Below are 72,089 nucleotides of genomic sequence, written 5' to 3' on the forward strand. Positions count from 1 at the left end.
GTTTACTATCAAATTATATAAAGTTGAAATGATTCAAAATTTAAGTATATATATCTTAATTTTCTATAGAAATCCTTCACTTGGAAACAAGGCATTTTTGCTGAAATTATTCTATTTAGATTTAATCATTTTTACAAGATTTGATCTTTTTTAAGAATACTTTTTTATAGACCATCTATATTTAACATAAATTATATTTAAGAATAAAATAAATTCCTTATTAGAAGCATGATTTAAAAAGGATTTATGAAATGTGGACAAATTAGTTGAAAATTTGTCACAAAGAAAATGACTAAATACTCAAAACATGAATCTACCATTCTCAAGAAATGGGATAAATCACAGATAGTAAGTTACATATTGGATTAGACAAGATAATTAAATAAGACTCTAAAATACCTCAAGGTGGTGTGACCTTACACAAGAGTGTAAATGAATTAGCTATCATAGCTGCTACTTTATCTTTGCATTCTTATCTATACCTCTGTAAGGGATTAAGTAGTTTGGTGTACTTTTTTTCCATTGCATGAATGCATTGGATATACCCTGTCTTTGTGTCAAAAAAGAGAAAAACAAACAAACAAAAAAAATTACCCAATTCTAAAATGCCAAGAAATATAAACTTTGTGAAATTAAATAAATTATAAATTCAAAATGACAATTCATTTCTAAAAAGTAATATAAAATCTATCATTACAACTAAAATACATGCAAGATTTGTAAATCAAAGTAGCTAGATGATATCACCTGTCACTAAAATAAATAAATAAATAAAAATTAATGCAGTTCCATGTCCAATTGATTACACAATCAATGTTCAATTTAGATCCTGTACCAAACTGACCACCATTCGCATCAAATATGCATTAGAAAGCCCACTGAGGCACTAGATGGATGAAAGACCATCCATGCGTAAGATGAATGAAACATAAGATGAACGTAGAGATGAAAAAACATTAAAGAAACGAAATTGATGAATAAACCGGGGATGAAGAGTGGGGACAAGTGGCCACGAGAGGAGGGGGAGTCTAGTGGGAAAGGGGGGGGGGAGTTGGAAATGGAAAAGGAAGGCTCACCCCTAAACCCTCAACCCTAAATCGGTTTGCACGACGAAGAGCTCCTCACACAACCGAAGAAGCGTTGGCTTCCAACCCCCCCCCCCCCTCGCCCATCGCTGTATTGCTATCCCACTTTGTACTCCGCCGAGTTTCGGACTCGCCCACTCGGATCTTCCTTGAATGCAGCACCCAGCTCGGCCTTCGATTTCCCTCGCGGTTTTGGGCGAAGAAGAGTCGGAGGTTTCTCACTACTGCGACCAATTCTCTCGGTTTCGTTTGCGGTTGGGTTTTTTTTTTTTTTTTTTTTTTTTTTTTTGAATCGTGGCGATTCGTTGCCGTGGAGAAAGTCTGGAGGTGGCGCGCCGAGGTTTAGCTGGTATGGCCCATCAGCTGTCGCGTGTGGCGGCGAGGAAGCTTTACTCGCTTGGCGCTGGAGGTACATTTTGGTGCTCTCGTCATTTCTGTGTTGCAATAGCTGCTTGTATACCTTCGTAAGCTGTACTTCTCTGTATTTGACATGGTTTTGCAGCAAGTAATGCGTTTTTTCCCATTGTTTTAATCAAGGATTTGTCTTGGTTGGAATCCGTGGTCGTATGGGTGGTATTATCGTTTCTGTCGCTGTATCCGTTCTGGATGACATCCAGAGTGTATACTTTTTCATGGTAGTATGTTGCGCGTCAGCGGGAGGTGTAATGCTTGACAGAATGTAAGGATCTCGTTAATTTGAATTCAATGTTTATTTGTAGTTTTAGGAAAATCTTCTTATTGTCATGCCTTGGTAAATTTAGAGTCTCTGTATATGGTGACAGTATTGTGTTCTAATTCGCTTTCGTGTCTCTATTAGAGTGTTTCATTTTCGAGCACCCCCATTTGATTTCTGTCCTTTCATAAGTCCCATGGTGCATAGATTATTAGACGAATCTGCCTTTCATACAGGTAGATTTGACGAGACGGGTATTGCATGGGAATAGGCCGTCTCTAATTCAGCTGCTTGGAAGCTCAATTTTCAAGCGACATTTGAAGCAGTTAATTTCAAGATGTATCTCATTCCACTGTTCTGGGTTCTCTATTATGCAGGAAACTTACGAACGTTAGGATCTGGCTATGCTAAGGCCAATTGGTTTAGCACGCAAGAATTTAACGATGCTTCTCGAGATACTGTATCAGATTCAAATATACAAGTTCCAGAGTTTAACCGGGGTCAGTTCGATGCTTCTCCTGATTCTTTTTCATTCAATTCCGTCGCTTCTTCGGAACCTCTAATCAGTGGAGAGCAATCTGACCAGCCTGCGTTTAAGCCTTCAGACAACTATTCATCTGGCCGCGCCTACCAACCTCGTGGTGTCTACAAGGTGTAAACATCCCTTTACCTTAGAAGTTCGTAAGTTACTTTGTTCTGCTTATGGGTTGGTTTATAACAATGTGCAGGTTAATAGTTCAGAAAGAATAGAGCTGAATAGGATTAGTATGCTTCTTAGTAGAAGAGTCTTCAAATTTACAACGTCGCATAACCTCAGGACTGCACTGTCAGTTATTGTGTAACTAACTAGTGTGTCCTGTCATTAACACAGGCTATACTTTTGGGAGAAGTCGGCCAAGCTCCCGCACAAAAAATCCTGAAGAGTGGGCGAGCAGTCACTGTATTCTCTGTGGGCACTGGAGGAATGCACCTCAATCGTAGGATGTTTGATGGGGAAACTCCTGAAGAGTTTGCAGAACGGAGCAACATGCAGTGGCATAGAGTAGCTGTATATCAAGAAAAGGTTGGCAACCTCATCTTGCGCTCTATGAAGCAGGGGTATGCTGCCGCTAACCATGACTTACGGTGTGATTACTGCATAGATGCTGAGATGTACTGTTTTATGCACTCCAAAGATGCACATCCAGGTCCTAGCCCAGTATGTGGTTGTTGTTAGTCTGTGATATGTAGTCACTTACGATGAGTCGTTGATCTTACCAGGGCACAGGTTTATGTGGAAGGCAATATGGAAACAAGAGTTTATACCGACCCTGTTACACAACAAGTGAAGCGAATCCGAGAAATTGCAGTACGCCAGAATGGTAGAGTCTTACTGTCATCTGTTTTCCAGCTTTTTCAATTGATTAACTAGTGGTAGCACTTAATATGATAAAAGCAACTACATATATCACATAAACTGCTGGAAGTCAAGCGTCATATGTGAGTTGAATTTATTCAAAGTTTTGTGTTCCTACTGACAGTCTGATTTTTGCATTGGTTATTGTAATTTAGGACGACTTTTATTTATGGATACAGCGTCAACAGACAAGGATTTACAGTTCAGCGAAAATCCGTTGGATTCAGTAGATCCAATTACTAATCATCCAGGGTCGTCAGAGCAGTCCCTAGGTGTATAAGTTGCTTTCTATTGCACCATTTTCTACAGCTGAGTTTTGCGGAAGTATCACCTTAAGATTTTTGAAGGAAGACTTTGATTCTTACCCTTTTCTACATAAACCATCTGGTTTGCATCTGGTGCCTTAAACAGCTATCACTGGAGGACGGATCTGGTAACTGATTATTGTCTATCAGCATTTGGATTGCACGTTAGATCGACACAGTGGCATTTACTACATTGCCCAAACAGGATATTTACACAGAATTCTTTATGATTCTCTTTAACAGTTTTATTCAGTGTAGACCATATTCTAAAGGAGTCAGTGGAAGATGAATCTTGCAAGTAGTGCTGGATTAGCGTCTTTCCTTCTGTACTTCTCAGTCAGTTCTGCAGATGGCTTGCTTGATGCATTCCTTTACTTGATACGCTCACACAGTATGGTTTTAATGAGTTCTGTGTGATACTGCAATTCTATTTGTCCAAATTCAGTTGTAAGATGGTAGTAATGAAAGCCAAGTTTTTCAGGCTTAGATCACTTGCTAGGGACATTAGTGGCAATAATGCATCTAATTATGACTTCTATGGTGTGTTAAAGATTATAGCTCTAATAATTTCTTTGTTATATAGTATTATATTTTTTATGAAGATTATGTATTAAAGATTTATTTTTTTATATTTTAATTTTTTATATTAATAATTGGTTTCTCCTTTTAAACTTATTTGATCAAACTACCATTTGATTCAAATGAGTGAACTAAATCCAAACAAGTATTTTCACATAATCTTAGTGTTGGACCTTTTGGTGGGTTCATATTTTTAAATATTTTGTATTGAAGATTGTTACATTATATTCTTCTTGAGCAACATTTATACATGAATTTCAATTTCATGCATGTAGTGACTCTTGTTTTTATTTGATGCTTATTATCTTTGTCCATGCTATAGTGACTACTTAAACTATTTTAGATAATGTAGTAACTCATTGTCAACTAGACTAGACTAAACTACACTAAACTAAACTATAATTGCTTTTGTAACATCCAATAGTCTCCCTCAACCCTAGTTTTCCTTCTTTTTAAAATGTTGCTTGTTTCTCTAAATACTTTGGCTCATCGTCAATCATTGTCATTAGTAAGTTCTCTAGCCTCTCTTTGTATATTTGCTATTCCTTTACAATCCTCTATGTTGTTTTGTAGGTTCAACTTTGTTTTTTCATCAATTGGTTGGATTTTATGTTGGCGTCAAGATTTTTTCATTTCATTGCAGTTTTTCTATCACATTATATTGTCAATATTTGGTAAACCACAACATGTATTCTCTAGTTTTGCTTGTAGTATGTCCACTTCAACCAAATTTTATGCTGTAAGACAAGGTCAATATTCAAGTATATGCAAATCCTAGTTAGAATGCCAAGCTAAAGTATTTCATTTTCCTTAAGTTGAATTCAAAGGTTTCAAATCCTTACCAAAAGTGCAATATTATCTTGATTCTTTTTATTTGTAGGGAATATGAAGTAGTCCTCCGATTTCTTTATTTCATTGATGAATAAAACCACTACATGATTTTGTTAAGATATCAACTTGTTGATATTTAGTTGGAATAAATTCAACTTTAATATTTTGCTTGTGTATCTTCTCTCTCATGTAATAATGTTACAATTCTATATGTTTTGTTTTTGAGTGCATTACAAGATTGTTAGCCAGCTTTATACAATTCATGTTATCACTGAAAATTTTTATTGATTTACCTTCTTAAATTTGTAATCCTATGAATAGTCCTCAAAGATAGCATATTTCTCTCGCAGCCTTAGATAAAGCTCTATGCTCTGCTTTGGTTGTTGACACTGCAACAGTTTCTTGTAGATTACTACTCCAATGAATAAGTGATGATCCAAGTTTATATAACAACCCTATTACTAATTTTCTAAAATGTGTCTCTCAAGCAATATCTGCATCCAACATAAGTTTGTAATTCTCCTTCATCATCATCTTGAAACAAAATTCCATGATCCATTGTTTCTTTAAGATATTTTAAAATATATTTAGCTACCATAAGATGTACTTCTTGCGGTTGATTCATGTATCTCAAGCAATAGTATACTGCAAACACTATATCATATTTGGTTATCTGTAGATGAATTAAACTCCCAATCAAGGATTGATAGTAAGTAACATCACATAGTAGAGACTTTATATCTTTTTAAAGATTTGTTTTTGTATTTTTGGTACAAATACAAATTTTGAATTTTCTATTCTATAATTTTTCAATAATTTTTCAATATATTTTGTCTGATGCATCTAGTTTCTTTATTTAGTAAATAAAATTTTTTCTCCTAAATAAGTGCGTACATTGCCCAAATCTTCCATTTCATATTCATTTTGTAAATATTTTTGAATTCTATCAATATTTGTATAATCATCTCTTGTTAATAGGAAGTCATCAATATATAAAAGTAATATGGTATATTTTCTGTTTTAAATGGAATAATATAAATTATGATCTTCATTGTTCTTATTGAGATTTTATTCTTTCAAATAAATGTCTATTCTTGAATATCAAGCTCTTAGAGCTTTTTAAGTCTATATCAAGCTTTCTTCATTTTGTGCACTTTTCTTTTGTTCTCTCATTTCTCCAGCCATTAGAAACTTTCATAAATATTTCTTCTTCAAGAATGCCATTTAAGAATGCAATTTTGACATCTAAATGTCTAATTTTCTATTTTCTTCCAGTAGCAAGTGCTACAATTCATCTTATAGTTGCCCATTTTACCATGGGAGCAAATATCTCAAAATAATCAATTCTCAATTTATGAAAATCTCTTCTTACTCCTAGTCTTCCCTTGTATTTTTTAACATTTCCAATATTGTTTGTTTTAGCTTTAACTACACATTTCAAATCATTTGGTTTGATTCCATTTGGTTGATCAATTAAATTCCAAATATAGTTTTTCTTAACAACCCTTATTTCTTGGTAAATTTATTGCTTCATAAAAAAATTGGTTTCCATATTTCATATTTTTCTACTGTCCAAATATAATCTTGTAATCTCCTATTTGGTTTATTAATTTTTTAAAAATTTTTGCAAATTTATTTTACCAATATCTTAACTAGATTTTTTTTTTTTTTTTTTTTTTTTTTGTATAATATTTTTCAAAATTTTACCTTTTGCAATCAATGATGTATCGTCTTCGCGATCAACTTTGTTGTAATTATTTCTTCTCGTCGAAGTTCAAAACATTTGTTTTGTTCTGTGGCTTTGATATTGTTTTCATTTTGTTCTAAAGCAAACTTTTGCTCTTCTTGCTGAGCTACTCAATTGATATGATTATTGTATTCTTGTTCAATAGTTTGCTCAACAGTTTGATCAACTTTGTAATAATATAATTCTTGATTTTGAATGTTTTTTTGTTAAAATTCCAATTGGTTATGTACTGTTATTAATCACGTTATCTATTTTTACAAATTCAAATCCAAATTTGGATGTATATATATATATACCAAACTTCCTATAATTCTTAAATGATGAACTTCTGGTTTCTTTTTTGTCCATCTTTCTTCTAAAGTTTCTCCTCTATTAGCCCTTGTAGGTCCTTTGTTTATAAGACAATTTGCAATATCTACTATTTTTGACCAAAAATATATAGTTGATTTTGCTTCATATTGTAAACTTCTTACCTTTTCAATAATTGCTCAGTTTCTTCTTTTTGCTACACCATTCTGAGGAAGAGTTTCAGCTTACATCAATTGTCTTTTAATTCTATTTTATTTTCAATAATTTGTGAATATTCCAGATAAAAGTTCTCTCCCTCCATCAGTCCTTAATATCTCTATTTTGTTCTTAGTTTCGGCCTTTATCATTGCCTTAAATTTCTTGAATTTCTGAAGAATTTTACTCTTTGTTTAAAAAACATTTACCTAACTTATACAACTTCTATCATCCATAAATATAGCAATAAATCAAAATTCATGCAGTCTATTTTTTGAATCTTTGGCTAATTGCAATTATTTTCAAGTTTTTTGCATTGTCTAGAATATACACATGAGGTTTTGTAGATAGAATAGCTCTTCCATCATATACAAGATATCCCACCAACAACATATTCCTGGTGATAGTTGGAGAGTACAGAACATTAGTGATCTTTATTTTACCATAGACGATTTTTAACTCAACATGACATTTTTCTTCCATTCCATATGATTCATCATTTAAGGTAGTGAGGCTTTTATTGGCCATTTTTGTCATGTTTGTAATTAAATTTTTTTCTCATGTCACATGAATACTACATCTGCTATCCATATACTACTATTTTGAATTCTAGGATTTGGCTAGAGATGCTCATCTAATTCATATGACTTCTCAACTTCTAAATTTACCACCATATTAACATCATTCTTTGTGGTTCTTTGTCTTTTTTGATGATAACACTCTTTTGCAATATAACTAGGCTTATGACATGTAAAATAATACCATAGTCATTCTTTTGCGGTTAAACATTCTCTCCTTCTTTCTCTGCTACTATGTCCATTTTGTACCAATTTTCCTTGACTTTGTCCAAGTCTATGATTCAAACATGTGATATAATTTATTTCTTTAACCTCCTCCAAGTGTTGAGCTCTTATATTCAGTTGCTTTGCCATGTTTAGTACTCATGTAACATACTTATTGAAACTCTTATTATATCATTATATCATAACTCGTAGGTAAGACATTTAAGAACAAATTTAAAGTCAGTTTTTTTTGGAAGTAGTTCGCCCAATTTTGTTAGATTATTCTTATATTCCTCTGCTAGTCTCACATGCTCTTTGACATCTCCTTTATCCTGCAAACATAATGAGAAAAATTGAAAGTTTATCAGTATAATCTATCATTGATCTCCACTTTGATAAATTTCCTTGAGAATATTCTATGCATCAACATGATCTAATTTTTCTATCAGCATATCCATGAATTCATTACAAATAGACATCAATATTTCTAAATGTGCTCTGTTCTTTTCCTACTAAAAAGTTGTTGTACTATAGAGTTTGTCTCCAATCAATGAAGGAAAAGTTGCTAGTTTTCTTTTCACTTCCATAATTGCCCATAAATTCTCTCTGATAAGTATTGATTTCATTCTAGACTGTCATACATTATAGTTTGTCACCAACTAATTTGTTGGTTTCACCCACAAAGGAATGCCATCTTAGTTAAGTCTCTCTCATTTCTGAAGTCTTTGCAAGACTTTCTATATAACTCTATCATCAATTGTACAACTAATAGTTTCTACTTCTTGAATAAAGATTATAGAAGCATTCTTTCGTAGTAATAAGATAACTCTTCTACATACTCTCAAAAACCTAGTTACTTTCAATGATCAACGGACTTTCTCCAGCCATGCTCTAATACCATGTTAAATGTTTTCTATTGAAGATCGTCACATTACATTCTTCCTAAGCTATATTTGCACATAAATTTTAATTTCATGCATGCAATAACTTCTATTTTTATTTAATATTTATTGTCTTTGTCCACACTACAACAACTACCTTTTTCTATTTTAAATGGCGTAGGAACTCATTGTCGACTAGACTAAACTACACTAAACTAGGATTGCTTCTATAACATCCAACACATACAACAACATCGACATAGATCAGAGTTCCGGGGGACCAGACTCCAAATAATAATAATAATAATTTTAATAGTAGAGAGCCCCACATCAAAGATGTGAATGTCCTGCAGCGATGCAGCTTCGCTGATACGGAAAGCTCAGTAATGTGGTGAGAGACTAGCAACAAGCACAGTACCACTCCGCATGCAACGAAATCATTCCCAAGGGACGAGCAGTGAATTGCCGATGTAACAGCATCTCACTTCAACGAAGCCAAATCCACGTCACATTTCTGCTCACTTCAACTGCATCATCATCTACTTTACGTCCACACCACACACACACACACACACACATATATATATATATATATATAACTTCAAACCGCGAGTACTATCCGTCTATCTAGCTATGTACATATATGTATATATATATATATAGAGTTAAATAGACGGATGTGCTCCACCAAGTGTCTCAAAGTGTGAAATGTGGGTACAAAGCATACGATAAGAGCTGCAGTTCCGACGTTGCAGCTTCATGTGTCGATAAAACGAAGCCCCATGATACATTTGCTGAGAGCTCGTACTGACGCCGAACTGGACCCTACCTGGTATAAATCCCACCGTTGTGGGCGGACAGTCTCATCACATCTGCCGTGAGTGAGTGAGTTGCATTCGTCTGGTCGAAGTTGTGGGCTTGTGACTGCAAGTCTCAGTGTGAGCCGTTTGGGACCAAACTAGAGACATGGGGATCACCACCGGGAAGGGTGTGATGGTGTCGAGCTTGTGTTTGATCGTGGTGCTTGCTCTCGTTGCGAATGTGAATGCGCAGTGTAGCCTGAGCCAGCTGAGCCAGTGCATCAGTGCTGTCACCCAGGGTACCAACCCCCCGCCCCTTTGCTGCAACGAGGTGGCTTCGGCCGACTTCGGCTGTTTCTGCAACTTGGTGTCGAGGGGGAACTATCCTCCAGCGTACGTCAGCAATGCGGTCCTAGTGCCGCAGAAGTGCGGGGGAGAGGCCTACTCGAAATTAAAAGGCAAGACCTGTGCTGGTAAGTCGTATCATACTGGTTCGTAACTCACCCAGCCTTTTCCACAGCTGCAGAAATGTCCTGGAATTGCTTTCAAGAAAAAACTTTCATCCACAACACGATGAGTCCGAAACCATCTTCTTCAAAGTTGCCCATTCAATCTCCCTCCGTCACTGCTTGTAACTGTTAGTACTGCAAATGGTCGTCATGACACTATTGTCAGCACTTCTGTGTCTGATGACGCTTACTCGACTGCAATTATTTTGTTTTCTTCCACTAGCTACATTGCTTGTTCAGTTTTTACTCTAATTTGAATTCAATTTCATGTCAATTTTTCTCGTGAATATCATGCTTAGGGATTTTGGTATTACACCAACTATTCATACATGTGCCTGAAGTGTAATGTATATCATTTGATTCATCTCTGCATTGGTGTTTCGAGTGAGTTGATGATGGTGCATTGCGATGGCGGCTCGCAGGTCAATACATTCCTTGAAGATGGAATCGTCAATACCTCGGCGACGAGCAGTGTGGGAGTGGTTGCATTGTATCATGTACAACTTCACACACTATAGTTAGAAGTTTGCTGAGATTAATGGTATTTACGTCAGTACTTGAAGATGGATTTCTAGATTAGTGCTCACGGTTATTGTATGCCCAGTAATTCGTAATTTGTTATTATAGTGGTCAGTTGCAGGTGCTCACACTGAAGACTAAATGAGGGTTGAAAATCTTGTGATTTTACGCAACTTGACTTGTGCCACTCAATGGCTCTTCACGAGGGTTTGAAATGTCAGTAAAACAGCAATAGGTTCATGGATCATTCATTGTTTAAGGACTTTGAATTTGCGATTTCCCATGAATATAGCATTTAATGAAATGCTTACCTTGGGTGTACCTTGCTCTGATAGCCACAATCTGCTGCCTCAATGAGACAATAATCATATTAACCACTACACAAATCCATGAAATTGCTGAAGACCAAGGCAAATGAAGAGAATGGAATCGTAACATTGCTCACGCGGCAACATGTGCACTCAAACGTACTGACCGCACAAACCTTTCTGAAACGTGGCAGCTATCGTGACATAATAGCATTCGAGGCGATCAACTGGCTAAATGAAGCTCTCCGTAACGGAAGGAATACACGCCTAGCAGTAGCTTATAGTTATCTAGACCAAGTATTTTAATTTCCACAGGAGGATTGCCATCACTTAAGTTGAGATCCACCAAAGCCATACTCACACTGTTGAAGTATTGATCCCAAAATAATCTTCTCTAGAACTCAGCGGACACAGAATCTGACCATCCATCACGTCGCTGCTTACTGTCAGAATTAGATCCAGACTGGGAAGAGAACTAATGAGACCCACTGTCATCGAAACTGTCCATCGTTTTAACCATTGTCGCTGCTACTTTTCTTTGAAAGTTGGCAGAATCAGTAACTAAAGTAGATGCTGCAATCCAACTTCTGGATATTCTCTCACTTAAGTCCATCACAAGCTGGCATGAAATCTCCAGTTTCACGATATTAGTGCTGCGATTGTTGTCTATGCGTGTAGACAAAAGAAATAGTTTTCCAACAAATTTTATCCAAACTTTTTAGCAGGATCAATAGGATTGTGTGAACCGCAAGGTAGCTGGTTGAATCTGAGGACTTGTCCACCAAAGCTTTCAGCAAGAACGTACAAATTAGGCTTTTTTTGTCACGAAATTAGTGTAGCCTAATAGTACCACATAACAACCAGAAAATGTGGTAAAGTTTCAAAACGAACTTTTGCAGCGCTACGCTACTACTCATGCTCATGTCTTTACGGTTGCCCAATTCATTTTCTTGACGCCTACACACGTGCAATTAGGACTGAGACACTTGCAAAACTGCAAATTGTTGAATATAAATATAGAGCCTAATGCACGCACAATCAAATTTTTCTTTAGATGCCACCTATGGTTAACATTAGCTAGATTGCAACAAGACTATTTAGATATGACTGTAAATAAAAAGAGTGCAACTTTACTATTAGGAAAGATCACAATAGAAAAACACTCTATAGCAATTTACAACAGCATTGTCAGAGAATTTGGATAAAAATAAGAATTGCAAAAGCACAAATTGTTTTTGATCTGTTGTAAACTTCAAAGATATTCCTCAAGATTCAATAGGTTGTGATCTACTAAATATAATCTATAAAATTTGAAAGAAATTTGATCTATAAATAAATCGTTATCTTCTAAACTATTGTCTCATAAGCTAAAAAAATCATTAATAAAAAAATCATTCTTCTAACAAATACAACTTTTAACTTCAAAAGCAGTGTAATCAAGTAAATACTTTTCTTGTATGCCAAAAAACTATTCTTGAAAAAAAAATCCACACTTAAATATATACTAAATAAACATCTTTACATAATCTTAATTTAGCCAAAATCATAATTTGTAATATTAGATGATAAATTAAAAATATTTAACCCTTATGATAAAAATTAAATATTAAAACAAAAATATTTTAAAAGTGTACAAAGATGTACCTATAGCCTTTATCTAGAAGATGCATACACCTTATAATTTCTAAAAATAGAATATATGTTCTTATAGATAAAATAATACGTGGGTATAACTAAATAATTATTAATAGATATTTTGAAGTAATTTAAATCATTTGGTGTATCTAAGCATTCAATTATCCAATCTCTCTCTACATATATACATACACATACATACATACATATATATATATATAATACTGATAAATTCTAATGCTATTGAAAATTTACTTTTAATTTTACAAGCTTACAATTCCAACACAAATTTAATTTATTTTGATTTAAAATAAACTTTTATGTTTATATAATGACATAGAAATCAAGAAATTTAGACATTTTATTTTATATAATAATTTATTTTTATTTTGTATTTATATTTTATCTGTCATTAATATTAAAATTTATATTATTATATTATTATTTATTTTTTGAATTAATTTAAGAATTATGAATTTTCTTAATAATTTGAAATTATAATAATATTTTTAAAATTATATAATATTATTTAAGAATTACAGTCATAAATTAATCATGATGTATACAATAATTAAAAGTATATCCAAGTTTTTTCTTGCCTGTTGGAATAAATCTTAAAAATTATAAAACATAAATGCACAACTTGACTCTATTATAACATAAAGAATATGAAAATATAATACAACATTATAGACTACTATTTACATTAAATATCTAGACAATGCAATACTATACATATAACAATTATTTATATTAATTTACTGTAATTCAAAGAATGTTGCATTGCATATACCATAATCTGTTACAATAACTTATTGTTCATATAAAATGTTGTACTTTGTATTTAAAAATTATTTACAAAAACATATCAATTGATATACTTTACATAAAAATATTCTATTTTTTTTATAAAACCCTAATATTTGAGCCAAATTTAAAATTTCAATATACTATTTTAATAGAAATAATTTCATAGAAACTCTATGATCTACAAAAATCTACTATAATAGAATAAATTTTGATTAATTGTTTTTTTTAAAAAAAATAATATAAAAAATACTTAGAATTAAGAATAAAAATAATAAAATAGTGAATTAATATAAATAATTTGATTAGATTAAAAAATCTCAATATAAAATATTGTACAAAGAATATCCATACTATACTAAATAATTTAAAGATAGAATATTTTAAGTATAAAATTATTCAAAAGCTATAATAAAAATTATCAATGATCTAAAAAAATAGCTTTAATATATAATATTAACTAAGAGTTTATTATACACAATGTATTGACTATAATGATGGTACTTTATACACATAGAATCCTAATTTTTTTATGACAGCAATTAATAGTAATCCATGTAGAAAATTTTATGTAGCACACAAAACTTTTCTAATAAATATCAAAACTTCTATTTCCATTAGCTTCAAATAACTTAAATACTAGAATAAAATCCTAGAAAATTTATTATTATTTAATAAAAATAAGTTATGAGATATATTCAATGTTGTATTAGGTTCAAACTTTTTTTCTTATACATCTTTACAATTCCTTGAAATGTTACGCTTGGCACATCAATAAGTACCAAGAGCTCTTAATATATACCAATCAACTAATAACAACGATTTTTTTAGTACACATAGTATTAGATGCATAAGTAGGGTTGATTTAGTAAAGAAAATAATTTTTCTTGATCAACTTCCAATACATTTGTTGTCTACTAATCATAACAATTTTATATAAAAAATATGATTTCTAGCAATTTTAATGAATAAAAATATCTATAATAATAGATTATTAATCTAAGTTTATGCACACATTGATATAACTTCATCTATAATAACTATTAAAATACACATGGCACAATAGCAATAGATGTACAAAAATCAAAGAATTTTTGATGATATTACATACGTGACATTATTACTAGATGCATAAAAAATAACAACTTGCTAATGAAATCACATATTCTATATTTTTAGTAGATGTCTAAAATTAATATGGTATTAATCATATACCACTAATTCAATTAATACAATTTTTTAAAAATTATGTAACACTTAATACATGATCATTCAAAAACATAAAATATAAATGCTTGATTTATCTCAATTACCAATACTATACTACACATACTATATTATTTCTACTAATAAAGTTATATCACATTAAAGAAGAAATAATACAAGTCACTTTTAAATTTTAAAAAATGAACAAAAAATCATTAGAATTGGATGATTTTTTGTTCATTTTTTAATAATATAATGATTTTTTGTTAATTTTTTTACACTCATAAATTATAATTTTATCAAAAATAAAATCCACCAAAATTTGCACATATAGATAGAGTTTTATCTAAATAAATTCTTACATTTTTGTAATGCAATGCTATTCTTGATTAGAATAAACATACACATTATTAAAATTGATATTGGAAATTTCTACAAAATAATATATATATATATATATATATAAATATTAGAGGATATTACAAAGACAATGGTATAAATATACAACGTTGACAAACAAGACATGGAAATGACAAGCCTAAAGACTACAAAAATATACAAAAGTAAACTTTGTTGCATGCAAAATCATCTATACCAAGAAGAAAAAATTGATGATATTTACTAATTATAGAAATATTTGTAGCTTCAAAACCATAGCATACAAAAGATAAATATAATAATATAAAAAAAGAAAAAATGCATCATTACAGTATAAGATTTTGTATAGATGGCCAACAAATAGAAGTGGTAATATGTTAAGTTTTAACTTCAAAAATATACATAACAAAAACTTTAATTTTAAAGTAGAAATAGAGACAAAATATAGAAAACTAAGAAAATATATAGATACATTGATATAAATAATCTCAATAAGACATTAAAAATAAATTTAATCACTAAAAGAAAAAAATTAAAATAATGCAATATGACATAGAGTAATACATTCTTTTATAGTCATCTAATATTTGTTTTATTATAAGTAGAAGAAAAAAAAGATATCAACTTTAGATGGATTGTAGAAGGATTGGTACTCATTAAATTCCCTTGTAAAAAAAATTATCATCCATAAATAGATTTAGGACAATTTTAACAAATTTTTGATATGCTTATCCTTGCCCACATCTACTTACATACAAATTTTCAAAATTGAGGACTAAGAAGAATAAAGACTTAAAAATACCTTAAAAAGAACAAAAAAAGGACTAAAGCAAAATACTAGAGAGAACAAAGAAACAAGCATTTAAAGAAGAAATTAAAATATAACTATAGCATTAGTCTACAATATACAATGACTCAAAAAACTATTTCAATGTTGACATATTTTTGAAAGAATGGTGTATTATAGATGAATTATAGTGAATAGTGACACGTGGTTTGTATAGCAAATAAAATATTCTTTGGCATCTATTAAATGAATCTAGGTTGAAAAGAATCCATTAAGTAATTGTGGAGCTTTGATCAATCTAATTTAGAATAGTATTGAAATATTTTTTTTAAGTAAGGTATCCAATTACATATCAGTACTTTGTAGGATCTCCTTTGGCCTTGATAACTACTTCCAACCTCTTAGGCATACTTTCTATAAACTTTTGGTACAAAACTACTTCAATATTATTTCATTCTGCAGCTATTCTTTTCTATAATTTCCAAACTCCCTTTGGTTTATTTTCCAAGTGTTGAATTGGCATTTGAATTGCTCTCAAAGATGTTTAATGGAATTAAGATCAAGAGACTAAGCAAGCAAATCCATTATAATCCCATGATAATCAAACCACTTCCATGCTAGTTTTGAGTTATGCTTGAGATTGTTATCTTGCTAAAAAATCATCTCCTTCTTAAAAATGCCAAATTCTTCAATGCTAGTGAATAGATTTTTTTTGCAAGAATTTCCATGAATTGCTTAGTATTCATCTTCCTCTCAATCTTTGCCATCCTTCCAATCTCATTCCATCCTATACAAACCCATACCATTCTATTTCCACTCCCATGCTTAACTTTTTCTTAGATCTTCTTATCAAGTAAGGATTGACCTTTTTGTTTCCACGCCCACTTTTTGCTATTTGACTCAAATCTGTTGATTTTTGTCTCATTTGATCAAATAATCCTCTTCCAATCCTCCATAGTCCATTTCCTATACTTTAGAACAAAATCTAAGCATTGTTTGCGATGGCAGGTCGATAGTAGTGGTTTTTTCTTCTTCACCACAACTTGCATATTCTATTTCTTAAGAACATTTCAAATGGTTTGGGTTGACACATGATTATTGATAATATTGTTAAGGTTTTTAGAAACCTCAATAGCATTTTCAGCCTTCTTAGTGGTGATTTGGCAAATGATTGTTCTTTCATCTACTACAATGAGTTTTTTTTTTTTTTTTTTTTTTTTTTTTCTAATTTAAGGTTTTTATTATTAAAAGTGATCTTTTTTGCTAGCTTAAAGATAGTAGCTTTACTGTGGCCAAGTTTAGAAGCAATTTGGCCAAAAGATTTTTGAGAATGAAGAAGAGCAGAGATAATGTTGTCTTGGAGAGAGTGGAGAATGGATCTCATAGTTATTCAAGGAATTGTCAAGGACACAAGAATTTGACAAAAAAATATGTCAAGATTAAAGATAAGGAATGAGATTAATAGCAAAAGTGGTTCCAAAGACTCCTATTTATATTATAATAAAAATTATAGAAATCTATGGTACTTTCTGTAGAATTTTCTAGAAGTCTAAAGAAGCTTTTAGAAGTCCAAAGAAGCTTTTAGAAGTCCAAAGAAGCTTTTAGAAGTCTAAAGAGGCTTCTAAAAGCCGATGGAACTTTCTAAAAGATTGTGAAAGATTCTATAAGTATCTAAAAGGTTTTAAAAATTTCCAAAAGATTCTAAAAGGTCTTAGAATGTAATAATTTGGAATATGTTTGTGCTAGGAATTGTAATTAAGAATGGTGCTTTTATAGCTAGTAGTAAGCATTAATGATGTCATTAGATTAGTAATAATATTATCATAGTAAATTTGATGATGATAGAATGCTATATTGTTGAGTAATTAATAGAATCCAAAAATTAGACACTACATTCAAAAAATTGTTTCAGTACTACTCTAAATTAAATTGGTCATAGCTCCGCAATTACCTAATGGATTCTTTTCAACCTAAGCTCATTTGGTAGATGTAAAGAAATAATTTATTTGTTATACAAATCACGTTTCATTATTTACTACAATTCATTTGTAATACATCATTCTTTCTAAAATATATCAACATTAAAATAATTTTTTGAATCACTACAGTTAGCCAAAAATAAATTCGAGACTAGCCTACAATTACCAAAATCCTTAGCTTTTTACATAAACCTTCTTAACAACTAACTTTAGATGGTAATCTTATATTATTTATATTAGTTTGGATTTTGTCTATCCCATCATTCAACCACTATAAATTGGACAAAATCCAAATTGATATTGCAAATAGATGAAAGTTATATACAAGCATGAAGCAAGGTACCAATTGAACAATTATCTCTTAAGATTGCTTTAGATGAAAATAATACTCTTTAAATCTATGATAAGTATTCTCTTAAAATTATAACTCATCTCCTTCCTATCTTACTAACAAGTCACATATATTACTCATTTACTATTGACTTTTCGGCTTTGTTTGAATTTTTCTCAAAAGCATCCTCCTTGAATGTGTGCTTTGAGATTGCAAAAAAAAGAAAAAAAAAAAAAGAAAAAAAAGAAGAAATGACAACCAATTAGACATATTTTACCTTTTCCACATACTTTCTAACATTTTAAGCTACAATAGTCGTTCTATATACCAGCTTGAACACAGTGAAAGACACAAACTTATTACCAAATCTAGAAAATTGATATCGTCTGGCGGAATGTATCTCAACTTAAAATACTGCGACTCCAGGAGGACATTCGACTGACGTACTAAAAAAAATCGCCACTACGTAACATCCTCCGGCAGCAAGGTTCTGTCCCAAGTATTCCATCTAATTTGAAACCAATTTATTTAATAAAGATACCAATAATGATACCATCGAATCATCCACTAAACGAGCGAGCCGATGGAAAAGCGTAGGTGAAGGCTAGCGTGCCGACATTGTATTTGAGCTAGTTCATGAAAGAAGCTTGAATTGGAGAGGAGTTACCGCCATTGACAGAACGAGAGAATAACTGCTCTCATGGATCTTAGAATCATGACAGCCACACACTTCACTTGCCGTCACTAGGAGAGGCCTCACAGGTACTCGTTGACTAATTACCCCAACACATCCGCCATATTCAATATTTAGACAGTAATTCGGAGTCTCTATGTTCAAATCGTTTCCAGATGCGTCAGAGTTTGTGGAACAATTACATAGCAATTACGCAACTTATAGACAGTACTTGAGGTTTTAAGAAGATCAATACACTTATTCAACCACTCTTGAGTGGACGGTTAGAACGATCAAACTTCTCTTCCATCATAACAGTGTATTCCCAAACAAACGATCATGTGTTCTTGTTAAAACTTAAGGCTGTTCTCGGGAATGGAACAAATGGTGTTATGATGTCGTTTTGTACATGGCAAGAATCAGGCATAGAAACAGAAACAACGAAAATCACACCCAACCTCGAGACGATCCTAGTGTAGAAAGGCAACCCAATGTCAGCTGCAGCGAGAGTCTGAACACAACGTCATCGCTAATCAACAAACAGAAATTGAATGCGCAACTATTGCACTCATACAATAGCATTAGCAGCACTGGCAATCCTAGGCCACAAGTCGGCACACTCTTTTCCAATGGGACCAGTGATAGCAGAACCTGCACAAGTTGCCAAAAACATTGGTTTGATCAAACTCCAGTCCCAACAACTTCACATGAGTACAAGAGTGGTTGAACAAAAAAATATGACTGTAATCTTTAAAATCAAGTAGGTAACTACTGTAAGACAGATTTCACAGAACAGACCAACTGAATGTATTTCCTAAAATCAAATAGATGTAAGTGAGATTACCTTTCATTTCTCCCTTAGGATTAACAATAACACCTGCATTATCTGCAAATAAAGAAAACTTAAATCAGTATTTAAGATTGAATTGAATTAAGAAAACAAATCTCCATCACACTAATTTATGGGCTTCAGCCTCAAAGATAAAACAACCGACGAGACGAATGAATAAGATACTCGTGCTACGTATCGCATGCAATACCGTATCCAACGGCGAAGAAATTACATTGCAAAGGCAAGACAGGCAGGCAGAGAAGACATCAGAATAAATTCGTTAGGACCAAAAATCTGCTTGCGAAGAGGATGTTCTTACCTTCGAAGTACATGAAGACACCATCTTTACGCCTCCAGGGCTTGCGCTGGCGCACAATTACAGCAGGCATGACCTTCTTCCGCAAGTCCGGTTTTCCCTTCTTGACAGTGGCCATAACCATGTCGCCCACGGCAGCAGCTGGCAACCTATTAAGGCGCCCTTTCACCCCCTTGACGGAGATGACATACAGATTCTTAGCTCCAGTGTTATCCGCACAGTTCACCACAGCGCCCACAGGCAGACCGAGTGACATGCGAAACTTGTTCCCGGAGGAACCTCCTCTACCTGAAACGACAAAGTATTATCATTATGACCACCCCCGCATAGACGAAAAAAAACCCAGAAAACCACACAACCATGACACATCTACGATTGCAGCATAAGTATGGCTTTAACAAGCAACGTAAGATGTAGAACCCTAACCACAAACCCTAAACCACCACTTGGGCTGCAGAGTTAGCTGAGAAACACTAGGTCTAGCGAATAAGGTCAAAGCAGTAAGTCACACACTCCGCGAAAATAGGCCTTTCTAAACACCATCACAATGAACTCGTACAACGAAACCCGACAAGAGACAGAATGCTTCATTGACTTCAGAACCAGCGTAGCCGGACGCTCATGGTCACGTAAAGATCGCAAACAGAGTGTGATTCAACAAGACAGGAGGCAAAACATACCTAAAGACAATAATCCGACGAGAGTAAGGGAAGAAAGAACTCATACCGCGCTTCGACATGGCGGACGCTCGAGCATGCGACTACACTCCGTCGTGCAAGAGAGGCCTCTTGGTGCGATCGCTGCGTCTACAAGCTCCCTGACCTAATGTCCGTTCGGAACTGGACCTCAAGCTCGGTATGTAGCCTCGGTGTCAAACCGAAATAATGGGTGCTCGTTCACACTGACACCATCAACAAACGATTCGACTCTGTTTTCAATCGCACTTCTCTGCTGAATATAAATATTTTATTATACTGCAAAGTATGATTAAATTAATTCGTTTCTTAATTTATTTTTTATTTTTAAAATAATGCATTCTAGATAAAGAGGGATACCAATTTTGAATTTGTGTCATACAGTTCAGATTTTGCTTATGAAATTCTATTGACACAAACAACTTTGCAATAACAAATTGATCTTCAATATTCATTGTGTATGATTTATTCATATAAACATAAATTCTTAGTTTATTTTCTCAAACTTGTAGTAGACATGAACATAAAAATAAGTTTTTTTTTTTTTTTTTTTTTTTTTTTTGTAGTACAATGCATTTAGTGTAATAAATTTGTATTATCATCAAATATCTATGTTTTCTATCAGAATAATTTCAAAAAATTAATTCATATTATATATATATATATAGATAGATAGATAGATAGATAGATAGATAGATAGATGTGAAAATTCAATTTTTCTCTCCCCTTTTTTAGTTGAGATTCTTTTATACATTTGAGTTTTTTTAGTTGTGGTGAATTCCAAAAAACAATATCAAAGTTTGTCATTTTAGGATAGTGAGCAATGTAAAATGAATACTTTTGCCATTGGTTTACTCAGTATTTATTTATTCAAACAAATTGATACTAGTGAAAGTTTCTTTATAATTTAAATTGAACTATTTTTTTGTGTAGTATGTTATCTATTAGTATTAGCTATTTTAAAAGTATAAAACATACAAGATTTAAAAACTTGTTATAAATATAATTATGTATGCATATATATATATATATATATATAAAGCTAATCATCAAAATCATATGAAAAGAATTAGTAAATAGATATATATATGTCATCAAAATTAAGTAAATGTATGTTCTTGAATATTGAAGTTGTAGAGACATTAATAGTAATACATCTTATTATTACAAGTCAAATACAAAAGAAATTTTAAAAAATAAAAATATATACAACTAAAAACGATTAAAAAATAAAAAATTATCAAATTAAGAATAATCTCAAATATTATAAGTGGGATATTATGATATTTTTTAAAGTAAATTATCAATATATTGTAAGTGTGAATATATATATATATATATATATATATATATATATATATATGTATGTAATAATGCTACTATTAAGAATTAACTATCCAATGTATACATGTATATATATATTTTTTAAATCATATATTTTAGTTTTTTTTAATTAAAAGTATATTTTTTAATAGAATATATTTTAGACATCAAAATTGAGAACTTAAATTTGATTGGCCACCCTTGATTTTATTAATTATAAGTATGCAACAATTATAAGAATACAACAAAATTAACCATTGCTATTGTATATATATATATATATATATATATATATTTGATTTAAGAATAATATAATAAACTATTATATAAGTATAGCAATAATGATAGCTTATTTCTTTTGTAAGATGTGGTATGAAGCAAAGATAGAACATTCACTAAAGATTCGTCCTCAAAAGTATTTTTGTATTTTTCAAAAGATATAATTAATTATTTGTCATAGACATATATTTACTATAGTTATTATTTAGGTGATATGAATAGGTAGAAGTAGATAAAAGTAGATTAATTTTATAATATCTTTTAGAGAAGCTTCCTAGAAGCTTTATAGACACTGCTTGACTTTACATGTATTTATACTTGATTGGCAAGTTAAAAACTTGCTCAAGAAGTTAACCACATGCTACACATGTTGGTAGCTTGCAGGACAAGTTTTCTATGTGGCGCCCACATAGAAAACTTGCCTTGCAAGTTAAGATATGTATTGTGCAAAATCAACACGTTTTTTAGAGGTCTTATAGAATATTGCCACATAGCTCCTAGGTAGATAGTATATATAGAGGCAAGATTGAAGCCTTCTTCACTCTTGTCAACTCCTTTCTTGCTTCTAGTCTAGTTTCAAGGGTCTTTAGTTTTCTTGCCTTTTGGCAATAGCCATTTGAGATTCTTTTTTAATATGCATATTTAGTTATATCTATTTTTTCATCTTTCTTTGAGAATAGTCTCACTTGTTTATTTATTTTTATCAAGTTCTTATCATTGACAAATTAACAAGAATACACTTTCAATATCAAAGCTTTCTCTAATCTTGATTAAGAGTGGACTACCTCTTTCTCTTCATAAGACATAAGCGTATTAGAAGTTGCAGATTCCCTCTTCTAAATTGATATTGTTCTAAGTATTTTCTTTGTTCTTAAGTCCTCTCTTCTATTTGTCTTGAGTGATATTAGACATCTTCTCTTTTCTAAATATTATCATGGTAGAACTTACTGAAATAAAGAATGCAATGGCACAAATGCAAGAGCAATTGAGAGAATTAATGCTTGCAATGCATCAGCTGAATTTACTACCACAAGGAGCAACAAGATTGGTAGGAAGTGAAGATATAGAAATGATTAGAACTGCCTCAACATCTGCACCAAATCATGTCTCTTGATCTATGGTAGAACATCCTTCTAGTGTTAGAGAACCAAGAATTACCGTACCCAAGAAGTTTGATGGCACCAGATCAAAGTTTAGAATATTTATCAATCAAATACAACTTGTGATTGAACTTCAAACCCAAAGCTATCCAACTCCAAGATCACAAGTTAGATTCATTTCTACGCTTCTTTCAGATTCAACATTATCATGGTTTTCATCTTTTCTTAAACAACAAGATCCAATATTGGATAATCTAGAGACTTTTTTGGCAAAGTTTCGATCCATGTATACAGAACATGATGCAATTTGTATTACAACCAACAAGATCCGTATTTTGCGTCAAGACAATCGATCAGTACCATTGTATACTTCTTGATTTTGATAACTTGCAATTAATATCAAGTGGGATGATGTTGCTCTTGTTAGCCAATTTTTCTACGGATTACAATATGAGGTAAAAAAATTAATGTTCAACTTACTTGATCGTCAAACCTTGAGTCAAGCAATTGACTTTGCTATGAAGTGTGACAATCATCTTTTTGAGTTTCAATCTGAGAATTGTACAAGTGGACCTTAACATTACTATAATTCAATGTCAACATTAATACCTCTTCAACACATATATTCAGAAGTAGAGGATATGCAAGTTGATGTGATACGCTTTAAACCTCTTACTGAGCAAGAAAAAACTTGTAGTTGTGAGGAAGGATTGTGCTTATATTATAGAGAACTTAAGTACACTACTCAACATTGCCCAAAGAAGCAACGCAACCACAAAACGAGGAGTACGGCTATCAAAAAAGATAGTATATCAAAAAATGAGTTTGTCTACCTACAATAGAGACCGTGCAGCTAGAACCTTGTACAACACCTAGTGAAGGTCTTATTCTCTCCTCAAAACCTCTCTTTATTTTACGATAAATGTTATTTTAGGACCTAAACATCACAAAGCCTCTGCCTTATTAGATTCAAGAGCCTCAGCATGTTTCTTAGATGAAGAATTTGCTAAAAGACATATCATACTTTTAGTGAAGAAAACTAAACCTATTCATGTAGAAGTCATAGATGGTCATCCATTGTTCTTCAAGACATGTTACTCATGAAATACTTCCTATAGTTACTAAGAGCGTAGTTAATCAATTAGAAAGTCATAAGTATACTACAATTAAACTTGTATTTGTAGGTGCAAGAGCTTTCTTGCATGCTGCAAAAGAAGGATCACCTTGTATCATTTATGCCGCACCTATTTTTATTAGTAGAAAGACTTCAAGTAGCATTCCAGCCAATATCAAGATTTTCAAGATGTATTTGAGAAGAAGAATGCCTTCCAATGATTGCTTAATTGACCTTCAAGAAGGAGTACAACTGCCATTTGGACCAATTTATAATTTATCACAAAATAAGTTGGCTAAACTCAAGGAGTATATTGAAGAAAATCTGGCCAAGAACTTCATACGCCATTCCAAATCTCCAACAGGAGCTTCAATTTTATTTATAAAGAAAAAAAATGAATCATTACGGATGTGTGTCGATTATCGAGGACTCAAAAAAATCACCATCTGGAACAAGTACTCGCTACCTTTAATATCTGGACTCCTTGATCAATTGAATTAAGCTAAGATCTATATAAAAATAGATCTAAAAAGAGCATACAATCTGGTATGCATCAAAGAAGGAGATGAATGAAAGACTACGTTTCAAAAAAGGTATGGACATTTTAAATACAATGACATGCCTTTTAGACTTACAAATACATCAGCAGCATTCCAACATCTAATGAATGATGTCTTTTGGAAGTTTTTAGATGATTTTGTTGTTTGTTACCTAGTTGACATCTTAATCTATTCTAAGAACACAAAAGAACATGAACTTCATGTTTGTCATGTGTTACAAAAACTAAGAGATGTGAGATTATATGCTAAGATATAAAAGTGTATATTTTATACTATTCAAGTCAACTTCTTAGAATACATTATTTCAAATGATGGACTTATGATGGATCCTAAAAAAGTTCAAGCTATTATGGATTGGAAGATTCCAAAAATGGTAGGAGATGTCTAATACTTTTTGGGATTTGCTAACTACTATCAAATCTTCATCAAAGACTTTTTTCAAGTTGCAGTTCTACTTACACGTTTGACTTATAAAGACAAACTTCAATGGAATCAAGAAGCGGAAGTATCATTTGAAGCTTTGAAGACAGCCTTTATCTTTGCACCAATCTTGTATTGCGTTGATTTTTCTAAGCCATTTTTTATGGAAACAAACGCATCAAACTTTGCTTTGCATGTAGTATTGTCACAGATGAGAACAGATGATAAACTTCACCCAATAGCTTTTCATTCCAAAAAAAATTCAACAGCCAAAATCTACTATGAGATTCACGATAAAGAACTTCTTGCAATCGTGGATTTGTTTCAAGAATAGTGCCATTATTTAGAAGGTGCACCTAGTCCAGTCACCCAATATAAGGATCATAAGAACCTTAAATATTTTATGTCAACATATGTTTTGAATCATCGTCAAGCCCATTGGAGTATGTCTTTGTCAAGATTCGAATTCAAGATCACTTATCGACCAGAAAAATAACAAGGTTTGTTAGATGCACTCTCTAGATGATTTTATTTTGCACCAAAGAAAGGAGATGTTACTTTTGATCAGTAACAGACAATTCTCTTGAAGCCAGAGCATCTTCATCTTTGAGCAATGAAATCAATACTAACTATTGATTCAACTTTCATTAAGCAAGTTCAGTCAAGTATGTCTTGTGATCCTCTTATTTGTGATATTAAGAAAAATACTTCAAAGTCTCATGATACTTTTAAGTTTGAATTCAAGAACAATCTACTATATTTTGAGGGATGCCTATATGTTCTAGAAGATGAAGCTCAATTATGTATTCTTCAAACTCGTCATGACTCTCCAACAACAGGATATTTTGGATATAATTAAACTTTGGAACTAATATCTAGGAATTTTTGGTGGCCCCAAATGTGGAAGGTAGTCAAAGATTTTGTACAATCTTATGATGTTTGCTCAAGATCAAAAACTCCTCGTCATCGACCTTACGGACTTCTTCAGCCATTATCCATTCCAATAAAATCATGGTCTTTTGTTTCTATGGATTTCATCACGGATCTTTCAATCTCAGGTTCTTATGACTTTATATTCGTGATAGTAGATTGTTTTACCAAGATGGCACATTTTGTACTATGTACAGAATCTATCATAGGTAAAGAAACAGCTAAGTTCTTTTTTGACAATATCTATCCTTATTGTGGATTACCCAAGGATATTATATCAAATAGGGGAACTCAATTTGTATCAAGATTTTAGCACACTCTTTTCAAGATTGTAAAAGTGGATATAAAACTATCTTCGATATTCCATCCTCAAATCGATAGACAAATAGAGTGTGTTAATCAAGTTTTGGAGTAATATTTAAGATGTACTATCAACTACTAACAAGATGATTGAACAGTTCTTTTATCATTAGTAGAGTTTGCTTATAATAATATGATACATTCTTCTACACAATAAATACCTTTCTTTGCTAATTATGGTTATCATCTATGACTTGATACTTTTGACTTTTCAAAAGTTCATAATCCTGCTGCAAAGGATTTGACAAATCATTTATCAAAGCTACATGCAACAATGAAGGCGCAATGAAAAGAAGCTTAAGAACAACAAAAGATCAATGCGGATGTCTATCAAAAGGAACAACCATCATTCTACATGGGTGACAAGGTATAGTTACTTTGTCACAATATCAAGGCCACTCATCTTTGTGATAAGTTAGACTATCATACACTTGGACCATTTTCTATTTTTGCACAAATCAATTCAGTTGCATATCATTTATACCTATCAGAGTCAATGAAAATCCATCCAATATTCTACATGTTTCTTCTTGAATCATACAAGACAGTGGACATACTAAGAAGAAGACAAGTTCCACATCTTTCTATAGAAGTGGACAATAATGAAGAGCTCAAAGTGAAAGAAGTCCTAAATTCAAGGCGGTGCCAAAATAAATTGGAATATCTTGTCTATTGGCGTGGATATGATATTAGTGAACTCATATGGGAGCCAATAAAGAATCTTGTAAATGTAGCAAAGGCAATGGAGGCTTTTCATCGACAATATCCATCAAAATCAAGATGAAAACTTTATAAATGAAACAAGATCTAGGCAAGATAACATTCTACTTTCAATCCTTGTTTGTAGCTTCTTTGTAGTTGTGACGTTGAGGAGATGGAGAACCAACAACTAGCAGATTCGACTCAAGAGCCTTCATTTGTTGACCTTTTGGATGAGACATTATGATTGTGACAACCTTCAAGACATCAAAATTGAGATGAAGATCCTCAAGAACAACATATTCTTCCTCGAATAGATGGCAAGATACAATGCATTTGATATCACGACCTTGGAAGGTACTCCCAATATTTGGTGATTTTACTAGAGGTAGAAATTACTCCTGATGGTGTTTCAAATGTTTTATTTGAAAGAAGTTATGAAGGCCTCGACAACGATCAAATAACTGAATGGTCTTTCCGCCTTGGTATAGAACAGTATCAATGGTTGAGAGGCCCTATCAATCATCTTCAAAGAAAACAAAGATCAAAGTATGTGGCAAATACAATTCGTCGCATCTTAGACTTCTTCCACAAATGATTATTGCTCCTCATGGAACTCATCCCTAGAAGGGGGGTAATGTCATGAACATATATTTATTGTAATTATTATCTCGGTGATATGAATAAGTAGAAGTAGGTAAAAATAGATTAATTTCATAATATCTTCTAGAGAAGCTTCCTAGAAGCTTCATAGACACTGCTTGACTTTACATGTGTTTATACTTGTTTGGTAGGTTAAAAACTTGCTCAACAAGTTAAGCACATGCCACACATGTTGGTAGCTTGTAGAATAAGCTAATTATGTAGCACTCACATAGAAAATTTGTCTTGCAAGTTAAGATATGCGTTGTGCAAAGTCAACACGTTTTTGGAGGTCCTATAGAATATTGCCACATAGCTCCTAGGTAGATAGTATATATAGAGGCAAGAGTGAAGCCTTCTTCACTCTTGTCAACTCCTTTCTTATTTCTAGTCTAGTTTCAAGGGTCTCTAGTTTTCTTGTCTTTTGGCAATAGCCATTTGAGATTCTTTTTTAATATGCATATTTAGTTATATCTATTTTGTCATCTTTCTTTGAAAAAAGTCTCACTTGTTTATTTATTTTTATCAAGTTCTTATCCTTGACATTATTGTATCATAAGAAGCAACATAAATAAGTTGATTTGTATCTTTTATGTCTTATTTGTATATACATCTTGAAATATAGCCAAACTGAGGTATTTTGATGAGACAATTTGTAAAAAGAAAAAAGAAAAAAGAAAAAAATAGTCTAATATTGAAGTAAACATTAAACTTTTTTGCCAAATTCTAAATATATTAAGTTGTATTTTGTATCTAAATAAAAATATAATAAATATTGTTTTATAAATATATTTTATTTAAATTATTATTTTAAATATTATAATTATAAAAATACAAAATAAGTAGTCAAATGATTATAATTTATATTATGAATATACAATTATAAATTTAAAAAATAAATTAGTATTCTAAAAAGTTGTCAAATTAACAATTAACATATTTTTATGAAAAAGATAGAATTAAAATATATCAATATTTATGTATATATATATATATATATATATATATATATATATATATATATATATATATACATATATTCAACATATATCAATACCTTTATTTAATATTGTATAATGGTATATTATTTCTATTTGATTATCTTTAATAATCTTTTAGTTCAATATAAATTACACAAGGTTCTTATACACACTCATAGAATTTATTATCAAAAATAAAAATAAAAATAAATTTTTTATTTATGATATTTTATTTAAATGTTTCATTTTTTATTTGTGTTATATTATCTCTTATTGTTATATAGTCTTATTGTATAAATGAGAATTTTCATATTTAGTAAATTGAGTCCTACAAACCAGCATCAAGTATGCAATTAAAAATCAAATAAAAATATATAACAAACACACTTTAAGAATATTAAATAGTTTTTTTTTTTTTTTTTTTTTTTTTTTTTATGGCTATGGCCTTTTTAAAGAATCATGCTTGATCATATAGATATTCAACTAAAATTTCAAGTCACATATGTCTACAATTGGAATCAACTTCTCACATATTAATTTAAGTAGAATTGGCTCTCATCTATATAACAACATGTAAGGACTATAAAATGCTTATGTGCTAAAGACGTAAACCATTGCAATATATAAAAATATCAAGTCTCAATCTTAATCATTGCCATGAAACAATCCATACTATTATAAACTAAGGTTGATAATTTAAACAATCTCTTCAACTAAGCCATTTATTTCAAGATTATTTATAGATGTGGCCAAATAATCTATTAGAGCTTTGGTACACAAAACCTCAAAAGATCTAAAGAACTTCCTTTCTTCATCTATTAAGACTTCAACAAGTGACTCAAAATGCACCAAAATATAATTAATAAATAAATAAAACAAAAAACCATAATTTCCAACTTTAAAGAATTTTTTAATATAAGGACAAGTATGATCTACTTGCTTATATGCTCTACCATCACTATTTAGCTTCACATGGAGTGACAACAAATAATCCAATAAAATCCAAAGATAAATGATAATCCAAATCTATGTTGGATAAAAGGCTTTAATTGAAATAATAAAGTATCAAAACTTAACATAATTTGGTTGAATACTTCACATTGAAAAATAATATAGAAACTTGCTAATATAAGTTAATATACTAATATTGGCTAAATAACATGATCTATATCCTAAATATTCTAAGATATTAATGTTCTTTATATACTTTCTACAAAAAAAAAAAAAAAAAAAAAACTCTTTATTTTAGACTTGGAGTCATGTGCCTAATTCTATTAGACCATAAATAGAATAAAAATATATTCTTTTAATAGAATCTTACTACTTTGTAATTAATCTTATTTTAATATATATTAGAAATAATTGAAAAAAATATCTTATATTGAAGCTTAAGCAAGGCCATAAGGTCTTTTCAAATATTGCTATTTACTTGGATTTTATTATATTCATCATTTGAGCATTGATTAGATACCTTAGATGCAAAATCTTATATCAAAGCAAGGAATAATATTGCATGCTAATTAAGAACTATATTTTTGTTGTAATTTCTAGGCTATCTAGCTTTTATCAAGGTCTCTTTTAAAAGAAAAGATACCAAAAAAAAGCAAAAAATCCAAACCAAATCTTCATTCCAATAATATACAAATAAAATTTAAAAATAAACTAGAGCTATTGGCATTGACTTGTAATTGATGGTCAGAAGTCACAAAACTAGTAACAATAAACAAGTTTGTATGAAGGTCCAAAATCTTAAAATTTGTACTTCAAAAATATTAAGCATACGATTTGTAATCCCAAAATACTCTATTATGGCTTAATAAAAACCTAAAGATATAAGACTTCCAAATTAGGTGAAATATGGATAAGAGAAGGACAAAAGATCATCTTTAGAAATTGAACAATATTGAATAAATATCAATTTAGTATTCTAAATGACTTCTAATTGTCAAATTAATATTATTATTGGCTTCTTTAAAAACTTCCATACAAAAATGACTCAAAAAATGTCAAGTTTAGATTATGTATATCCATAGAATGAACTTCCAAATATTAACATTAAAAAGTTCAAGACAAAAAATATTATTTTTATTTATTTATTTTAACAAAATTCCTAGATAGTAAGTAAGCTCATCTTGATTAGGTAAAAAAAATAGATAAATGACAAATATGAAAAATATTATTAATCTACTATTGCCAAGAATTGCCACTTACTAATACATGTTGCCACTTTTAACTTGTTACTTCTTATGTTTTGCATGCAATTTCTAATGCCTCCCACATCTTTGCTTATTGCCTTTGCAAAAAATGGCAACATCATATATTTTTATTGTATATAAAAAAATATAAATTAAAGGTAATATATGTCACCAAATTATAAATCTAAGAAGTGTTTTAATTGTACTATTACAAAAGTACAATGTCAAACAAAGATTTAGTAATCTATCCTAAATAAAGACTAGATTGTGTGTAAAAGAAGACATTAAAAAATTTCAATGAAACCACCAATACTATAGAATATTACTAAGCAACCTATGCTACAAATAAAAGCTGTAGAGTAGTTTGTCATTGCCATAGTTATAAGATGCAATTCATAACAATAAATATATTATTATCACATCTGTTCAAAAAGAACTTTGAGTAGCAAGCATTGTTTTTGCAAAGATTGATTTAGACTTATAATACTTTAAAAATTAGATAAAAATGAAATAAAAGACATCCTAAGTGATGTATGTTGAGACATTGTATAGTTTTAATGAATGCAACTATTAATTTTAGAAATTGACCATTAAATATAGATACCACTAGTTGTATTAAATCTTATCTTTTTTTGTGATACACTCTTACTAAAGACTTTTATAGCAAGGATGTTGAAATAAGAAGAAGTTTTGTAGTATAGCCAAATACTTGCTATACTACAAAATTTAAAGAAAATGATTCTTTGTCAAAAGAAAAATAAAGCATCTAAACACTATAAGTTAAATTATTTCTTACACCACAAAGAAAGATTCTAAGAGTGCAATTGTGTAGAAAAAATCCTAGGTTGTAATGAATAGCTAAATCACCATATCCAAGCAAAATTCTACTATAAAGAACTCTTTTTCTTTCTTAAAAACACTCACAAGACTTGCCTTAAGAAAGAATGCAAAGTCAAAGGAGCTTTTCTATCTAATATCTTTATACCCTACTTGATACTAACAAGGCCAACTAATATAAAATATTAAATGGATAAAAACTCTCTAATCTAAATTAGACTACATAAACTAATGTAGTCTATTAATTACATCCACTTAACTATGTCACATGACAAATCTTTATATTCTATTTGTTTGGATAATCTTGACCAAAAAATCAATTGAGTTGTAGATTGAAAAATAATCTACCAAAATTTGATATAAAAAATAATAATAAATATACATGCATGCATACATATAATTCATTATAAATTATAACTTAGTATGGCACATTACTCTCTAAAATTCTAAGCAACATGAATTGTTATATATTCTCATAAAAAGTTGTCTTTACCTATCAAAAACACAAACAATAATAATAGATTTTTTGGCAATGATTTTTTTTTTTTAATTTTTTATTGTACAAAGAAAAAAGAAAAAAGTTGGATCAATTGAAAATATAAAATTTAATAAAAGAGTAATATGAACAGAAAGTCTTGGGTCTTAAGAATAGCTGAAAACTTCTAAGGCTCTTAAAAGAAAACGTCACCTAAGACACATAGCAATACACATTTGCCAATTTAATGATAATGTTCATACGAACCACCACAATGATCCACAATGACCAACACCCCACACAAAAAAATCTAAGCAAGTTACACTGCATCACTTTTAATTTTATTCAATTCAAAATTTGGGATCTACTAACAGTTCTCGAAACAAGTGGTTTAATGAAGCAAATCACAAATGATATCACAACACATCCCATTCCAATAATCAGGCACTGCACAGCATCATACAGAACAACTGAGGAAGATGGAAAACCTCACGTTCTCTGTGCACTTGTGTGAGGGAACATGGATTAGGGGGCAAGGAAGATTGTCAAGGCCCCACCATTCATATGACAACATTATCCCAGTGAAGAACCGGATATCGAGGCCACATCGGATCAGATGAGGCACGTCAGATCCGATGGGGTGGAGTGATGCCCCAATATATTGGGGCAGTGGGCTCGGTATTGAAACATAGAAAGCATACTCCACACAAGTAAGTTAGGACCAGCAAGGTTGCACTATAACAAATAGAGTGTGATATGAGATAATTCTTCCCATGCCAACCCTTTCCTTATATACTAGTACCAAGGTACCAAGTGCTACAATCCATATGGGATATCTTCTAGGACCAGCCCTCCCCTTGTACTCTAATGTACTATAGACCAGCACCCTACCTTATGGGATATCCTTAACAACACTTGTACTCTATTGACCATTAGCAACTACTTAAAGAGTTCTTTTCTCAACACCCGGAACCACGGGGACCGGTACCCGTCCTCACTGTCTCTCCCTCTCTCGATTTCGAAAGTGGACCTGTGCACTGGATCCCGTCCTTCAATCAGGGGCGAGGAATCTCGGAGCTGTGTTTACTGTGGTTGGAAGCCAAACACCGGGGAGAGAATCGGAGCAGGAAAAGGCGATGGTCCTGAATTAGAGCGCAGTGGGAGTTCTGATTGCAGGGGTTAATGGGCATAGAATCTACTGGGAATGTGTGCTCGACGCGATTCTAACACACTCCTGTTTCTGCGGCCTTTTGATTGGTGCTGGTCCCGTGCGGGCCGCTGGCACGGCCGTGCTCTGTAACCACTGCTCCTTGGTTGTTTGCTTCACATCGACTTCGTTGTCTGGAGTGTGTGTATTTTTTTTCGAGGGGAAATTGTGAATATTACTTTTAGTGCTCAATCTGCCAGGGTTGCGAAGTTTTGGTGTTCGTTGAAGTCAGGGAGTTAGTGTGATTAAGTGGAGCGCTCTTGGTGCTGTTGCAATGGTTGACGATGATCGCAGGTACAGTCGTGGCCATGGATTCGGTTGACGGGACTCGGAGGAGGTGGTTTGGAGGAGGATCGTGGATGTGCTGTGCGTTATTAATTGCGCTTGAGGTGTGTGAGGTGGTCCGCAGGCGCGACGGGGTGGCAACCTGTGTGTGTGTGTGTGGAAGCGCGTTTGATCTAGAGCGGGCTGGTGGTCTGTGCGCGGGGTGTAGTGAGTGCCGTATGCCAGGAATGTTTAAAACTGTTTTTGGATTGTGTGAGGATGTTCGGATGTGAGGGTGTGGTAATTTAGCTTTGTGTGGGTTATGAATGGCCAACCGTGGCGGAGGTGGACGCTCATTTGGTTTGTAGTTGGATCTTGTGATGTGCGCGAAATACTAGATTTACTTGGGGTGTGATGATGAACGTCCAAAATCATCTCCAGTTTCAGTGGCGTGATTACGAATTTTTATTGGAGGTTTGCGCGGCTTAATGATCCTATTTGCATTCTTGAGGTGGAGTTGACGTTGGTGCTGCCTCTTTCGGAATATGCACCTGGAACATGCTTTAAGTCGTAATTGATGCCTTTGCCGCGAAGCATTTTTATTAAGCGCCTGAAGTGATGGATATTATTTTACATTATGCTGGAAGTAATTTTTGAGTCCTCGATTGGTTTTAGCATGGCCATCTTGCATCTTTGGAATATACTTGTGTGAATTGCTCAAATATGTTTTGTGGTACCTGGCTCGATTCTTGGACAGTTTAAAGTTACCGTGGATCAGGATGCGCTCCTGGTGCTTTACCACAGGCCACGGCGGTTGAGGGCTTTCCTGGCGACTTTGAAATAGGCGTGAACCAGGTATTTTTTGACCATGAGAACGGAAGAACATATGTTTCAATTACGACTTCAACCTAATGCTATTAGCGGGGGAGAAGTTACGAATTCTCACCATTGTTCTGATGATATAGTGAGGCTGACATTACCTCTTTGGCTTTTTCTGAAAAGAAACTTAGCAATCTTTTTAATGAATAGTAACGATTGCTGTTTCAAACTTTCAAATAGGAACATGCGGCTTGTTTCATAGAACTGGTTCTGTAACCGTAGCTTGGTCGTGTTGAGTCGTTCGCCTTCCTTTTCCTGGTCGTTTGTTTTAGCGAGTTCGTGTTGGGAGTTTCTACCGCTCTTGCCTTACCTGTTACATCTAGCTCCGTTCCATATTATGTTGTATTTTTATGAGGTTTCGACCCTGAATTTTGTCGAATCCTCTGTGGTCACTTTGCAGGAGACGAAGTTCCTGCTAGCCCTTCAATATTGAAGCTCTCTGGCAGCTACTTCTTGTACATATGTTAATGCAGACACGGTTAAGTTAGGCAGCTTACCATCATCACATATTCAGGGATAATGCTGACACTTTGCTCATTTCACCTTACGTTAACCTATTTGTCATTTTCTTTGATTGGCTGAGCAGTACTCCAATTTGTACACTACTTTCCAGGAAGTATAGTGGATTTGTTTGAGGAATTGGCAGTGATGGAAGCGTGCAATTGTGTAGAGCCGCAATGGCCTCCAGACGACCTCCTCATGCGGTACCAGTACATATCAGATTTTTTCATCGCATTGGCATATTTCTCTATCCCGCTGGAGCTCATATACTTCGTGAAAAAGTCGTCCATCTTCCCATACCGATGGATCCTAGTTCAGTTTGGGGCCTTCATCGTGCTATGTGGAGCAACGCATCACATATCGTTATGGACCTTTACTATTCACTCTCGAACAGTGGCTGTTGTTCTCACAACGGCGAAGGTTCTTACTGCCGTTGTTTCGTGTGCCACAGCACTCATGCTTGTTCATATTATTCCAGACCTCCTTAGTGTGAAGACTCGAGAATTATTTTTGAAGAAAAAGGCTGCAGAACTTGATCGTGAGATGGGATTGATTCGCACACAAGAGGAAACAGGTCGTCATGTAAGGATGCTTACTCATGAAATTCGAAGTACTCTAGATAGACATACAATATTGAGCACTACCCTAACTGAGCTGGGCAAGATGCTTTCGCTTGAGGAATGCACGTTATGGATGCCAACTCCGGATGGTCAAGAGTTAGAGCTAAAAAATGCTTTTCAAGCTGATACCCTCCATGTTACAGTGTCCATACACCACCCAACCATCAAGCAAGTGTTCAGTGCTTCCCGAGCAGTGGTGATATCTCCAAATAGTCCAGTTTGTGTGACTCGAGTACGTGGTGGGAAGTTCATGACTGGGGAGGTCGTTGCAATCCGAGTTCCACTTCTTCATATTACCAACTTTCATTTCAGTGGTTGGCCTGACGCAGTTATTCGTCCTTTTGCATTGTTGGTGCTGATGCTGCCTTTAGATAGTGCACGGAGGTGGCATGCTCATGAACTGGAGCTAGTGGAAGTTGTGGCCGATCAGGTGAGAAGTGTCGTCTGATTATGACCTCTAAAATAATGGCTACTCTTACAGCTTCAGTTGCGTCGAAATGGCTCCCCAATTACCGGGCCTTGATTCGTGATGTTTATGCAATGTATTTTGCTGCCGTAGTTTCCTTGTGATGAAAGTGTTATAATAGCTGGCATCACTTGTTGAATGCAGGTGGCTGTGGCCCTATCACACGCCATGATTCTGGAGGAATCAATGCTTGCTCGAGAGCTTTTGATGGAACAAAACGTAGCGTTGGAACATGCCCGACAGGGAGCAGAGACAGCTATTCGAGCCCGCAACGATTTTCTTGCCGTCATGAACCATGAGATGCGTACGCCAATGCATGCTATTATTGCTCTTTCTTCTCTTTTACAAGAAACGGAGTTGGCCCCTGAGCAGCGGTCCATGGTAGAAACGCTTTTTTGAAAAGCAGTAATCTTCTAGCCACGTTGATAAATGACGTACTGGACCTTTCCCGGCTCGAGGATGGAAGTCTGGAGCTTGATATTCAGAAATTTAACCTTCCTAATGTCTTCAAAGAGGTAGACTCTCAAAATTGTTCGTGTTTTGACAATGTTGCAGATTAACGTGGCTGCTTGATATGTTATGGTCGGCACAGAAGAAAGTGTAAATTTAAGTTTCCACTGAATTGCATGTTTAGGAATAAGCGTTTTAAGGAAACAATTGCTTTCTTGTAAGATACTGTGTCAATTCTGCTTCTGTAGAGCAGCTTAGACTTGATTCGCAGTAGGCTTCATCAGCTTTTAAACGGCTTTGTCGAGTAAAATAGGACTAATAGTTAGTATTCCATGTCATGCTTTGAATAATGACTTCGTTTGTTGGACGTCTGCTCTAAGCCACTGTTAGATTATGCGGAATTATTTTCTGGATGTTACCTGCTTTATTATTTCCACAGTAATCCTTAATGTCACACGATCTGATCATACAGTCTGAGATATTGTCTGTGCCCTGGCAGGTATCGAGCCTTGTGAAGCCAATAGCATCAGTGAAAAGGCTTCAAGTGAACTTGACTATGGGACCTGATATTCCTGAAATTGCAGTTGGAGATGACAAACGGCTGTTACAAACTGCCCTCAATGTTGTTGGAAATGCGGTGGAGTTTACCAAGGAGGGCTATGTGAATGTAATAGTAGGTCTAGAAAGAACTGAGTATCCGCGTGACCCCCGAAAACCAGATTTTCGCCCCCTCCCAGGAGACAACCATTTTTATATCAGAGTCCAGGTATCTTCTACCTTTTTGATTTGGTATGTTAAGTTGCTTTTTTCTGATTTTAAAGAACTGCGTAGTTACAGATTAGCTTGGCAATAAGTATTGGGTCGTAATTTCTCATTGACATGAATGACTGGTTGGCAGGTGCGGGACACAGGTTTGGGTCTCAATCCGCAAGACATCCCTATGCTCTTCAACAAGTTTGTACAAGCTGATTCTACCACTACAAGAAACTACGGAGGAACAGGGCTTGGGTTAGCCATTTGCAAAAGGTAGCTTCAGGTCTTGTTGATGTTATGTTTTAATTTGTGTTTCGTATCTACTATTTTTTGGGCATTAGTTGTTTCTTGTGGGTGGCCTTTGTATGGTTTTAGGCTGCACTGGGGATTGTAATGTTCTTTTGTTGTTAACTGTTGTAGGTCTTTGTTTTACCTTGTTTTTATCTCAGAACGGTCAAGATGACATCTATTTTACAAGTCAGTTGTTGTGAGGCAGGTTTGTTAATCTTATGGACGGACATATTTGGATTGAAAGCGATGGGGTTGGAAAGGGGTCGGTTGTGACCTTTATTGTGAAGTTAAATTTTCCTGAGGCTCCAAGCCATCTCTCCATCCAGATTGCGCCTAACTCTCAACCAAGCAGTTCTCAGTCTCGGACAGACTGTTCCGGTGTCAAAATTTTGGTCACTGATGACAATGGGTAAGCGCTCATCCTTTGCTCTGGCTGAGTGGTTCTGATTTCGAACCTGTCCTTGTTGATACATGACCACTAATCATTCACATCTACTTTTCCGTGATGTGAATCTCATAAGATTGAAACCTTTGAATGATACACAGTGTGAATAGGATGGTTACGCGAGGCCTACTAATGCGGCTGGGGTGCGAAGTTACATTGGCGGCATCTGGACGGGAGTGCCTGCAATTAATTCAACAGCGAAATCAAGCTTTCAATTTGCTTCTGCTTGATGTGTGCATGCCGGAGATGGACGGTTATGAAGTTGCTGTTCAAATTCAGAAAAGATTAGGACGTCGTGAGCGACCCCTCCTTGTCGCCCTCACAGCTAACACGGATCGTATCACCCGTGAGAAGTGTCTTCGCCTGGGCATGGATGGAGTTGTCACAAAGCCTATTTCTTTAGAAAAGATGCGGTTGGTTCTTATAGAGCTTCTAGAACAAGGTTCCATTTCTGAGCTTACCCAAAGATTATGATATTGATTGTTGGTTAGTGAACGCATTTTTCTGACTTGAAAGTCGTTAGGGCAAATGAGGTTCTATGTAGAACTGATCTTGCGGAAATGCACCAGGGCAGTATGTAATTTTCTTAGTACAACAAATGTAGAATTTACAGTTCAACAGGTTAGACAGGTATGCGGACATCCCTGGTTGCACAGAAGAACGGGGTATGTAAATTACTCAAGAGTATTCTAAGGTTGCAGATGGGTCTGTTACTCCCACTTATTCGTTCCGCAATTGTGGACAGGGAATAAGGCAATCCACTGAGGTGCGTCTTGCACAAGTGTATGATGTTCACTCATGCGGAGCAAACCCCTCCTGGCCAAAACGAAACCTTTGGAAAAGAATCTCCTTTGATACCAATGGACTGTTGAATTGGGCTTCAAAAGTTGTGGCAGGCTCTTGGCATTGCTTTTTAATTCACTGAGTCACACACGAGTTCATTTTTGTTATTCTTTAAAGCTTATTTTAGTAGGGGAATGGAACATTTGAGTATAATCGATTCATTTACATTGAAACCCAAACTCATACAACAAATAATCAACGAATGAGGAAGATCTATAAAATAGAAAATGTATTACTTGCTAGTTGAAATACTCCAAAAGCTTCATTACATTGAAAGTTATTAAAAGAATATTTTTATGTCACCTTTACAGGTTTGAAATTAACAAAAACAAGTCATTTAATTTTTGATTTCTTACTGAACCAATTTCAACACTCCTTCGTATCTCTATCGTTCATTATCCAAATCCAATTTGGAAATTATTACAAATCTTTACAAAATAATTGAACTATCCATCTTTGCCATGCAACTTTAAACCAATTTCATTTTATATGTGTTAAAATATATTACTTGGTTTAGCATGCGGAAGTGGATAGTTCATTATCTGAAAACTATATGGATTATTTGAATTCCTACCTAAACCACAATATGCACAATACCATTGTTATTTTGGAAATGAATTCCAAATTAATTCTTACAAAACAATTTATAAGAAAGATATGACAATAAATTAGTGGAAGTAATCCACATGCATGCAATTCAATGGAGTGTAAAAAATTTTGCACTAGATATTTGATCCCTCCATCTTTTTTTAATAGAATAGAGATATTATTTTTTTAAAATCCTCTTCGAGATTAAAAACAAAGCATTGAAGTGCATTACATTGAGTGGCATGGCATATGTCATATGACCATTGGCTAAAAAGAAGTAGGCATGTAATCTCTTTTTGAACTTAACTTGACCATGGTTGCTTTTGTCCATTACATTCCTATACATGACAATTCATAATCACATCTAGTCTTTATTATTTTTGATAAGTAGGAGTCACTATCAAAGTATTCCAAACTCACTTGTTAGAATAATTATGATGGTTGATTTGGGTTGTGGAGACTTACCTCAGAGCTTATGTTATATCTTAAGTGTTGTTGTGTACTTGTCACTGTAGGTGTTCTCTAACCTTGTGAAGGTTTATTACAACTTCTATTTCACCTTTGCTTGGAATGACCCAAATTTCATTGAAGGTATTGAAGGCCTAAGTCAAAAAAATTGTCTTTCCTCTACTATCTATGTGTAGAAGTTATTGCCTTAAAAGTGTTGATTTGTAGTTGCATAGATTTCTAAAATAGTGATGCTTTTGCAAAACAATAGATTATTCTTAGTTGATTTGACCAAATAGACGAGATCTTTGAGACTATATTGAACATCATCATACCAAAATTATCTCTCTTCGTTCATCCATAGTTGGCTTGAGAGTGTGCAAGAGAATTTTGATAATTGTTCCAAATGTTTTCTTTTTATTTTTGTCAAAATTACTTCTACTTTTCTTTCTATCTATTCTTTAATTGGACATGCAAAACTTTGACTGCCTTCTTGTGTAATTTTTAATGTAGATTGTATGGCATCTATACTAATTCCTCTTGCAAACTTATTGGTAGGCTTAGAGGGCGTGGATTGTTTGTTCTTGTAGAAAAGAAAGTATTGCTTTCTCTCACTTCATGTTGTAAGTCAACATGAGGGAGATGTATTCTAATTTCCTGTTTTATTTCTTCAAAGAGCTACTTTATGGCAAGAGAAAGGTCTTTGCTTTTTGAAGTAGTTTTTGTTGAATGCTTTTAAGAATTCAACTTGAAGGATATAGGTTTAGGTAGCTAAGAAATATCTTTTTTTAGCTCCAATAAGAAAAAGGTTGGTAGCATGAACTAGTTCTTGTGTGGAAGATTCTTTGGTGTTGCAAATTCTATTTGTTTTGTCCAAACCTCCTAAAAGAGGGTGGCTAGTTGAGTGATCTTGTTTGGACTGTATTTGTAACATAAAATGCTTTGATATACCTCTAATCTAATATGAATAATCATTTTTCACACATAGGACATCATCTTATCTAAAAAGAAGAAGATATGGCAAGATATTTCTTCTCCATACTTTTGAATCCATATGTTCTATTTTAGGCTCATTTATAGGAGATCCAAGGACATGTTGTCATTAATCTTATTTCTAAGATCCAAAGTGCTACAAGGAAATTTTGTGTAATGTTGAGATTGTTAAGTCAAAACATGGTATCAAAACTTATGTTGTATTAGATGGCATATATGTTGTATAGGTTGTATTGGAATCGAAGGGCATTGAAGTAATGCCATGCAAGAAAAAACTTTTGGCAAATGTATAAGGTGTGTTTACATATTTTCGTTATTTCAAAGTGATAGAATTTTCCTATATTGATTGAAGAGGCTTTAGCTCTCTATTCTCTAATAGATAAATTCTTTGTCAAATAAAGCAATTGCATGGATGCTATCTTAAAAGAAAGCCACCAATGTCAAATTCTTTGAATTAGAAGCCTTCTTTGTTGCATTATATACCTATATTTCTTGAGATCTTAGGGTCTTCTTATAGTGTTTATTTTTTTAAGTAAACCAATACAATAACCTTATTTAATTATATACTAGAAGTAATTACAAGTTTTGAGGCTACAAAATTTAGTCCATTGCTGGTTCTTGGGATCCCATCTCAAGTGACTAATGGGAATAGTATCAAATAGACATAATCTTTTTTCTTTGGTATAGGTTTTAGAATTATGTCAAACTACTTTACTTTTTACACTGAACATTAGAATGATTTGAACTTGATAAGAGGTTCTTTGGAAGAGCAATTATAGACTTGTATTAATATTGCATAATAATACAACCATTAGATTAAAGAAGAAAAGAAACATTTTATTATAGAGGAGCTTAAATGAAATTATTTTAACAAATTATCTTAAAAATATAGATAATAGATAAAGAGATAGTAAAAATTAATAAGTGCTAATGCTGCCTTTTTTTAGAAGAGACTTCTACTTACTTTGTAGGAGTATAAATGAGCCAAATCAAAATAAATAAAATTAATAATTATTATAGGTATCTTTAGGAAGAATTTAGAGTAGGTCTTAGAAAAAAATACTTTAAAATACAAAGAATTGATATCCAGAGAGGACCAATAATAAAACAAGGTCGAAATCAAATCTTGAGGCACAAAATTACAAATTTGGAATTTTTTTGGTCAATTAGAGTATGGAATTTGAAAGTAGACTAATGAGAGGACTTTTAAAAGTTAATTTCATGCAATTTTAAGATATATTGAGGTTTTTGAGAGCTTTTCAAAGAAAAAGATATATTCTAAAGAGATGGATTTTATGAAATAAAAAGAAGTTCACAAATTTGATGATTTTGTGAATGTTATAACATATTTATAAATAAAAATTTGGCTATACTTGTTGTAAATGTGTGCAAGATTTTTTTTGTCAATTAAGTGATTAGATTGAAGATTATGAGAGTTTTTATTGGTTATGGTCTCAGTTAATTGAAATTTAGTATTAGTGAGGATTTTTGCAATCTTGCAATATTTGTCAATTTGATTGAAGCAAGAATTGGTAAGAGAAATTTAGATGTATATATCTACATATTAGTCAATTTTTCAGCAATTGAATGGTTTGATAAGGAGAAATCTTAGTTAAGATAAATAATTAAATTAATACTGGTTGAAGTTTCAAACAACTATAATAATTTATTAAGATTTATTTAAGATTTTCTTGAGGTTTAATTTTTATTTAGAATCTGGTTGGAATTTAAGATTTGATTAAATTTTGATTAGAATTTAATTAAGATTTAGAAATTGATTAGTATTTGACTAGAATTTGATTAAAATTTAGTTAGGATTTATGAATTGATTAAGATTTGATTAGAATTGATTAGGATTTGGATTAGATTTTGGTTAGGATTTCATTAGGATTTCATTGAAATTTGGTCTAAGTTTAAGATTTTGAATTTTATTAGGATTTTTAAGATTTGGTCTAAATTTTGGTTAAAATTTTATTAGGATTTTATTAAGGTTTGATCTAGGATTAGGATTTTGAATTTCATTAAAGTTGTTAAGATTTGGTTAGGATTTTTTTAGAATTTATTGAAAGTTATATTCGAATTTAATTAATATTGAATTATAATTACTATTTTAAATATTTTCAAAATATTTTTTTGATAATTTTTAATTTTTAATTTATTATATATATTATTTTAAGACTAATTTATGATTTTTTTTTTGTAAGTTCTTTGAGACTTTTTTTGAAATTTAATTAAAGATAGATTGACATTGTTATAGTTTAATTAGAATTTATTGAGGATTATATTAGAGTTGTTAGAATCTTCCTGTTACAAGTTTCATTTTACCTTCCAAAATCAAGTGCCTAATACATTCTCAAGCAAACTTCACAAAATATGACATAATTTGGTGAATCCTAAATATAAGAGAAGTATTTAAAGTCTCAAGCAATGAAGTATCAACATATTAGATAGGAGCAAATCCAAACTAATGTCTAAGTATAAATCTTATATTTCCAAGAGAATATGGCTCTTTGTGGTCAAGTGCAATAAATTGTGTTAAAAAAAATCACAAAAAATGATTTAGAACATTTTGAAAATAAAATTTGAAAAATCATTAAATGAAATGATCTGGTTTTGGGATGAGAGGATTTGCTTCAAAGAAAAATAAGGTTTTTGGTTGCAATTAGATACGGTCAAATATTTCTTTTTATTCAAATAAATTCCACCGCATCATATGAACATGATACCTTTTGATAGCATAAAGTTGTTAATACCTCTTCTTTACGCAAATAGTTACTATAGCTCCATACTTCATTAAATTTAAGCATATGATGGCTTTTTGGAGAGCTATTTAGTCCTTTATATATATATATATATATATATATATATAAAATCTCACTTCCTAAATTTTTTTATAATATACTTTATGAACAAACAAAGCCACAGATTATATTAACACAAAGCAACTGACTCTTCTTTATCAAAAAATAAAAAAAAGACCATATCTTCATACTAACTGCTCTTGAAATGAGTGAAACCTTTCTAAAAAGCTTATAAAGAGAAGAATTTTTTTTCAAAATTTCAAATCCAAATTCAAAATATACTCTAAAAAAATCTCAAAAAAAAAACCTTAAACGGTAGCTAGCTCTTTTTTTATCCAAAAAAAATTGCTGGTTCATATTAATTCCTCTCAAAGCAAGTGAGAGCTTTTTGAAAAGCTTATAAAAAGAAGAAAAATTCTTCAAATTTTAAAATCCAAATTTTCATAATATCTTTTATTATTTTTACATATTATACTATTTTTCAACATAATATCTATCTTTTCTAAATCTACACATCTTTCGGCATGTGCCAATCTAAATATCTTCATTCTTTTTATCTTACTCAAATGCCTCTACATCTTTTGTCCGGTCTAAATCTAAATTTCTAAAATTTGTAAGATCATTTGGACTAAATCTATTATTTTTCTTTTTAAATGCCTTTATCTATTTTTCAACCATAGATATCTTCAACCTTGTGCTATCCAACTCACAAAGAGAATAAGTACCAATATCATATATTATCATCACCATATATGGACCAAGCCATCTTTTAGCAAATTTTCTAAAAGTGCTATGTTAATACTTCAAACTATTATCAAATACTAACATCTAATCTTCAACTTCAATTGGTTTGGATCTCAAATAGTGAGTTTCATCAAATCTCTCTTTATTATTCAACTTGGTAACTTTTAGTTTCTTCGATGTAGTCTCTTGATTTTTAAGAAATCTTTTAAGCTACTAAATTTAGAGCTTTAAGAAACTCTTTATTGTGATGCCATCTTTTCAATCCAATACCATCTAAGTAGGCACAAAATCATCCTATGAGTCCTATTAATGCATCTTAATTGATGGATTAATTAAAAATATAATTTTAAGTTATTTAATTATATAAATATTGAAATTAGAGAGTCTTTTTTTTATTATTTGAGTATTTATTAGAATTTAGAAGTATTTATAAGTTACAAAAGTCTTATTAGAAGAAAAGTTATAAAAAATAGAATCTTAATAAGTCTTACATACAATTATCTTAGTTTCTTTAGTATTTTTATTTATTATTAAGTATTAAGATTAGTTATTGAAAATAATGTCTTTACTAACCTCCTATCTACATGTATTAATCATAAAAACCCTATCAATGATTAGTTAGTAGTTAGAAGAAGCATAAAAAATAACTTCATGTCTTTATTTAATTATATAGAAAATAGGATTTTTAGTAGATTTAAATTAATTTTATTAATATAAAAATTATAAATATAGAAAAATATAACTTTTAAAGATGATAAAATTATAAAAATATTATAAAATTTTTAATTTTTTTTTAGGATTTATTTATAGTTATTTAAGAATTTTTAAAAAAGATTTTAAGACTTTGGTAAAATTAAATTTTATTCCCTTGAAAGCCATTATAAAAAATAGAACAAGATTTGAAGGCCATATAATATTCTTATGCTATTTGAATACTTTTAAACACCATGGTGAAGTCAAAAATGCAAAATTATGAATTTTACTAGTAAGAAATAAGAGAACCAATAGCTAGTCTAGTCCTTGTAGAAAAGGAGGTGCAAAAGTTCTATATGAATTGTAGCACCTTGAATAGAGTTAGGAGGATAAGACTAAGACCTTTTAGCCTCTCTTAATACTCTATATATGTTACATGTAAGTCTTATTGAGGCTTAAATCCTTGATCTATAAGCAAGTTATCTTTAAGGTAAAATATTTTTATTTAATTTTTTAATTATTCACTTCTTATCTTTAAATTTTTATAACTAATTATAATAATTCAGATTCACATATTTTATATTTCATTATAAAGATAAATATATATCAAAAAATATATCTTTTAATATTTATTTTTATTTTTTATTAGATGAAAACTCAAAGAACAGACTGTAAACTACTTTTATTGAATACAATTGTTTGATTGCACTTATTTCACTTATTTTTTTATTGCTCTTTCTTTTATTCTTATTTATTGGATCTTTTATTTCACATCACTCATTATAAGCAACACTTAATTGAGACCATTTTATAATTTGGATTGAAGGAGGAATTTTCCCTCACACCTCCATAGGTATTATTGGTTTTTGGTCCAACATCAATTTAGTAGGTATATAATTAGTAACAGTGGTATGAGTGGTTCTATTTGTCCATGAAGTAAATGATAGAAGTTTTGGCTATTACTTTGACTAACTTTTACAAGCTTTCATAAGAGCATTTATGATAAGAAGATGTCTTCTCTTACTCTTGCCATTAGCCTCAAGATTATAAATAGTTATTAGCTTCAACTTCATATTATATCTTTGAAAAGAAATTTTTACCTCTATTCCATTAATTTTTTTTCAATTAGCCTTTAATTTTTCAATGCTACTATATCTACTAAAGATATCTTTTAAGATGAATTTACATACTCTATCTAAAAATCTTGGTCTTCAATGCTCTGCCTTCAATATTATTTGAGAATTCTTTTTTTGCCAAAATAAGATATTTTATGTCTTATAATTTTAATGGCATAGCTATAAAATCAATTATCTACTAAAAATGCATAATAAGTAGAAAAATAAGATGTAATTCATCTCTAAATCTAACTTTGGACTGCAATTGGTATTTTATATAAGAAGCTACAAAATCTTTGTAAATATCTTTCTACCAAAATTACTCCTTGATCTTATTATAGGTGGTCCAAATTCCTTTGTGGCCTACCCAAAATATATCATGAAATTCTTTGAAAACTTGGTTCTTGGTCTTTACACCATTCACTATTTTTAATAATATTTCATTCTTCTCTTTTGGCTTCTTTTATAAAAAACTATCTCTCAAAATATAGCTTTAAGACTAATGTTTGATGTCTTTAGAAGCATTTTCAAACCAGCCTTTTAGTCTCTTCATCATACTAAAATAGATGCCAATATCTCTCAACTTGCTTCTATAATGATCTTCTCTAAAATGATGATCTTTACCACTTGTGCTTGCTCTATTAAAAGTTAGTATATAGCTATAGTCATCATCTTCATCATCTTCACGAATCTCTTTTGTCTCTAATTCTTTTTCATAAATATATCTAATTTTAAATAAAATATCCACCATAATATTTTTTTTGCCAAAAATATATATTAATATAGAATTGAGTGATATAATATAAGCTATACATCTTAGTATAATAATATCATAAATTGAATGGATAAAAATCATATTTAATAATGATAAATAAAAATTTTTAATACCAAATTGATTCCAATTAAGTAATTTTTATTTACCTTCATAGTTGTGAGCACTCTCAAAAGTTTTTTTTATTTTATTTATAGATATGCTCTTTATCTATTTGTTAAAATTCTTATTTCAAATTTGATGGAAAACCTTCTATCTTTTGCATCATCTTAACCAATAGCCCAACCAATAGCATTTGGACTTATCTCAATAGTAACAACAATTAATCTATTACAATTATAATCAACTTGTCTTAAGATTGATAGTAACTTCAAAATCTCTTTCAAATCTTCTATGGCTAGTTCTTGTTTTTGATTCCATCTTAATATATTCTCTCTTTTTTAAGAGATTATATACTAGCTTAATTATATGATTAAAGTATGAAATCCAAATCTCATAGAAAACACAAGCTTTCAAAAATTATCTTATTTTAATGATGCTATTATATGCTTTCATTCTAGCAATAACATCAACTTCCCTAAGATTAGGTTTTCTACCATACCTCCTACACAAGTATTCAACTACCACAATTTCATCTATTCCAAACTAGAACTTATCAATGGATAAGGTTATATCTACTTCTTTAAGTGCCTTCAAAATCTTTTCTACATCTTTAATATAATCCTTAAGAAATCTTTTGCATCTATTAGCATCCAATATCAAGTCTTTGGCCTCTTCTTTGCATTTTTTGATAAATATATCATCTACAAAAGAATAGTTCTTTCAAGCACAAATTTTCTCAAAATTTGGGTCATGGCACTCTTCATATGAACTACTGAATTTGTAGCACTTTGAGCAAAGTGCACATCTTCATAAGTTCCAATAGAATCTTTATGGTTGTCAAATTTCTACTTTCTAATACAAGCTAAATCTAATTATAACCAGAATAAAGATCTCTAATGAAATAGATGGCATGTCTTATAAAAGCCTTAGCAACGTCATCTATAATTGGTCTCAATTCATTATTTTTAATTGTCACCTTTTTAGTTAGCTACATGTCTTAAATAAACTTCAAAGTTTCAAATTTCTTTAGCACCATAAACCATCGATTAAAATATAGAGCCATAGATGGTTCAAGTATCTCTATTTACATTTTTTTTTTTCAATAGATTCATCAATTTAGATAACAAGGCTTTTAGCATAAGAGTAGGTTTCAAATCCTAGGATACCTATGGAATAATAAAAATGACCATCAGTACAACAACCTTTAGATTAACACACCCTATCTCATCCAGTATTGTATTACATGTATTCTTGCTTGAGAATGCATCCGACACCTAGCTATAGAAGATAAGTAGAAATGTAACAACAATCCTACCAAGTCTAATTGAGTCTTAAATAAAATTTAAGTAATCTTTAATAATTCTAATCAAACTTTAACTAATCCAAGTAAATTTAAAAGAAGTTATAAAAGAAACACAAAAAGTTATAAATTAATTTCAAAAAAATATAATAAAAAAATATAAAAAATATAAAAATAAAATCTTAAAGAAATAATAATAATTTTTTAAAGATATTATAAATAAAATTTTAAAATAAATATTTTTTTAAAAAATAAATCATAAATAAATCTTAATTAAGTTCTAAATTTAACTCTAATTAAAATTTTAATAAATCTTAATTAAATCTTAGATCAAATACTAATTAAATAATAATTAAAATCTTAATGAACTTTAACCAATTCTAGGTCAAATCTTAATAAAATCTTAATGAAATCCTAAACTGTAATCAAATCTTAAATCTTAAATCAATCCTAATCAAATCCTATTAAAATCTTAAATCCTAACTAAATTCTTAAACCTTAATCTTAGACAAAATCCTAATGAAATCATAAATTTTAATTAAATCTTAATCAAATCTTTAAAAAATCCTAAATCAAATCTTAAATAAATCTTAATCAAATCCTAGATCCTAAATCAATTCTTATTAATTTTTAATCAAATCCTAAATCTTAAATGAACTCTTAATATATCTTATAGTAAATTAAAAATTCAATGACTAATGCTTGAACCATTAATTTTAACTCAAAATTTGAGAAATTTGCAACAAGTAAGTTAACAAGCACAAATGATTTAAAGAAGATTATGAGTGGATTTTTCTCCCCTCACTTAAATTTGATTTAATTAGATCATAACTTACATTAGAGTCCAATATTAATTAATGTGGAGATGCAAATCATCTATAAGATAGAAAAACCAAAATGAGGTAATAATCAAGATTAATCCAACAAAACAACAAGTTAGTTATAATTTTTTATTATTTAATTTTTAGCATTTGTAGTTCATTTAGTTAAATGCCTTCCAAAACTTATTCTATCAAATTTAAATTGTGAAAATTATGAATTAGAATACAATAAAATAAAAAACAATAGATACTATGCTAGAGTGCTAATCTTGGGCTTTCCAAGGTGAGATTAACCATATAAATCGGAGTTCTATATAGGAAGTTATCTATAGATGAAGTTTTTATGACAAAACTTCTTGTAGAATTAAAAATTCAATAATAAACAGCCTTAAATATTTAAGTTCAGCACTAACATGATGTTAAAATTTTTTTAAGATAAAAGATAAAAGTTGGAGGATTAAAAAATTAAAATTAAAATTTAAGTTAGAATTAATAATTAAAAGTTAAGTGAAATTTTAAAAGTAATAGAAGTAAAAGATTAATGTTTAAAGTTAAAAATTAAAAGTAAAAGTTTAAAGTTGAAGATTAAAAGTAAAAATTAAAAGGTTAAGATTAAAAGAAATAGGAAAAAATTAAAAGATCAGATAATTATTTATTTATTTATTTATTATTTTATCCTTAAGAGTAAGAATGGATGGAAAGATAAGAATTTAAGATTAATTTCGAAGTGAGGTAAAAATTCTTTGAAATTATTAAATAACATTAATTAATGATAATAAGACGAATGAATGATAATATAGCAATTTAGGTGCTAAGGGATGTGATTAGAAGGTGATTAGGGAAGAAAAACTTACTAAGAGTATGTCAAGTTGAGGGCAGCACATCCCTTGTCGTTCAAAAATTTGCTAACAATTCCACACAGCTCTTATGCACTTGAAATTTTTTGTGGTTGAGGTTGACTTAGAGTTGCTCCTATCTTCCAAATTTCATGGTGATCCGAGGTTTGACATCTGAGATGTGTGTTTTCAAAGCAAGGCGACTTGAGCTGCCAAGGCAGCAGACCCCCTTCTACTTAAAAATTCACTAAAAATCAGTTAATAGTTTAAAATTGATAAGTATAATTTTTTCCTAAAACAAAACTTAGTAGAGTTCCTTTTCCAACAAATTCTAGCAAAAAATGTAAGTAAGTACTAAGATACATTTTTTCAAAGCTGGTTGTTCAACACTGCCAAGGCAGCAGATTCCTTAGTATTTAAAAATTTATTAAAAATTTGATATAGATCTAAAATTAGTGATTTATATTTTGTAGTAAACTAAACTTTAGAATGCACTCATTTCAGTAATTCACATCAAATTTGAGTCAGAGGTCACCAAGTTATAGATTTTTTAAGCCGACACTCCTACACTGCCAAGGTAGTAGACCCTTGCCACCTTGAAAACTCGCAAAAAATTCGTCACAACTTCAAAACAGGCGTGCCTTATGCCGTTACAAAGCTAAGGGTGAGTGGAATGTGCTTACAAAGTTTCATAGAAAGAAAATAAAAAGAGATAGACTGAGCGAGTTAAAACTGAGGCCATATAAGTTTAAAGAAGAAGATTTGCATTCACAAGATGGGGGAACATTCTGCCATGGCTTTGCCACAAGAAGATGAAGAGAGAGAGAGGGAGCTCGGTCACCCAAGCCCTTTTAACCAGGTGGGAGGAGGCCCAAAAGTGGTGGATACATCTCCACCATCAAAATCGGAAAATTCCTAACCAAGATCAAGGGTCCTCAATAACTCTCAGCCCAAACCCGAATTCAAGGCTGGAAATGCCTAGAACTCAAAAACTAACACCTTCTTGGTGAAACCAACACCACCAATGTCTCTAAAACATATTTTTATCCTAAGATCAACTATTCACAGGCCCAAATCTGAGTTCTAAATCATAAGAATCAATTAATTTGTTAATTTAGTTGTAAATTTCAACTACAATTCTAATTCTAATTAGCCTACTTGGAAATCAGCAAGGGTTCTTGCCATCAATGTCTTCATAATCACCATTCTTTAATTTAAACTCCCTTAATCATGAACTCTTAGCAAATCCAAAATCTAATTGCGAATTGGCCTTGAATTTGTGATTTTTTCCAATTTTTCCTTTTTTTCAACTTCAAGTAGTGATTAAAATCACTATGAGAGGAAACTCCACCAAAAATTTAGCTTGCTCCATCTTTTTAAGATCGTCATTAATTTAACAATTAGACTTTATATTTTTAATCCAATTAAATTACAAAATAAAATTTAAGCTTTAAAATCTTCAAAATTAATTAAGAAGATAGAGCAATTAGATTTAAGGGACTTTCTAACAATAGTCAAATTAGAAATTAGCTTTTGGATTAAAAATTAAGATTATATATTAATTTAAGATATAATTCCTAAAAATTAGAAGAAAAATTCTACTAAAATTGTAGTTTTATTACTAAGAAAAAGATTTAAAGTAATTTAAGAAAAAGAAATCATAGACCTTCTAAATTTACTTTTTTTTTTTCTTTTGAGTTTTAAAATAGTCAACCAATCTACTAATTAGAAGTATCCATCTAATTAACAACCTAAAGATATGATCAAAGTCGTAATTAACTAAAAAAAACTAATTTGGATCTATTAATTAGTTATATTAGCATTAAAATTAATAAAAATATGTTAAAAATTACAAAAAAATTATAACTAACCATTGGAGCTTTTAATTATGCTCATGCATGGCGACCATCTAAGACGACTCGAAGAAGAGAAGAACTGAGAAGTCATTGTTACTAAGAGTGCTAGTTAACTTATCTATTGATTCACTTGGTTTAAAGAGGTTAGTTTACGGTTGTATTTAAGAAGAAAATTAGACTTAGACTTATTTGCCCAAATTGGAGTTGATTTAGACCTATGGATAAAAATATAGAAAAAATCCATTCTCCATGGTTGGAATCAGTTTGAATCTATAGCCAAAATAAATTACAAACTTGCCTTCCGCCTTCATTGGAGTGAATTTGGACTAAAGAAAGATAGAATTTTAAGAAGATTAAAAATTGATGAATTAGAATGTTAATATTAGCTTATGTTAGTATAAATCTAAGTAAAGATTTCTAATAGATTATGTAAATAGATCTAAACATCCCCGCTTAGAGATATCCTATCATATCCATCCTATAGTTTTTTTTTTTTTTTTTTTTTTTTTTTTTTTTCCACTTGCTCACAACAAAATAGTACCTATCTATAAAGTCATAGGATTTGTATTCTGAGTATCTATCCATAAATGTATAAAGTTCATGGCCAACTACCTCTTCTAAAATGGTATTTATAAAAGGTAAAGAAAAGTGATCTTTTTGGATGCATTGGTTTAATTTTCTATAGTCTATGTAGACTTGAAGCTTGCCATTTTTTTCTTTATCAACACCATAGGAGAAATCCAATCAGTTATTTCTATTGGTTTGATGAAACCAACTTGCAATAACTTTTCTAATTTGACCTTGACTATTAGCTGTAAAGTAAGATTCATTTGACGTTCTTTTTGCCTCACTAGACTGGAATTAGGTAATAGAGGAATTTTATGTAGGGCTACTTCTCGAGAAATTTTCTTGAGATCCTTATAAGACCAAATAAAAATATCTCGATATTGTATAATCAGAGACTTATAATGGTTTATTTCTTCATCTGTTAATTGAGAATCAAATTTGATAAGTCTTGGTTCTTCATTATCACAAGAGACATCCAAAGTTGTTCAATCTATCTCTTGAACATGCGGTTGTTTAGTGGGTCCTCTATACCAATCCTTTGGAATTGGTAGATAGATTGTTCCTTTGCTACTAGCAACTATTCTGGTTGAGGTTTTTTTAAAGTGAAGAGGTGGATTCAATTCTTCTTCATCCACTAACATTTTTAGATCATTGACTTGAGTACCATCCATATCTAATTGAAAAACATCCTCATATTAGATGTCATCTACTAATGTGGCTAAATCTAAGTCCCCTACTTCTTCTTGATAGGTTGCAACCCCTTCTAAAAAGTTTACCAAATACTCTCTAGTAGAATCAAGGTGGTTTATTAACCATTGGGCAAATTCTCTATTATCCTCTCAATCATACAACCTTAGGCCTAAACAACCTATAGTAGTCAAGTTTAGATTAGATGTTTGGATTTTTGAATTGAATTTTGGAAGAGTAAATCTAACTTGTTTCTTCAATCCTTCCATCATTAATGGTTCATACACATCTTCTTCTAAAGAATCACTATACTCTGCCTTATGGTATATTCTATTAATTTGAATAAAAACCTTAGTACGATTGTCAAAAGGTCCATATATGATGTGAGGTTTAGCACTCCTCCATTCTACAGTTGCATTAGCGGCCCTCAACCATAGACGGCCTAAAAAGAGAGGAAATACATTCCTATTTGAATGTATTCAAATCATGTGGAAAGTAAGTGAATATTCTTCACCCCCTGTAACTACTTTGCAATCTTGAATTAAGTCCACTAGCTCTTCTGGACTTTGATTTGCCATATTGATGACAAATGAAGATGGCCTAGTGATATTTAAGCCTAACTTTTTCATGGTTTGTAATGGCATGATATTTAAACCACTACCTCTATCCACCAAGACCTTGGGTAGAATATTGTCTACTAATAAGACTTCTATTTCCATTGCTTTCACATCATATAGGTTTTTGGATGCCTGAATATTAGTAGCAATCTTAACCTTGGACTTCTTATGCCTCCTAACTGGGATATCTTACTTAAATATCTTTTCCAATATTTAAGAGACTTCTAATAATTAAGCTATGGTAATGTCTATTTTTATTTTTTTCAAATCAGTCTACAAATTATAAGGTTTATCTTCCAATTCTCTAGTTCACCTACCTAGTGGACTTTCTATCATATCAGGAATTCTAGGTCCCTCCCAATTCCTTTCAATTGACTCCTTCTATGGTTCAGCTCCATCTTTAGTTTGAAATGGTAATTTTTTTGTCTCATGTTCTAATTTTTGTGGAAGAATCTCAACTTCTTTAGTATCCTTTATTGTGGTTTTAATCACCCTATGCAACTTAGATAGATATCAAGAGTCTTCCGATGAAGTATCTCTTATGGCTATCGAGTTTTGGTTGGTAGCCTTTGATCTATTCATAATTGCCAAGGCAAAAATTATCCTTGCTAAATCCTTTCTTTGGAGTCATAGCTCATATGAAATAAAATTAGAATATGAAGAAGAAGGTTGGCCTTGGTCACTTTGAATTTGAGGTTGCATAATTATAGATTCAATTGTAATTTCTAAAAGTCTAATAACTTGGCTAGCTTGACCATTGTATTGAAGATTGCCTTGAATTTGACCATGAAGTCTATTTAATGGAATTATGCCACTAGTTGTTTGTAGGCCAGAGGGAGGGTGTTGAATTTTTCAATTGTTTTAATAATCATAGAACAAATTTGAGGGCCTTAGGTTATTGTCATAGTGGAATTGCCTTGCTCCCCTCAAATTATCTTGAGCCTGTTTAAGATAGTTACCTGGTAGAAGATTTAGAGGTATAACTTGTTCCGGTTGTCTACATACTTCAGTGAGGTGGTTCCTCCCACAATTGCTACAGACTACTTGGTTTTCTATCTAGCAGTTACCAAGTGCATGTCTATTACCACAAAGGTTATGAATTTCATATCTTTGCCTTAATTGATTCTTAAGACCCTGATTAGGTGAATTATAACGTTGTTATTGGAAGGTAGATCCAATATTGATTTGGTTATTATGTGGAAAAATAACAGATTGTTGTCTTCCAAGTTGTTGTTGTTACATAAGGATCATTGTGCAAAATTGTTGAGTGTGACCTAGTTGGTTACAATTAATACACCACAAACCTGAAGCATGTCTATCGGACTCTATAAATAGTGGTGCTTGGTTGAGGTTCTAGTTTTTTTATCAACAAGGTCATCTGTTCTATCATCATCTTAATTTGTTGAAAAATTTGATCTTAGAATCCTTATTGAACTTGGTAAATTTCATTCTTAATTTCTTCCTTCCTTTTTGTCGTTTCTTTAGAATACATTATCTTTAGAAGGATAGGTGGTGTTCTAATATCTAAAAGTGGTGAAAAATGCCTTCTTGGATAGAAATGGATGCTGATAGAACCTTGTAGTGGTTTTTGAACGGTTCACATATTTTAAGCATGGATTGGTATAAAGCTAGGGATTCTTGGATCTTCTTTCTTCTACATCCTTTCTTATTTCTCATCAATTTGCTCTATTGCTCTAGCTATGTTTTTGACATTTGTTAGAGTTGTAGGGTTACCTTTTATGATTTCTCTAATAGTACCTTCATTGTTAAATCATTAAATAAAAAAATTGGTTAAGGTATCATTAGTGAGAAGTGCTTTAAAAAACCTAGTGACCACAAATTTGAATTGTCTGATGTAATCATTGATTTCTTCACCATTTCCTTACTTCAAGGTAGATAAGGTTGTAAGGGCATTACTTTGTCCTACCTCAGATCTAAATTATTTCAAAAAATACTTTTATAAGCATGTCCCAATTCACAAAGGTATTAGGAGGATTATTCCTATAGCATTCATAGGATGTATCTTTCAATGTACTAAAAAACCACACCAAGTAGTATCTAGAGTCTGTGATCAAATATTTGGTAAACAATTCTAAAAATCTCTCCCAATGTGTAGAAGGATTTTCATCCCGTGTACCTCTGAAGGTGGGCATATTTGATGGCATAGGTGCTGCTTGTAATGCTACTAGTATTACAATGGACAATTCCTTTGATTGAACCAAGAAATTTATGGCTATAGGATTTGTAGGTGGTACACTTCCATGATCCATTCGAGATGAAATAGGTATAAATTCCTGTTCTTCTTGATTTATCTCTAGATTGAGATATAATAGTTCTGATATCTTTTTTTACACATTGGTCCACAATATCTAAATCTAATTCTTTCTATTTGCTAATTGAACTTCCATGAACTCTTCAGATTGACTTAGTTCTACTTGGATTTGATTGATGGAAATTTTAGATCTAGTGGTTATTTTTCTTGGTAGTTTCTTTGAGTCCTCTATTAGTAAGATTAAGTTTGGATGGGATCTAGTTGATCAGTGCATCTAGCATCCTAAAGGCTTCAAGATGCCATACATGGTCCTTTTACTATATTCAATTTGTCCTTACTTGAGTGGTGATTCACTTTGGAAGAGAAGGAGTAACCGACCTTGTCCCATACATGATCACTTAGTCACTTTCTTTTACATAGAGGGGCTCACTGCTTTATAGCGTGGGACAGCATTAGCTTCAAGTTTGCTCTGAAATTCCACTCTTTGATTAACAAAAGAATTTTAGAATCACCATATGTGCATTTTTTTGTACCTTGAGATCTAATTTTTATGCAAGTTCACAACTAGTCCTCTTTAGGTATCAATTTTTAGTAATTTGAGATAATTTTTACTTAAACCTATTATTAAAAATATCTTCTACAGATGCATGTATTATCTATTTATCTCATTTATTTTGATTTGAGGCTTTTATACTCCTACAAAGGAAATAAAAGTTCTTTTTACAAAAAGTAGCATTAAGACTAAAAAAATTATTATCTTTCTATTAATTATTCTTACTTTTATACTATATCTTTTAATAAGATTCTTCTATAATTATATCCATATTTTTGTTCTTTATCATATAGTCATACTATTACATGACATCCACCCTCTTTGAACTTATGCATCCTTTGATATATGCAAAATAATCCAAATCTTGTTTGTTTCATTTTATATTCTCCATATCTTCATCCAATTCTTCTTCATCATTTTTGCTATCTAAATCAACTTTATCTTCTTATCTTAAAAGATTTATGTCTTCAATAAGATTTTTATATTTATTTTTGTGTGTCTTTATTTAAATATTTTTACTTGCCAAAATCAAATATCTCATTTTTCATATTTGGATTGGTATAGCAATCAAATCAATAATCCAAGTAAAAGGAATAGCCAAAAAATATGTAGGATATAAACCATTTCAATGTCATATATTAGAATATGTTTGACTAAAATCCTTAAATTCTTTAACAACTCTTCACAATGGCTTTTTCTTCAATCTATCATGATTCTATTCATGATTAAGAAGCACATTTAGAAATTATACTATTTTTTTTCTATCTTCACTATATATCCATACATAGACTAAACCATTATCAAGTACTTTTGTTTCCATCCATATTGCCTTAATATATGGTTGTCCTAAAATCATCGGATAAGACGTTGTATCTTAAATAAAGAAATGTTATTCTGTTGCAATATCTCTATCCAAATTTTAACATCAAGATAAGCTCTATATAATTCACATCGTATATTATTAGCTACTTGTATTGCCTATCTATGCTTTATATCAATTGGTCATCTTTGCTCCTTATAAAGATCATTAGAAATAAGATTTATTTCAAAACCATCATTAACTAAAATAATAATTGGTTCTTCTATATCTTCTATATTCAACAATACTTTTGCAGTTGTTCTTGTCCAATACTTTAGAATATAATGACTGAAAGCTTCTATTTCCTTATTCCTATAATACTCAAAATATAATTGTTGATTATAACCATTCTTTTCACTTATTGATTGCTTATAACAATTATCAACCTCTTCTTCATTCTTATATATCCTTGCATTAATAGCATGATTCATTCTAGCTTCAACCATTAATTTTTTTTTTTTAATATTGTCAATAATAACATCATGAAATTCTTTCTTTACAATTCCTAAATTCTCTTTCAATGTAAATTCCACCTTAGTATTTATCCAAGCCTTCTTTTTGTTCAAATCCACAAATGATTAATCTAGATTTATTTTTTTAGAAAATTTCATTAACTTTGTATTTTGCTTTAAACACCTACTTAGTGGATATTGCTCGATGGCCATATGGAAAAAGAGTGAGAGATGATATTTTATTTGCATAAATAGATCAGATTTCTTCCAACCACGGTCTTGAGTTGCTTCTTGATAAGAGTTTGGTTCAATAGGCAGATCCAAGAGATTGCAAAAATAGTCCTGGAGCCAATTTGGGTGCTTTGAAGTACATCAAGATTGACTCCTCTATGAATCACGATGCTGATGGATCACTTTGCTAAGGAAATCAATTGTTGCTGCATGAAAAGAGAGATCGTTGGTGGCCTCTAAGGTAGGCCACTCAACTACTTGATAAAATTCTGCCTGATTAAGAACTTCATGTGGTGGGATTTTCAAACTGGTGGTGAGAAGGCAATATGTGCTTATTTTTTATAAGAAGTAATGATGTGGCTGGATTTAGAATCAAACTTGTCTGTTTTGTATTCGTAGAGAGCGGAGCATTGTTGGTCATGTGAAGCAATCTTTGTGAGGTAAAATTGATTGGAGGCTCTGAAATGCTTTTGTTGAGTTTTGTAGTAGATAAACTTGTTATTTTGTTAGCGTCGTCAAAAGTAGTTGGCATTGAAGTATTATCATCATCTCAGGAATTGTTGTTGGTCGGATTGTAGATTAAGTTTGAATTGAATAATCGACTTGTGCTGGTTTCTTCATTGCTGTAATCTTCAAAAAAAGAGGTTTTGTCAAAAATGACGTCTCTTGTGACTTGAAACTTCTTATAAGCAAGAAGATAAATACGATATGCTTTCTAAAGGTCATCTGGGTCCAAATAAATACCATTTGTGGATTGTGATTCAAGCTTGGTTCTCTGTGTGATGTCTCTCTCCATAAAATATAGGCATCGAAAGATTTTTATATTGTTGAGGTTTGATTTGTTACCAATAAGAAGCTTGTGTGGTGTCCTGTCGGAGTTTGACATGGTTGGAGTACAATTTACTAGGTGGACTATAGTATGAGTTGCCTTGGTCAAAAGAAAGGGAGGTATTTCTCCTTTTATGAGCATCGCCTTTTTTTTATTCATTCAATTCTTGCGTTCAGACACTCCATTTTGTTGGGATGAGCAAGCAATAATAAGTTATCGAATTATACCATATTTTTGAAGATACATAGAAAAGTCCATTGACAAGAGGTTTGTAGATCTAGTTGAAGAGAACTTGGATACATTTTGACGGGTTTGCTTCCCTTGATGACACATTGGACAATTCTAATTTTGCACAATAAATTAAAGTACTTCCATGATTACATTTTGTGAATTGATCAAGGCTAGGCTCCTAAAGTTGAGGTCGCAATGCATATGGAAGAAGCCAATGCCACTCTGGGAGGACACTCAAAGAAGCCAATGCCACTCAAAGAAGGCAATGTCTAACTGATCTATGTGATTGAAGGCTGAGTAATTCACCAAAAAATATTTGGAAGCTCCTAAATCAAGGTTCCAATCATTGTTTGAATTGCTAAGTGTGCGGAGTTCTAAGGCTTTTAGAATGACATTGTCATTAGGATGGTTCTGAAGCTCACCAGAAAATTCTTCGGTGAGCTTGACTCCAAGCTTCTGTGAGACATTGTTTTGGGGAGGACCGGTACTGAAGGCTCCTCCAGTGATGGAGTTTCCATGAGAAGAGCTTGGCTGATAAGGAAGCAGTGCGGGAGCTCTGCAGAACCGGGAGGTGTGTCCCGGCTTCCCGCAGTGGTGGCAAATCATAGGGCTCAATGATTGACTCCCGGGTTGCTGGCGGTAATTATTGTGTCGATGCCAGGGCTGCTGTGAAGCGGTCGGTCAATTGAATCTGCGACTGTAAAGGTTTTGAATTCGCATTAGAAGCGCCTCTTCTGTTGGTTCGTGAGGTCGCCGCAGAGTGGCATTGGCTTCTTCCATATGCATGCGGTTCCAGATTTCCTGAAGTGAGGGCATTGATTTTTCGGACTGGATTTGTAGAACTAATCTGTCAAAGCGGCGGGGCAGCTTGCTTCAGTGATCATATAGCAACTGGAGAACCAACGAGGTAGCAAGTGCTAGAGAGGACGAGCACCTTCCCGCTCTGATACCATGAGAGAGTTTCACAAATAATAAAACAACAGTAGTTTAAATATGATCCATAATGCAAAATACAATCAACACAAAAACTAAGGGTGGTGTAATATACACACCGCGACTGTGACATTTGCGAGTATTACCTCGGGAATCACGCCGGACGTCGAGTGCTCAGTCGTGCTTCCAAGATCTAAACTTACGAAGTAAAGTGAGCGGATGATGCGTAGGATAAATGTCCTAACAGTATGATCATACCACACCGAATAACAATAAAAAGTTGTGATGCAAAAATTGCTTAAGGATCAATTAAAAAAGAAAAATAACTTCATGCAATATTTTCCTCATGGCCACTACTAACTGCATTCAGCACCACAATTCATTTGCCACTTTCTACTCGTGTGGTCCTCAGCTTAAGCCAGACGGCCAAGTACGAAATTTCTTTGAAAAGGTCGGGATGAACAACGTACCTTTTCAAACGAAGTAATAGCCTCAGAATCTATCCTGCTTTCCCTTGAAAATAAAAGACGAAATTCAGGAGTAGGGATGTTTGGTAACTCGGAATGATTCACTTGAGTCACCATAGATGAGTTGTTAGCAATACATCTCCGACTTAACAGTGGGGAGAAACCGGCGAGTGACATTGAAAAGCATTGACAAAGCTGCTACCCAGATGCACGACTTCTTGCTGATGGCAGTCCTGAAGAGCAGGAATTGGCTTGCTTGTTAATTCGACCTTAAGTCAAGAAGCAACTAGCACGTCTTTTCCTTCTTCCGAAGGAAGTACTCTTTTTACTTATCACTGAGTTAAATTTAACTTCCGAATAATCGAGGGCACTGCGATGTCTTTCTAAAACGTTTATTTAACCGTCATTGTGTTCTTATTATTACGTATTTTCAATTAACTATTCAAGTCTCGTTTCTCCTTAAAACGAGGAATCAGTGTGCAGGCAGCAAGCCCCTTTCTCTAAAATGGCCTGATCTTGGTTGAGAAAATATTTTCACGAGCAGATTTGATCGAATGGTGTTTGATGGTAACCTAGATCAGATCATGAGCACATGAATTGGTGACATAAGACCAAGTCGGCAATACCTATTTTTCAGCAACAGGAAATAGTTCAAAAATATTGAAGTGTTGCACTTGAAGCGAATATGGTCGGTTACAGAACTTCGGCAAAAAGAGTGGAGAGTCTCACAAAGCCTCATTACCATATGTCAAACATTCGACATGAACTGGACATGCTTCAAGAATGGTGGAAACTTCTCAGCTATCAATCTGATGTGCAAACTGAACTGGTGCCTAATGTAGACAATTTTTGTCTGTTTTCGATTGTGCGTCACGGTTGATGTTGGTTTCAATGATTGTAGAGGCAACTAAACCTAGATTAGTCCGAAGTAGAATCATTACGAAAGCCTCATCACATACATTATTTGACGGAGGACGCACAAACGAATGTGGAGGGATTCATGGAAATGAAATAAGGTAAACGAATTCTGCAAAGCAAAGTTCAGGTATTTTAAAGCAGACGCCGCGCAACAATAAAACGTTCATCACTGAAATAGGTGTCAAACCGCTGAAACCACTGTTCATAACAAAGAATGTATATTACAATTGCATAGGTTATATGCTTTCCCATTCTTAATTCGAAACTTGTTTGCTTTGCTGTAAATCTGATGGAGGCACATATGACATGTCTAAAGCTGCAGCACTATCCTATGGTATAATCCATGTTTTGATTAACAAAAATTAATCAAAACATGAAAGGAATTTCAATAGCAATGAAATCAAGAGTATAGTTCTATGACTTAAAGTATAGTTCTGTTCTGTACAAAGGCTCAATTAGAGCCAAGCGTATCGAATTGCGTTATCCTAGAACTCCTAGTATATATACAACGGTACCACCGAGATAGTAAGCATGAGTTGGAAAGAGTACAACTTTCACAACTGGTGCACAGTTCATGCTTCCATACACGGTTCCGTCTACTTCTTATATTCGTCCTCCTCGAAGAAAAGACCGTCAATCATGTTGTCAACTGCAGTGTCAACAAGTTTAAGGGCACCCTTGGAGAGAGTGGAAGCGACGTCAGTTCTTGCTCGCCAGGCAAAGGCGAATCCAGCTGCGGTGAGCGTAGCTACACCCGAAAGAGCCGCGAATTCTCCTAAATCTTTAATATCAATTCCCTTGAATACACTGTTTCCAGTCACAACCTCGATTCCAATGGCAACAAAAAAAGCCATCATAGCCATTCGACCTGAGAGAGTCTCAAATCTGCATAACGATTACCTGTTAGTGATACGCATTTCAAAAAATGTATCCAAATCTAACCTGTGCGAATTTTGCATTCACGTCACATTTCCACACAGAATCATACCCATGTGGTTTTAGATTGGTAGGAAAGAAGAAAGTATGCATACCTCTTAAGGTCAGCAGTTGCCTGAACATTCGCAGCGAGAAGCTCTAATACGGAGCCTTCGAGTCCACTCATAACGGCGGCTCCTCCTTCACCAAAATTTCGAAGAGTGGAAAATTTCGGTGGACGAGTGGTAGACTCGTTTCTACTCTTGTACGGTACATTTGACACAGCTGGCAGGTCAGAATCCGATGAGTTCAGCACAATATTCAAAAGTTCAACACTCTCGGGCACATTCGCGTCATCATTTTCAGAGGGCAAATTGCTTCCACGGCAGTTGACGCGTACAGAAGTCTTCTTCGAAACCGCTTGACTCTTCCCGATCCTCGACAAGTTCCTCTGAACAACAGCAGTATTCTTGCCAACGCACGCATTCTTCACAAGAAATCCCCTCTTGCTCACTAAAGACGGACCATGCGACGAACTGCCTGCGCCAGCCAAAATCTCTACCCTAAGGGCCGCCATCAACAACAAAAAATCTTTTTCTGTAGGACTAAAACCACTGCCGCTCTCGCTACAAGCTCCCACACCTCCAGTCCAAACCGCTTAATATCCCACGAGAATTACAACCAAATATCCACTGATGAACGCCACGCAACTTCTCTCCGCCGATCCCACCATATACCTCACCAAAAACCAAATACACGAAGATCCTCTCCGCAAAGTTCGACTACACACACTGCCTTGCAACTTGCTCCGACGCAGCACAACCACCTACGAAGCCGACGCGTGATACAGTCAGCATCCACATGCTCCACCAGCACAAGAGATGCACTATTTCACTGAACGAACAACAGTTTACATTCTTCGGAGGGCACGGCTTCATAAGAGCCGACGAAGGAGACCACCACGACGACCGGACTGTGCCGTCGTGCGACTGCCTACAACCGGTTTCCTGAACACAGGCCCAGCCGGGGCGCTGCGGAACACTGCCTGGGAGTCATGTCACCGCCATTAGGCAGTGACATCCGGGTCATCGAATTGTTGGCTTCCACGAGGCGCCTCGGTCGTATAAAGCAACGGGCGATAAGCGGTCGCGTGGGTCGGATCGACGGCTCACATCCGTCGTGACTGTGTTTGGAATGCAGGTGGCCACGTTAGGAAAAAGGAAAAGCCGTTCTCAACGCGTGGAAAGGCGTGGGAAAGGTGCGGGAAAGGTGTGGGAGCGCCCTTCGGTAACGATCTCAGTCCCCTTGGGTGAATCTGGCTCGCGGGATCCTTTTGCTTTTTACATTAGGAAGCCTTTTCATTTTATTTTATTTTACTCTCGTGTGGGATAAATTTTAGAGCATTTTCAACGTTACATTTCCAATTAATATTTTTACACCCCATGTGACCTCCTCATAGACAACTAACTTATTGTATGCCTCTTTTTTTTGTGCATTTTTTTCCTTTCTTTGCTTCAAACAAGGGAAATGGTTGAGACAGAAATAGTGAATATTTTTTAAAAAAACAAGTTGTAAGTTTTTCTTTTTTTAAATATATATTTTTTCCTCAAAAAAAAAATAATTTAATTATTTTAAATTATTAATTATTAATCTATTATTATCTTTTTATTATATATTTGGCTACTAAAAACATAAGAGTAAAAGTGTGACTTTTAGTCAATTTAAATTGTGTGGTGGTCACATGGGATGTAGCAATATCAATTAGAGATGTAGTGTTAACAATTCTCTAAATCTTATGTTTTTTACTCATGTTTTCTTTTTTCTTTTTTTCCCTTTATGTCTTCTTAAATTGTACGGAGGGTGGGGAAAAAGGAGGTGGTGAATGAGGCTCATTCTTCAAGGATTTGCATGGGAATAGGATTATATGAGAAAATTGTAATACTTAAATAATTTAAAATAATTAATATTTTAATATTTATTGCTTTCCAAAAATAATGTTTGTTTGTACTCAATTATATTGCTTTACTTCTAATTAAAAGTAAAGTTCAAAGCTTCATTGTTTAATAATTATTCTACTTTGTAGTATGTTTTCAATTTTATTTTAATTTATTTAATATTTCTACTTGTAAATTCATTTTTAAACCAGATCAAAATTGGCAGCTTACATCAAAAGAAGTGAATTGATGTTTGATGTGCACATCAGCAGTATCATATATAGATATTCACAAAGAATTCATTTCATATTTGTTAAAACAAGACAGTACATGAAAAAAGGCTATGCTATGATACAACAATAACTCTAATTCATAAATTTATTAAATTAAAAAAATTGAATTCACGGTATTTGAAGATATTTCAATAATAAAACACCTTGTCCAATTCAACTTTTGGAATAATTTAATTGGATTATTATTCTTGGTTGTACAATGTTTTATTCTTAACAAATCCATATTATATATTTATATTATAAAATATTTTTTTAGAAAATTAGAATTTTTTTAGACATTATTTTAAGGCTCCACAAAATATAAGAAAAAAGAATACAATAAGCATTTATTTGTAGTCTGAATTGCTAAAAATAACCAATAAATCATGACTTATTAAATAGACGACTAGAATTTTTTATATTATTAATTTATAAATTTATAAATAATGTGCAGGATTTTCAAATTTATTAAAATACACAAATCCATTTATATCATTACTACTAAATGAAATATAAATAAGTATATATATATATATATATATATATATATTAGAAAGATATTATATCATCACAAAATTTTAAAAATATGTTATATGATTTAAAAGGCCTATCAAATGTGATAAAAAAATAAAAAAAATAAAAAAAATACTTAAAAATACAATCTCTTGTAATAAGTTACCAAAATCCACTTTAGATGAAGATTAATCAAATTTAAGCTTTTAAAATTAAAATAATCTTTAACTATTCAACACACAATGTTTTTATAGTTATATATATCTAAGTGTAGAACCAATAAACTATGTAGTTGTTTTATGTGAGTGTATATATATATATATATATATATATGATTTATGATAATTAATCATTATTTTTTTGTATTTCTAAAAGTAATTAATACAAAAAATTAAATTTTTAGCTAATTTTGACTATGCATATATATATATATATATATATATATAATTGAAATAATTTATAAATATACACTACAAAAATATTATTATTATTTAATTTTTTTATTATAGTGGCAATTACTTCTTCTCTATCTTTTGATTTAATACCAACATATATTTTCAAATAAAATATTTTTTTTCAATATTTACTAAAATAATCTGTAAAACTCAATGCTCTTTAAAAAAATAATGATTATTAAATTTCAATTTGTAAATAAAACACACATACATACACACACACATACACACATGCATATATATATATATATATATGTGTGTGTGTGTGTATATACATACATACAAAGAGAGACATACAAAAAGTATTGTTTGATTGAAGAAGTCATAATTTAAACAAAAATCATTCTTACAGACATAGAAATAAATGGAGGAGAATTTAGTGCATTGCCAAAGCATATTATTTGTTCTTTCTTTTGTCCTTTCTTAACTTCTAAGTTAATTTTAGTTCTTTAAATATATATATATATATATATATATATATATATATTAGACGTTTTTAACATTAAAGAATAAAAATATCAACATTTAAATTAAACATATATAGTAGTGAATTTTAATTATTTTATATAATTAAAAAAAATTAAATTGATATTATAAATCAAAATATATCATGGTTTATATATATATATATATATATATATAATAAATTTATATGTGTATATATACATATGAAATAAGTATTATTATATCACCTTAATAATATTTTTACTTCTAAAAATTTGTATATGTTTAAAAATATTAATTACAATGACATCTCAATTCTTTAGTTTTCTCTTCATACTTCTTGGATTTGGATGTACAAAGTTATTATGAAAATAAGAATATCAGAGATGTAGTATCAATGTTATACAATATAGAATTAAAAGAAAGAAATTATCTTTAAATTTAACACTTTAAATGGTATCGAGTAAAGTCCAAGTTTAGAGGGCGATCAAGAATACAAATCTCACACTCGTGGAAATTAAATTAAAAATAAAAAAGTCAATATATATATATTTCTATTCAATTTAAATGTAAAAAAGTGTCAATATCTTAAATTTTAATTTTCTAATGCATTTTAAACACGTATTTTTTTTAATTTAATTCTATATAATAATAATAATAATAATAATAATAATTCTCTATCATTTTAGTTTATGTTGCTTAGTTTATTAGTAAATTTAAGTTCTTTATAATCGTAGTGAATAGGTAAAATATTTTATATGTTTTTATACTACAAATTTGATTGATTTTTGCAAAAAGCTTGTATAATTTTAAATCTTATTTTATTTATTTATTTATTTATTTATCTTCTAAAGTATTTTTTATGTCTGAAAAGAACCAGTTTATTGTATTTTAAAAAATTAACATATTTCATAAAAATTTAATAAAAATATGATAAAATTTAGTAATAGTGATTTTTATTTGATAAATTTTATTTTATTTCAAACAAACATATTTTAAAGGTTAACTAAGTAATTTTTTTAAAAAATATCAAATTTAAATTGAATAGAAACCTCAAGAAATTTCAATTTGATTTTGTAAGATCTAAAATCTTTCTAAATAAAAGAATTTTCTGACATAACCTAAGAGAATTTATAATGGTATTGATCAAATATTCTTCAAAGTATTATTAATTTATCCCAAAGATTCTATAGCAATGGATAGAAATTTATATAAAATTTTAAAAGAAGAATTAGAAGAAAAATTATAAATTAGAAACAAATAACCAATGAATAGTATTGTTGTTTCAAAAGACTATCATAAAAATAATTCTAATTCTTTTTTAATCACAAAATAAAATATCTTTATCAAGCATATTATATATATATATATACATATATGATTCTCTCCTTGCTAATTAAATACATTTTTTGTAATTTATTTTTTTATTACTAGAGGTTATTAATTATCAAACTAACAAATAAGAATAGATTTTTAGGTACCATTTGGAGTTGGTTATCAAAATTTCAATAAATTTTTCGAGATTATAAGCTTTTTGGGAATAATTATTGAGGAGACAATAATGTCTCTATACGAATCAATTTTTATCTTTTAGCAATCCAACAAAGCTCTATGCTATTGATATATATATATATATATATATATATATCTATAATGATTTGGAATATTAAAAGTAGCTAAGTAATACATATAGTATTAATGTTTGTAGGTTATGGAATTATTATTTTTTAGTTTTACATATAATTAAGATGATTAAAAATTTGAATTTGCATTTATTATTTTAAAACTAAAAGCTTATTTTTGAACTTCTAATAACTTTGAATACAAATTACAAGAAGATTGCTATAAAAAGAAAATTTTCTTTGTTAAAGTATCCACCTCCATGTTTGCACCATGACATTTGTTGCATAAACTCTACCAAAACTATATCTACTCTACTCCTCATATTTTACCTCCCATTTGATTTCCCATTCTTTATTTTTTTAGTTAGGGCTAGCAGACCTATTTGTACATGGGATGTAACATTTGCAAACAAAAATTACATTATCCGCTGCCCGTTTAAAATCTCTCCCACAAGAAAAATCCCAATTTTAGGGTTTAGGGTTTAGTCTTGGAGTTTTGAGATTGGGTTCCTAAGCTGTTCTGCTCACATCTTGAATCTTGTGTGAGACTTAGCCGTGTGAAGTGTGCACTTGTTCAGATCCAAATCATGCAGCGATCCTGACATGGGTCATGAGCTCAATAATCATCTTGCACTGCAAAGGTTTGCCAGACGACCTTGCGGAAGCTGGACGGTGTCATGTTTGTTTAACCTGTAGCCATACGATTGGAAGTGTTGAACTGCATACAACTGTTCTTCTTCAAAAACATGGCTAAATGATTAGTTTCTCAACATCAAAATCAGACTGACGAAGTCACTTGCTACCTTCACTGGCCTAAAAAGTTGCAAAAAAGCACAAATGCGTGTGTAACAATTGTGCGCTAGTTGTAGATGCTTCTGCCACAACAACAACAAAAACAAAACAAAACAAAAAACAAACAGCATTCAATTCAGCCAGTGCACGACTCATTCTGCTATCAAACTCAGCTGAATGTGGTGGGTCTCGTCTGGAGACAGATTCTCAGATAAGAACACGAGGTTAATGTCGATAGCCACTCCAATCTGCACAGAAATTTCCAGTCACAAGGAAGTTTACAAACTTCACACGGAATGAATATAGAATTATCTGGAGATTTCAGTTTTGGCCAGGAAACTCAACCTGGAAATTCGTCGTTACCTCTATGGGAGTGGTGCTTGCCGCTGTAGAACTGATCTCAGACACTTTGGCAGCATCGTATGAGCAATTCCACAGCAATGCAGACCAAAGATCGTCGTCTAAGTTCCACTTCCATAAATTGTGTAACTGATAGAGGTCTAATTCATGAAGGCTATCTCTGAACTCACAATAGCGCCAAGGCGGGATCAAGTTGGTCAAGAACTATTGCTGTTTTGTTTTGTTTTGTGTTTTGTGTTTTGTGTGTGTGTGTGTGTTTTTTTTTTTTTTTTTTTTTTTTTTTCTGGTTTATTGAAACCTCGAGTCCAGCAGTTGGAATAGTCTGCATGAATTGGAGATGAATTGATCATATGCATTCAACTTTTCCAATGTGGGTCGACCTGAAGGATTGCCTAATTACTTGCAGATCAGAATATTTCAGTTCAGATGGACTTGTTGCAACGGCAACATGGAGGATACCTTGTGTTTGTAAGTGCCTGGATACTATGCTACTAACATGATTTCCAACCCCCGTTGTGATCAAAATTGCCTCTCAATTAAAACAACGATAATTCCTAGTACAACACTAGGCTCTTAGCTGCTAGTTACCAACTACAACAACCAGGAAGGTGAACAGGCATGATTAGTTAGCCAATTATATTCGATTTACTTCAGGTGCAAGGCGCTAAAACACAAAATCCAGAATGAACACCCTTTTAACCCTCGATCGCCGGGTTGTAGCACTGTGCATCACCAATACAGTCCAAACCCCAACGATGTCGATCAACGAACAGAGCTCCGGCCGAGAGGAGTTCCGAGATTGGTGCAAACTAGATAATATTGGCCCCTGTAAACAGTCTACTGAAGATCCAGTGCAGAAAGAGTTGGCTAGATTTGGAAGTCAGTCGTTTCTTAGTTGCAAAAATTTAATCTTGAATTAGGAGTTATACGAGTAGCAAGACATTCACGTTTATTTTCAAAAAACAGGAGAATTGGGCACTTGGGGTTAGGATTTTACGACGGTATCTTTAGCAGAGCAGGTGCATGGAGACATGCTTAGCAAGGGCGAAGAGGGTGGAACAAATCTACTACAAGAGATGTATGCGGAATCACTGGTTTCGCTGAATGATCATGTATTGTAGGGTCTGTCGGACCTTCTAGCAAACCTCATCCAACAAAGGGCTTATAGCTGGTTAGACTTTCCCCATAAGCTTTGTGTGCTGCTATTCTGGCTCTTGTTCAGATCTGCACAGTTCCCCGGGCAGTCCAAGTAGATGATTATATTGTGCGTGCTGCAGCTGCTTTCCCTCCCACATTTATTGTTTTTGTTTGCTTTGTGGAGGGCAGCATGCCTTTCATTAATGTTATTCAACATGGTAAGAATGGAAGCAAGGGAAAGGCACATTGCCCTCAGCAAAGAGTACTTATTTTGGTTGGCTCAACTGGCTCCAAAAGAAAACAGTGTCATTCAACATGGGAAGAATTTAAGCAAGGGTTACTTTTATTTGAATATTAATACACAGGGGATAATTACACATTTATTAGTTGAGTTGTCATGTTGCACTATATCAGGACTTTACACACTTTAATTTGAAAGTGCAAGGCAACCTAAAATAAGGACATACTTGCCATTGATCCAATGAAATGTCAAGTGTGCATTACATTATACAAACACATATTTTATAACCCAAATTAAAACAACACTAAAAAAATTTAAATTTAAATTTATCTAGATTTAGGATATAACAAAAGATGGTAACTTTATTTGAATACAAAATATAATCTAGATAGAGATTTTTTGATGATATCAAAAAAAATAGATAAGCATATTTTCTTTGGCTTTATTGTTTAACATGAGAATATATTTACATTGCTTGATGTTTACATAAATCTTGATACAATATGTGAAGATAAAGCTATGCAATTTGAAGCAATGCAAAATGTAATAAATAATTTACATTGCATATATAATTACAAAGAGGCAAAAACTTCAATTATAAGCATTAATTTAAGATAAGAAATAAATAGTAATACATACATAGAAGTCCAAATTGAAGGTATAATGGTTCAACAATTTCATAAAGAATATACCATATATTATATAACTATTTTAGCTATTATAAGAATAAGTGCACAATATAAAGAATCAATATTATTTGTCAAATGTACGATCCTACTGTCAAAGATATGAACTGGAAGAAGATGCATAAACTTGAAAAATCTATGTCAAAACAAAAGTGACAAAATAGAAATAAAGTATGTATATTAAAAAGAAACTGGAATGGATATTGCCAAATGACAAAGAAACTAGAGACTCTTAAATCTAGACTAGAAGCAAGAAATGAATTGACAAGAGTGAAGAGGACTTCACTCTTGCCTCTATATATACTATCTAACTAAGAGCTACGTGGCGATGTTCTATAGGACCTCTAATATGTATTGACTTTACATGACACATGGCTTAGCTTATAAGGCAAGTTTTCTATATGTGGGCTATATAATTAGCTTATTCTTCAAGCTACCAACATGTGTGGTACATGGCCAACTTGTTGACCACGTTTCTAACCTAAAAAGTCAATTAAAGATATCTATAAAATTAAAGCACCGTCAATGAAGCTTCTAAAGAAGATATTATGGAATTAACTTACTTTTACCTATTATTATCTAAAATATATAAATAATTATTGCTTTATATGTATATGTCTGTAACATTACATTCCCTATTAAGGATAAATTCCATGAGGAGTGGTCTATAAATGTTGAGGAAATCTTAGATGCAACAAATTGTATTTGCCACATACTCTAATCTTTGTTCTCTTCAAAAATAATTAATAGGCCTTTTCAGCCATTAATAGTGTCCCATATCAGGGTGTCAAGGAGAAGAACTCGATGAAAAAACAATTCAAACAAGTGAGCATTCACTCAAAG

General features: G+C 31.9%; 4 protein-coding genes, 1 long non-coding RNA gene and 1 pseudogene across 7 annotated transcripts; 3 read left to right on the forward strand and 3 right to left on the reverse strand.

Annotated features, from left to right (window-relative positions):
- Positions 1–1,107: 1,107 nt before the first annotated feature.
- On the forward strand, positions 1,108–3,945 carry LOC112293165 (uncharacterized). Its single transcript, XM_024542320.3, has 5 exons — positions 1,108–1,494; positions 2,136–2,410; positions 2,630–2,856; positions 3,019–3,119; positions 3,310–3,945. The coding sequence occupies exons 1-5, from the start codon at positions 1,437–1,439 to the stop codon at positions 3,432–3,434; spliced, it is 786 nt and encodes a 261-aa protein (XP_024398088.1). The 5' UTR covers positions 1,108–1,436; the 3' UTR covers positions 3,435–3,945.
- Positions 3,946–9,597: 5,652 nt separating this feature from the next.
- Positions 9,598–10,858, forward strand: LOC112293370 (uncharacterized). Its single transcript, XM_024542684.2, has 2 exons — positions 9,598–10,056; positions 10,515–10,858. The coding sequence occupies exons 1-2, from the start codon at positions 9,750–9,752 to the stop codon at positions 10,529–10,531; spliced, it is 324 nt and encodes a 107-aa protein (XP_024398452.1). The 5' UTR covers positions 9,598–9,749; the 3' UTR covers positions 10,532–10,858.
- An 8,201-nt stretch (positions 10,859–19,059) lies between these two features.
- On the reverse strand, positions 19,060–20,633 carry LOC112293124 (large ribosomal subunit protein uL14x/uL14z/uL14y). Of its 2 annotated transcripts, none has more exons than XM_024542239.3 (4): positions 20,590–20,633; positions 19,867–20,151; positions 19,560–19,601; positions 19,060–19,366 (listed from the first exon to the last, which is right to left on the reverse strand). In XM_024542239.3, exons 1-4 carry the CDS (start codon positions 20,600–20,602, stop codon positions 19,284–19,286), a joined length of 423 nt encoding a protein of 140 aa, XP_024398007.1. In that variant the 5' UTR covers positions 20,603–20,633; the 3' UTR covers positions 19,060–19,283. The 2 variants fall into 2 exon arrangements, with proteins under 2 accessions (XP_024398007.1, XP_024398008.1); XM_024542240.3 differs by having other exon boundaries at positions 20,544–20,633.
- A 13,158-nt stretch (positions 20,634–33,791) lies between these two features.
- LOC112293562 (ethylene receptor-like) lies at positions 33,792–39,209 on the forward strand (annotated as a pseudogene). The gene is made up of 8 exons (XR_016507184.1): positions 33,792–33,973; positions 34,701–34,798; positions 35,409–36,373; positions 36,554–36,924; positions 37,359–37,625; positions 37,758–37,885; positions 38,109–38,312; positions 38,450–39,209. The product of XR_016507184.1 is annotated as an ethylene receptor-like (transcript).
- A 20,453-nt stretch (positions 39,210–59,662) lies between these two features.
- On the reverse strand, positions 59,663–61,523 carry LOC149987669 (uncharacterized). Its single transcript, XR_016506834.1, has 3 exons — positions 60,961–61,523; positions 60,637–60,730; positions 59,663–60,404 (listed from the first exon to the last, which is right to left on the reverse strand). It is a non-coding gene; the product is annotated as an uncharacterized LOC149987669 (long non-coding RNA).
- A 518-nt stretch (positions 61,524–62,041) lies between these two features.
- LOC112293962 (stress enhanced protein 2, chloroplastic) lies at positions 62,042–63,688 on the reverse strand. Its single transcript, XM_024543991.3, has 2 exons — positions 62,907–63,688; positions 62,042–62,760 (listed from the first exon to the last, which is right to left on the reverse strand). The coding sequence occupies exons 1-2, from the start codon at positions 63,365–63,367 to the stop codon at positions 62,472–62,474; spliced, it is 750 nt and encodes a 249-aa protein (XP_024399759.1). The 5' UTR covers positions 63,368–63,688; the 3' UTR covers positions 62,042–62,471.
- Positions 63,689–72,089: the final 8,401 nt, after the last annotated feature.

This window comes from Physcomitrium patens, chromosome 16, assembly GCF_059467195.1.
Source record: "Physcomitrium patens ecotype Gransden chromosome 16, ASM5946719v1, whole genome shotgun sequence".
Lineage (NCBI taxonomy): Eukaryota > Viridiplantae > Streptophyta > Bryopsida > Funariales > Funariaceae > Physcomitrium > Physcomitrium patens.

Coding starts and splice junctions, on each gene's coding strand:
- LOC112293165 (XM_024542320.3), top strand. CDS start 1,437: ATGGCCCATCAGCTGTCGCGTGTGGCGGCGAGGAAGCTTTACTCGCTT. Junction 1,495..2,135: donor TTACTCGCTTGGCGCTGGAG/GTACATTTTGGT, acceptor TCTATTATGCAG/GAAACTTACGAACGTTAGGA. Junction 3,120..3,309: donor AATTGCAGTACGCCAGAATG/GTAGAGTCTTAC, acceptor ATTGTAATTTAG/GACGACTTTTATTTATGGAT.
- LOC112293370 (XM_024542684.2), top strand. CDS start 9,750: ATGGGGATCACCACCGGGAAGGGTGTGATGGTGTCGAGCTTGTGTTTG.
- LOC112293124 (XM_024542239.3), bottom strand. Junction 19,602..19,866: donor TGTCTTCATGTACTTCGAAG/GTAAGAACATCC, acceptor CTTTATTTGCAG/ATAATGCAGGTGTTATTGTT. Junction 19,367..19,559: donor TCCTAAGGGAGAAATGAAAG/GTAATCTCACTT, acceptor CAACTTGTGCAG/GTTCTGCTATCACTGGTCCC.
- LOC112293962 (XM_024543991.3), bottom strand. CDS start 63,367: ATGGCGGCCCTTAGGGTAGAGATTTTGGCTGGCGCAGGCAGTTCGTCG. Junction 62,761..62,906: donor GCAACTGCTGACCTTAAGAG/GTATGCATACTT, acceptor ATCGTTATGCAG/ATTTGAGACTCTCTCAGGTC.